General features: G+C 38.1%; 2 protein-coding genes across 2 annotated transcripts; both read left to right on the top strand.

Annotated features, from left to right (window-relative positions):
* Window positions 1–17,405: 17,405 nt before the first annotated feature.
* LOC110607222 (kinesin-like protein KIN-5B) lies at window positions 17,406–24,781 on the top strand. The gene is made up of 24 exons (XM_021746298.2): window positions 17,406–17,585; window positions 17,714–17,935; window positions 18,213–18,342; window positions 18,445–18,600; window positions 18,692–19,029; window positions 19,126–19,264; window positions 19,867–19,964; window positions 20,042–20,198; window positions 20,283–20,352; window positions 20,466–20,542; window positions 20,681–20,734; window positions 20,814–20,894; window positions 20,975–21,086; window positions 21,170–21,256; window positions 21,667–21,842; window positions 21,915–22,076; window positions 22,172–22,279; window positions 22,355–22,513; window positions 22,587–22,670; window positions 22,757–22,962; window positions 23,261–23,362; window positions 23,574–23,683; window positions 23,764–23,915; window positions 24,229–24,781. The coding sequence occupies exons 2-24, from the start codon at window positions 17,757–17,759 to the stop codon at window positions 24,433–24,435; spliced, it is 3,144 nt and encodes a 1,047-aa protein (XP_021601990.1). The 5' UTR covers window positions 17,406–17,585; window positions 17,714–17,756; the 3' UTR covers window positions 24,436–24,781.
* Window positions 24,782–32,964: 8,183 nt separating this feature from the next.
* LOC110607225 (zinc finger protein ZAT11) lies at window positions 32,965–33,685 on the top strand. The gene has a single exon (XM_021746301.2). The coding sequence runs from the start codon at window positions 33,017–33,019 to the stop codon at window positions 33,560–33,562; it is 546 nt and encodes a 181-aa protein (XP_021601993.1). The 5' UTR covers window positions 32,965–33,016; the 3' UTR covers window positions 33,563–33,685.
* The last annotated feature ends 38,404 nt before the right edge of the window (window positions 33,686–72,089 follow it).

The raw sequence follows: 72,089 nt of genomic DNA on the forward strand, positions 1-72,089 counted from the left end.
AAACCAACCACTCGTACAAACCTTCCTTAGTCTTGAAAGTTGTCTTCCATTCATTTCCCTCCTTAATCTGATCTTGGTAGTAGCCACTTTTAAGGTTGATCTTAGAGAAAACTCTAGACCCTGATAACTGATCCAACATGTCGTCCAGTCGCGGAATAAGAAACCTATACTAAACTGTAATTTTATTGATGGCTCTGCTGTAATACCCGGCTAGACTCCGGTATCGGAATTCCTACCGTCCGGTGGAATCTCAGATGTCGGAAGCCTCTAGTAGGGTAGAAACATGTTTTCATAAAATGTTTTAATGTATTTCATGGTTTTAAGTAAAAAGGAAATGAGTTTTTGCATGAAAACAACCTTGGAGGAAAACTCAGGTTCGGCCGCCGAACCTCAAGTTCGACCGCCGAACATGCATGCCTTCGGGAGCGCTTTTAGGCCCCCGAAAGCATAAGTGAGGGAAGTCCAGATTCGGCCGCCGAACCTCAAGTTCGGCCTCCGAACATGGCATGCATGCGGAGGCACTTTCGGCTCCCGAACGTGGCCTGGCCAGCCACCTATAAAGGGGTCCCTTAGCCGAAAACGGGCGAGCTTTTTCCCCATTTTCGGCCAAGGTGAGCTCTCCGCCGCCCCTCACCGATCTTGAGTTCTTTCCTTCAAATCTTTCACGATTTTCATTAGTTTTATCCTTGTTTTGAAGATTTTGAGCTTTTGAGCAAGTTTTGGAGCTTGGAGGTTCAAGGAAACTCTCTCTCTCCCATTTTCCGAGCTAGGGTCGTTCTTCTCTCGATCTTCAAGAGGTAAGGACCGATCTTGAGCTTATGGCATGTTTTAAGTAAGTTTTAAGTAGATCTATGGGGTAGAATGCATGTTTAGCTCATGGTTAGGTTTATGGGTTTTATATGTGTTTATGAGCTATGTGGATGCTTGATGTGTTGTAGATGGGGTTTAAGGTAGTTTGATGCCCCTAGGAACTTGCATGCTTGAATATGTATGTTGTAGACTAGGAAAAATGCATGTTGAATGGTTTTGGGAGGCAAAAATGCATGAGGAACCAAGTTTCTGCCCTTTGGCAGAAATCAGGTTCGGCAGCCGAAGGACTTTCGGCCGCCGAACCTGCCTGGGAGGCTAGCCTTTCGGCTGCCGAAGCCTGCCCCTGAAAGAGGACTTTCGTCTCTGTCTGGGAGTTTCGGCCGCCGAAAGTGCCGCCGAACATGCATGAGTTTCGTCTCTGTCTGGGAGTTTCGGCCGCCGAAGGTGCCGCCGAACCTGCCTGACTTTCGGCTCTGGAGGGACTTTCGGCCGCCGAACCTGCCGCCGAAAGTGCCCTGTCCAGCCTTCCTTTGCATGTTTCTCTATGATTGTTTCATGATGTTTTAGGGGGTTTTGGGGAGTAGTTTAGAGTTATGTTTATGTATGTTTGGTCCCTCATTTGAGTCCACCTGTGTAGGTACGGACCCGAGGAACCGAGGACCCCAGCAGTTAGTCAGCTGCTCTGGTGTCTGGTCAAAGCTATCCAGAGGTGAGTGGAATAAACCTTTACGTTTTAAAGTAAATCAATTGTAAAGTTTTGAGCATGTTCATGCATCATGAATGCCATGTGATGAATTTAGGTTGTTTGCATTAGAATTCAAGAATATGTTGCATTGCATATTTTAATGTTGATGTGGATGAATATTGGATGATCCATAGCCCTCGATCTATGATGTGACGATGTGATATGTACTGTACGGAATGTAAGACCAGTGGGACCCATTCTACGTTCGCTGGCACTATGTAAGAGAAAGACCAGGACCCATTCTACGTTCTGGCATAGTTGGACTGTCATGTTATGCTATGTAAGAGAAAGACCAGGACCCATTCTATGTTCTAGCACAGTTGGACTATGTAGAGGGCTATTGGTGACAAGTTCATCCTTGATGTGATTAGCTGTGATGTGATGCATTCCATGTTATCATATGTTTTGAATGTTTTATTATTCTGCTCACTGGGCTCTAGTAGCTCACCCCTCTCCCAACTTCCCCAGGTTTGCAGGTACAGGGTAGACCAGGAGGTCAGCAAGAGTATTGAAGTCTTGTTTTGTAATAGATAGTGTGGACATGATAAATGTATTCGATGTTATGTAAAAGTATAGTTTAGACATGTAATGTAATGAGGCTTATGGATGATAGAGGTGTGCTTGACCATAGAATGTTGTTATCCCTTTAATACATGATCTTAGATGTTTTATGATGTTTATGTAAACCAACTCAACATATGTTGTATTGCCCATTGGGGCATCGATGAGATCCCACAGAGGGGTCAAAGCTTATGATTATGTCTATGTACAGTGCATGCACAGGTTGAGTTCGGTGTATGAATGAAAGCAAAAGTTTTAATTTTTATGTTTGTTGTTGATCATGTATGAGATTAAACAGGTTCACAGGTTGCATGTCAGGCTTGCTACGGGTCCCGGCGGCCTTAAGCCGACCTGGATCCTAGCGCCGGTAGCGGTTCGATTTTCGGGTCGTTACAGAATGGTATCAGAGCCCTAGGTTCATAGGATTGGATCTAGAGTGTCGGGCTCATAGATGTTCTAGAAGGTCAAGCACAATAGGAAGATCATGTCCACTAGGATAGGATGTTGAGTCCTGTCTTGTATGATGATGTGAAATGCCATGATTATATACATGTGCATTGATGCTATGATATGAATGATATATATGTGATGCGGGTTCATGTGTTTCTACATGAACCATATGATGCTAATGTTTGTGTGATGTGTACTGTTTTTCAGAAAACAGGATGAGAGGAATCCGTCGATATGCGAGATTGGCTGGAGTACCACCTGAGGATGAGGGCACGAGCGCCTGTCCTCCTACATTGCCTAGGGCAATGTCATGTAGAGCAAACAGAGAAAGAGTGTCAAGGGACCCTAGAAGGTCTTTTGATGCTAGCAGAAGGGGGACTGATAGAGGAGGAAGTTCTTCAGATGTGAGGGAGGTTATGGAAGAGGATCAGAGGAGGGATGGGAATCTGGATGTCAGCATGGCGGAAGAAGGGACAGAGGAGTCTCAGGGAGGCGCTCAGGCCTCGAGGTTTGGTTTTCCACCCCATTATCCACCCTTCCCGCAGGGTTCAGGGTATCCGATGGGAGGCACATCGGATTACTCCAGCTTTAACCCCTACCCTACCTACATGCCTTATCCACCTTTCTATCCACCTTATACACAGTACCCAGCTTATCCACCCTCACCCTTCTATCCTAACCCGGCAAACCCCACCTCGGGGAATGCTGCACCCCCACCTCCACCACCTACAGAACCAGCAGCCCCAGTTACTCCACCTTCTAGACCTAGCTCAGCCGGTGGGAGCAAAGTAAAGATGACAGATTACCTTAAGCTGGATGCTCCCAAATACAAGTCAGGGGATGATCCCTTTGAGTACCTGAGAGTAGTGAAGACAATAACTGATGAGCTAGGGGCAGATGACAGCAGGGCCATTGAGATGGCAGGGTTCACTTTGAAGTGCAAGAAGGCACGGGAATGGTTCAAGTGTTATGTGGACCCGAGACTAGACGGCATGACATGGGAGGAATTTGCGAATGAGTTCGCTGAATGGGCTTTTCCAGACAGTTCCAGAGAACTGAAGATGATTGAGTTTGAGCAGCTGAGGCAGGCAGAACACATGAGTGTAGAGGAGTTCACGGATAAATTCTTGGAGCTATTGCCTTTTTCAGGGCAAGCTCTAGATACAGATTCGAAGAAGGCCAAGAGATATGTTATGAAACTGCATTCTAGGTACTCCTCTTTGATTCAGTCAGTTGAGAGGGAAAGTTTCCACACTGTGGTGGATATGGCTCGAAGGATGGAGGCGAGTGCTATAGTTGAGGGGTCAGTGAAGCAGTCAGTGACCCAGTCTTCAGGGGTTAAGACCCCAGGCAGAGGAGGGCCAGGTCTCTCTTCTCAGAGCTCAGGTAGCAAGAGGTGGAATAACACCACCAAGAAGCCGAAGAAGAACAAGTTTTGGAGTAAGTTGAAATCCGGTCTGGGATTAGGCGATGGCTCGAGCTCAGGCTCAGATGGTATAGAATGCCTAAGGTGTGGGAAGCCACACAAGGGTGTAATACCCAGCTAGATTCCGGCATCGGAATCCCTACCTTCCGGCGGAATCTCCGTTGGAATCTGGAATTTTTGAAGATGCCAGAGGTTTCTAGGGGGGTAAAATGTGTTTTCTAAAATGTTTTCACAATAATTTCATGGTTTTAAATGGAAAAGATTTGAGTTTTGAAAAGAAAAGACCAAGGAGGCGTTTGCCAGGTTCGACTGCCGAAAGTGAAGTTCGGCCGCCGAACATGGAAAGGCTTCGGGAGCGCCCCGAAGCCTTTGGCCTCCGAAAGTCTTGTTTGAACGAGCCAAGGTTCGGCCGCCGAAAGTCAAGTTCGGCCGCCGAACATGCATGAGTTTAGGGGGCACGTTAGGCTGCCGAAGGTCTCTGACCAGGCCACCTATAAAGGGCCCTCAGATCGGAAATGGGCGAGTTTTCTCCCCATTCTCGAGCTCAGGTGAGTTTTTGTCCTCCCTTGGCCGTTTTCATGTTTTTCTTCATCTCCTTCATATTTTTATGAGTTCCATGGCTATTTTGAAGAGTTTTCAAGCTTAGATCAAGTTTTGGGAACTTGGAGACCCAAGGAGTTGGTTTCTCCCATCTCCAAGTTAGAGCTCGCACAAACCCTCGATCTTCAAGAGGTAAGTGTGGATCTATGCTTTTTTTACGTTTCATGAAGTTTTAAGTAAGTTTTAAGAGGTTTTAATGGTTAAGTATGGGTAGATATGCATGTTAGGCTTTATGTGGGTTTTTATGCAAATGTATGTTTATATATGTTTATGTGATGATATGTAGGAGGTTTAAGCTAGTCTATGCATGTGGGAGTGAGTATGCATGATGGGGAGAGAGTATGTGAGGATTTGGGTTGTTTTGATGGTTTTGGCTTATGTGAGTCATAAGCTATCTATGTATGTTTTGATGTTCTTTGTTGGAGTTTAAGCTTGTTTAAGCTCCTTTGTGCATGGTTAAGGGTTTATGCATGTTTTGGTAAAGTTGGATGCTTGTTTTGGAAGGTTTGGGAGGCTTGAATGCATGAGAAGCTGAGTTCTGCCCTTCTGGGAAGAACTCAGGTTCGGCCGCCGAAGGTGGTTTCGGCTGCCGAACCTGCCTTTGGATGCATGGATTGGCCGCCTAACCTTGCCCCCGAAAGTTGAGTTTTGGCTTGAAAGCAGACTTTCGGCCGACGAAGGAAGGGTTCGGCCGCCGAAAGTGCCTGACTTTCGTCTCTGGAGTGAGACTTTCGGCCGCCGAAGGTGCAGCCGAAAGTGCCCGAGTTTCGTCTCTGGAGGGAGGGTTCGGCCGCCGAAGGTGCCGCCGAAAGTGCCCTGTCCAGCCTTTTCAAGGTTGTTTTCTATGCATGTTTAAGTGATGTTTTAAGGGGGTTTTGGGTAGTTGTTTATGAGTTGTTTAGAGTGTGTTGGCACCTCATTCGAGTCCACCTGTGTAGGATCGGACCCGAGGGACCGAGGAGGCCATCAGTGTTAGCAGTTGCAGAGTCAGTCCAGCGTCTGCCAGAGGTGAGTAGAACTAAACTTAATCTTTTATTGCACGAAATTCAAATGCCTAAAGCATGTTCACGCATCATGTTTATATGTAATAGGTTGATTGCACTAGTTACACGAATATGACGCATTGCATTATTTGTTGTTGATGTGGATGGACCAAGGCGACCTCAATAGCCCATGTTATGTATGAAAGACCTGGGTAAGTCCCTTCGTGGGCCAGGCACTATGCTATGTATGAAAGACCTGGGTAAGTCCCTTCACGGGCTAGGCACTATGCAGAGGGAGTTTTGGTGGTCATGTCTGTCTGTTATGTGGAATGTTTGTGCTGTGGCGCATTTCATAAGAGCATGTAATTAATGAACTGTTTTCTTTATTTCTACTCACTGGGCTTTTTAGCTTACCCCTCTCCCCTAACCCCAGTGTTGCAGGTTTGAGGCTGATCGGGAAGTCTCAAGAGTAAAGGTTTTGCTTATGTAATAGTATTAGCTTAGTACTTTTAGTGTGGACATGTATTATAAATGGATATAATGATTTGCAAGAGAATGTAATGTAAAGTTAAGTGGAGTTATGTTTATGGTTTAGTACTGTGCTTGGCCCTGAGACTTGGTTAGTTCCTGTTTAATACATGATGTATGTTATGCTAGATGTTGAGTTATGTTTGAACTAATCTTGTGGCATGTGTTGTTTACCACGCTATGGTAATGGATGAGGACCCTAGTGGAGGTCTTATGTTTGTGGTTTGATGCATGCAAAGGTTAGGTTCTAGTTCTTTGGATGTGACTCCGGCTTGATGTATGTTATGTTGATCCAGCTAGAGTTTTGTTGAGGGCTCTAGTAGGGGGTTCTTTATGTTTCCAGTTATATTGCATACAGGTCAGGCTCGGGATATACATCATATGTTACAGTCTTTATGTTAAGTTTTGATCATGTATGGGATTTGACCAGGTGATAGGAGGTATGTTTGGCTTGCTAAGGGTCTCGGCGGCCTTAAGCCGATTTGGATCCTAGCGCCGGTGGCGGTTCGGACCGTTACGGTAGGGTATCGATTTTTCGGGTCGTTACAAAGGGAGTGTGTCAAGCTGGGACTAATACATGTTTCAGATGTGGATAGGAGGGACACATGGCTTGGGAGTGTCCTAGAGCACCTTTTATGGGCCAGCCCCAGCAGACAGCTTCTGGTAGTGTGGCACAGCCAGCAGCTCCAGCCACAACTCAGGGCAGTGGCAGAGGTAGAGGGAGAGGGGTAGCCTCTTCTTCTGGTTCCCAAGGTGAAGGTCCATCAGCTCCAGCCAGGATCTTCACCATGACTCAGCAGGAGGCTAACACATCCAACACCGTGGTGTCAGGTAATCTCGTCATTGGGTGTTCTGATGTGTATGCATTAATGGACCCGGGTGCATCTCATTCTTTTATTGCTCCGAGAGCCGTTGAGAGGTTGGGTCTGATAGTCTCTGGGTTAGAGTGTCCCCTATGGGTCAGTGGACCCAAGTGTGACCCGTCAGTGGCAGAGTCAGTCTGCCAGTACAGTCCAGTTTTTGTTGAGGGAAGATGCCTCTCCGCCGACCTTGTGGTTCTAGATTTGACAGACTTTGACGTCATTCTAGGGATGGATTGGCTATCTACCCATGGTGCTACCTTGGACTGCAGAGACTAGGTAGTCAGGTTCAGAGATCAGAACGGGTCAGAGGTCGTCTTCAGAGGAGACAAAAGGGGTACACCTAGAGGTCTGATATTAGCTCTTCAGACTCGTAGGTCGTTTAGGAAGGGATGTCAGGGGTATTTGGCTCATGTGAGAGAGCTAGATAGTCAGGTCAGGGAGTCGGCCTCGGTGCCAGTTGTCAGAGAATTTCAGGATGTTTTTCCAGACGAGCTTCCAGGTTTACCACCTGCTAGGGAGATAGAGTTCGAGATAGAGCTGATGCCTGGAACTAGACCGATCTCTATCCCTCCCTACAGGATGGCCCCAGCCGAGTTGAAGGAATTGAAAGAACAGTTGCAAGAGCTGGTAGAAAAGGGCTTCATCCGACAGAGTACCTCACCTTGGGGTGCTCCAGTCTTGTTTGTGAGGAAGAAGGATGGATCCCTTAGACTTTGTATCGACTACAGGCAGTTGAACAAAGTCACTACCAAGAACAGGTACCCTCTGCCAAGGATCGATGATCTATTCGACCAGCTAGCAGGAGCGGGTTGTTTCTCCAAAATAGATCTGAGATCGGGGTACCATCAGCTAAGGATAAGGGATGAAGATGTGCCAAAGACAGCTTTCAGGACCAGATATGGGCATTTTGAGTTCCTTGTGATGCCGTTCGGGTTAACCAACGCCCCTGCAGCATTCATGGATCTCATGAATAGAGTGTTTAGCCAATACCTGGATCACTTTGTTATTGTCTTCATAGATGATATCTTAGTGTATTCTAGGAATGCAGAGGAGCATGCCCATCATCTGAGGTTGGTTCTGTAGACCCTGAGGGAACATGGCTTGTATGCCAAGTTCTCTAAGTGTGAGTTCTGGCTGAGGAGCATTTCATTCTTGGGGCATGTAGTGTCAGGAAATGGGATAGAGGTGGACCCCAAGAAGATAGAAGCTGTGGCTAACTGGCCTAGACCCACTTCAGTGACAGAGATTAGAAGCTTCTTGGGTTTGGCAGGTTACTACAGGAGGTTTGTTCAGGACTTCTCAAAGATTGCAGCTCCTCTGACCAGACTAACCAGGAAGAATCAGAAGTTTGTGTGGACTGACCAGTGCGAAGAGAGTTTTGAAGAGCTTAAGAAGAGATTAACATCGGCACCAGTGTTAGCTTTGCCAGCTAGCAGTGAGGACTTCACGGTCTTCTGTGATGCATCCCGAGTGGGTTTGGGTTGTGTGTTAATGCAGAATGAAAGGGTGATTGCTTATGCTTCTAGACAGCTGAAGAAGCATGAGTTGAATTACCCCACACATGACCTAGAGATGGCAGCAGTAATCTTTGCACTCAAGATGTGGAGGCACTACCTCTATGGGGTTAAATGTGAGATCTTTACAGATCATAAGAGCCTGCAGTACATCCTGAGTCAAAGAGATTTGAACTTGAGACAGAGAAGATGGGTGGAGCTGCTGAGTGACTATGATTGCAAGATTCAGTACCATCTGGGTAAGGCGAATGTTGTGGCAGACGCCTTAAGCCGGAAATCACTCGGCAGTTTATCCCACATATCGGCAGAGAGGAGGCCAGTGGTGAAGGAGTTTTACAAGCTCATTGAGGAAGGTCTACAGTTGGAGTTGTCTGGTATAGGTTCTTTGGTAGCCCAGATGAGAGTGGCACCCGTGTTTCTGGAGCAGGTGGCTCAGAAACAGCATGAGGACCCAGAGTTAGTGAAGATTGCCAGGACTGTTCAGTCAGGCAAAGATAGTGAGTTCAGATTCGACAGCAAAGGGATCCTTCGCTATGGGAGCAGACTATGTGTACCAGATGACATAGGGCTAAAAGGAGACATTATGAGAGAGGCTCATAATGCAAGATACAGCGTTCACCCCGGAGCCACCAAGATGTATCAAGATTTGAAGAAGGTTTATTGGTGGCCAGCTATGAAGAAAGAAGTGGCACAGTTTGTGTCAGCCTGTGAAGTGTGTCAGAGGGTGAAGCTGGAACATCAGAAGACGGCTGGAATGTTTAACCCGCTACCTATTCCAGAGTGGAAATGGGAGAATATAGCTATGGACTTCGTAGTGGGGTTACCGGCGGCGTCCAGCAGATTAGACTCCATATGGGTGATTGTGGACAGACTCACCAAATCTGCTCACTTCATCCCTGTTAGGAGTGGCTATTCTGTGGACAAGTTGGCGCAGGTGTATGTCGATGAGATCGTCAGGCTGCATGGGGTTCCTGTTTCGATAGCGTCCGATAGAGGGCCCCAGTTTACCTCCAGATTTTGGCGGAGTCTGCAGAACGCCATGGGTACCAGGTTGGATTTTAGCACTGCTTTCCATCCACAGACGGACGGACAATCAGAAAGGACCATCCAGACCATAGAGGATATGCTCAGAATGTGTGTGCTGGACTTTGGCGATTCTTGGAGGCAGCATCTACCTTTGGTGGAGTTTGCTTACAATAACAGCCATCATGCTAACATCGGGATGGCTCCATATGAAGCTTTGTATGGGAGGAAGTACAGATCACCTGTATGCTGGGAAGAAGTTGGAGAAAAGGCCTTGGCAGGGCCTGAGCTAGTAGAGATTACCAGCAGGGTAGTACCCATAATCAAAGAAAGGATCAAAACTGCTGCAAGCAGACAGAAGAGTTATGCGGACATCCGCAGAAGACAGGTAGAGTTTCAGGAGGAGGATCTGGTATTGCTCAAGGTGTCTCCTATGAAAGGAGTGGTTCGCTTTGGGAAGAAAGGTAAACTAGCCCCACGATACATCGGACCCTTTGAAATCTTGCAAAAGATTGGGAATGTGTCGTACAAGCTGGATTTACCTACTTCTATGGAGAAAATCCATCCGGTTTTCCATGTTTCCATGTTGAGGAAGTTCGTGTCAGATCCGAGCAAGGTTCTTAGTGAACCTGATGTGGGGATCCAAGAAGATCTCACTTATGTTGAGCAGCCAGTACGGATCATAGACAACCAGATCAGGAAGCTGAGAAACAAGGAAATCCCGATGGTGAAAGTCCTGTGGAACCACCACAATTTGGAAGAATGCACCTGGGAGACACGGGAGTCCATGCTCCAGCAATACCCTTATCTTTTCTAAGGTTAGTTCCTTGTGAGTCCATGTGCTTATATGGATGTTTTGTTTATGCCATGCTATGTGTTAGTTGGTGAACATTCGGGGACGAATGTTCTTAAGGGGGGAGAATGTAATACCCGGCTAGACTCCGGTATCGAAATTCCTACCGTCCGGTGGAATCTCGGATGTCGGAAGCCTCTAGTAGGGTAGAAACATGTTTTCATAAAATGTTTTAATGTATTTCATGGTTTTAAGTAAAAAGGAAATGAGTTTTTGCATGAAAACAACCTTGGAGGAAAACTCAGGTTCGGCCGCCGAACCTCAAGTTCGGCTGCCGAACATGCATGCCTTCGGGAGCGCTTTTAGGCCCCCGAAAGCATAAGTGAGGGAAGTCCAGGTTCGGCCGCCGAACATGGCATGCATGCGGAGGCACTTTCGGCTCCCGAACGTGGCCTAGCCAGCCACCTATAAAGGGGTCCCTTAGCCGAAAACGGACGAGCTTTTTCCCCATTTTCGGCCAAGGTGAGCTCTCTGCCGCCCCTCACCGATCTTGAGTTCTTTCCTTCAAATCTTTCACGATTTTCATTAGTTTTATCCTTGTTTTGAAGATTTTGAGCTTTTGAGCAAGTTTTGGAGCTTGGAGGTTCAAGGAAACTCTCTCTCTCCCATTTTCCGAGCTAGGGTCGTTCTTCTCTCGATCTTCAAGAGGTAAGGACCGATCTTGAGCTTATGGCATGTTTTAAGTAGATCTATGGGGTAGAATGCATGTTTAGCTCATGGTTAGGTTTATGGGTTTTATATGTGTTTATGAGCTATGTGGATGCTTGATGTGTTGTAGATGGGGTTTAAGGTAGTTTGATGCCCCTAGGAACTTGCATGCTTGAGTATGTATGTTGTAGACTAGGAAAAATGCATGTTGAATGGTTTTGGGAGGCAAAAATGCATGAGGAACCAAGTTTCTGCCCTTTGGCAGAAACCAGGTTCGGCGGCCGAAGGACTTTCGGCCGCCGAACCTGCCTGGGAGGCTAGCCTTTCGGCTGCCGAAGCCTGCCCCCGAAAGAGGACTTTCGTCTCTGTCTGGGAGTTTCGGCCGCCAAAAGTGCCGCCGAACATGCATGAGTTTCGTCTCTGTCTGGGAGTTTCGGCCGCCGAAGGTGCCACCGAACCTGCCTGACTTTCGGCTCTGGAGGGACTTTCGGCCGCCGAACCTGCCGCCGAAAGTGCCCTGTCTAGCCTTCCTTTGCATGTTTTTCTATGATTGTTTCATGATGTTTTAGGGGGTTTTTGGGGAGTAGTTTAGAGTTATGTTTATGTATGTTTGGTCCCTCATTTGAGTCCATCTGTGTAGGTACGGACCCGAGGAACCGAGGACCCCAGCAGTGAGTCAGCTGCTCTGGTGTCTGGTCAGAGCTATCCAGAGGTGAGTGGAATAAACCTTTACGTTTTAAAGTAAATCAATTGTAAAGTTTTGAGTATGTTCATGCATCATGAATGCCATGTGATGAATTTAGGTTGTTTGCATTAGAATTCACGAATATGTTGCATTGCATATTTTAATGTTGATGTGGATGAATGTTGGATGATCCATAGCCCTCGATCTATGATGTGACGATGTGATATGTACGGTACGGAATGTAAGACCAGTGGGACCCATTCTACGTTTGCTGGCACTATGTAAGAGAAAGACCAGGACCCATTCTACGTTCTGGCACAGTTGGACTGTCATGTTATGCTATGTAAGAGAAAGACTAGGACCCATTCTACGTTCTGGCACAGTTGGACTATGTAGAGGGCTATTGGTGACAAGTTCATCCTTGATGTGATTAGCTGTGATGTGATGCATTCCATGTTATCATATGTTTTGAATGTTTTATTATTCTGCTCACTGGGCTCTAGTAGCTCACCCCTCTCCCAACTTCCCCAGGTTTGCAGGTACAGGGTAGACCAGGAGGTCAGCAAGAGTATTGAAGTCTTGTTTTGTAATAGATAGTGTGGACATGATAAATGTATTCGATGTTATGTAAAAGTATAGTTTAGACATGTAATGTAATGAGGCTTATGGATGATAGAGGTGTGCTTGACCATAGAATGTTGTTATCCCTTTAATACATGATCTTAAATGTTTTATGATGTTTATGTAAACCAACTCAACATATGTTGTATTGCCCATTGGGGCATCGATGAGATCCCACAGAGGGGTCAAAGCTTATGATTATGTCTATGTACAGTGCATGCACAGGTTGAGTTCGGTGTATGAATGAAAGCAAAAGTTTTAATTTTTATGTTTGTTGTTGATCATGTATGGGATTAAACAGGTTCACAGGTTGCATGTCAGGCTTGCTACGGGTCCCGGCGGCCTTAAGCCGACCTGGATCCTAGCGCCGATAGCGGTTCGATTTTCGGGTCGTTACATCTGCTATCCACGCACATTCTCTAAGTTCTATTTTTCTTTGGAACTTATAAGGCAGGGACTCCGTAGGGGCTAATGCTTTCCCGAATATGCCCCTTCTTCAATAACTCTTCAACCTGTTCTCGGAGGATTTCACTCTTCCTTGGACTCATCTTGTAATGAGGTAGATTCTATAGTTTTGATCTAAGAATGAGATCAATCTGATGTTGAATATTCCGCAGAGGTGGAAGCTTGGAAGATTCCTCCACTATCTTATGAAACTTCTTCAACAGCTCTTTGAAAGGTGGTGGTAAAGATGATGCATCCTCCATTGCACCTTTTGCTCTCACCAATAAAGCCAGTGTGCCTCCAGATTTTTTAATTGTACCTGGCAGCCTTTGCACTCCCATAGAAACAGCAACAACAATCTTCCCTTCCACTTTAGCATGTTTCGTAGAACCGAAAGGCAGAATAGTAATCTTTTTTCGATTCCATGTGAACATGTATGAATTCTCCTTCCCTTTATGCAAAGCATCAACATCGAACTGCCAAGGATGACCTAACAAAATCCCACAACAATCCATATCCACAACATCATAATTAACAAATGCAATGTAAAATTTACCAATTAAAATAGGCATGCTGCAGATTCTGTCGACTTTAATTGTCAATCCTTCCTTAATCCATTCAACTTTGTATGGCGAAGGGTGAGACTGTGTAGATAACTGCAATTTCTCCACCAATTGCTTATCTATCAGATTCTCACAATTGCAGCTATGTATAATTAGCCTACAAATCGCTTCTCCTATTCTCCCTCCTTTGCGTCTCATCCTCTTGTTTCGTCGAACATAAGATTTTTTTCACCACATAAGTGACTTTTTCATCTTCAGAATCAGTAATAGATCTGTCATCGTCATCCACTTCCTCCTCAGATTCAGCCACTTGCTCAACCACATTAACCTACCGGCGATCATTATTAACTCCTCTATGTTCTGGACAATTATTCGATCAATGACCAAGTTGCCTGCAGTGGTAACATATGTCTCTCATTGGCTTCTGATAAGGATTGATTTTGCCACATTTGTCTGATGCAGTGGTGATTGCTTTTCCCTTACTGTCTCTCCTTTCTTCCATAGTATTTTGACGATTGCCAGAATTTACAACCTTAGAAGGTTACTCGTTGTAATTGCCTCTATACTGCTGCGTTCCTATCGAATAAGAATTTATGTAATTAAAATTCTGGTTATACTGATGTCAAGGCTGCCAATCAACATGCTCTTCTGTCCTTTTTGCCATCTCAGTGGCATCTGCCAAAGTGAAAATCGTAGTTACTCCCATCATACAGCGAATTTCGTGATTTAAGCCCCTCTGATAATGAGCAACTTATTGGGCTTCGTTCTCACAGTTTTCATACCTTGCCTGCAACCTTAAATTAAAGCTCCTCGGTACATTCATCCACCCTTCAATTCCCCTGTACACAGTCATGATACTAGTTATACAAAACCTAAGTGTGATCATTAGGCAAGAACCGTTGTTCAATCCTCTGCTTCATCAATACCCAGTTTCGTATGGTTTTTAGCCTCTTCGATAGCATTCATTTTGAACCAAATTCCATCAGGCTGCTGCACCCCATTTTAATTTATAGGCCACAATTGGAACCTTTCGATCCTCTTCCACATTCATAATTTCAAAAAAACGTTCAACCTCCGCCAACTAATCAAGAACAGATCTATATCCAACGAACCAAAAAAGTTTTGAAAGTCTATCTTTATCTTGTAACCTTCCTGATAATTCTGTTGGGGATTTGCAGGCACAGGATTGACGACCATAGGATTTGAAATTGGCTGGGGGTGTTCGGCTGCAGCAGGTTGGTGGATTCCCTGTTGTAGCCCTTAATTTTGCAAAGGATGCCTCAATTGCAGCAAGTCGCGCCTCTTGGTTGTCTTTCATGGATGAATTTCGCTTTGATACCAATCTGATATAGGACTGATTAGACTCCATCAGAAGTTTTAACAAATAACGTTTGGCTAAGACAAAATAATGGAAACTAGAGGCTAGAAACCGAAAAAAAGTCTTATTGAAATTGTTGAAAGATTGAAAAGTATCTCAAATAGCCAAAGAAATGCTATTTATAATAGAAAAAATTCTAATATGTAAAATCATAAAAATATCTAAAAAAATAATTAAAATGTAAAATTGACCCCTAAACAGTGGAATTTTAGCCTCAAACTTTGTGATAGGCCTCTGTCCCTTGTCACATTTTTAAAAGTCGTGCGTCTCAAAATTTCTTTTTCAAAAAGTTATCGCGGCTCTCCATCGGACGTCGGCAGCAAAAGTTAGGTCCGGTCCATGTCTGTCGTAAAATTCAAGGCTAATTGCTCCATATCATTTAATTTTACAAATGAATTATATGTCCATTTGTGAATATATTTATATTTATTTAATTTTACAAATGAATTATACGTTTATTTACGAGTCTATTTATATTCATTTAATTTTACAAACAAATTATGCGTATGTTTGAGAAGTTATCTGTGTTTATTTAATATTATAAACATATTATATGTACGTCTATGAATCCATTTGCAACCTTTTAATTTTTAACACGGATTATACATCCATTTGTAACTATGTTTGCATTCATTTAATTTTACTAATAGATTACACATTCATTTTTAAATCTATTTGTGTTAATTTAATTTTAAAAACATATTACAAATATTAATTAGATTTCAATTTTATCCATTTTTAATTTAATTTTAATGGTTTCTTTTACTTTAATTCTATTAAATTAATATTTTAATTTTAATTATTATTTTTTATTAAAAATAGTGAGAAGATTGATGTGGCCGGTAACTTATAAAAAAGAAAATGTGAGGTGGTTGGCACGTATAAGTTAATCATTCTGACACTCAAAACAGCAAATACTTAGAGAAGATTAACTATGTGAGAGTTGCAAAATAGCTTGATTGGATTTAGAGTTGTATATCTTGAACTATGCATCCTTATCGCTTTTATACTATAAAAAATTGGTCGTTTCCTTTAGAAACTGGGACGTAGATGTGATCTCGTATTTGTATTGTGTACTAGCTAGCAGATATGAGATCCTGTATTCATAGATATTAGAGATCTAGGCGGATAAAACATAATGAACATCAACGATAAGAAACATAAGGGATGTAGACTCTGGCTAGAGAAGACGAACCCTTAATATTCAAATGTTTGGGAGTGAGAGTCATGAGCTAGTAAAATTATATGTCTGGGATTTAAGTCATGGAGATGTCATCACACGGGGTTCAATGAGAGATTGTATATTTTGAGTGAGTACTCAGTCATATCAAAATAAAATTAATTTTAATTCTAAATTTTATATGTTGCTAATAATGTAATAAAATTTATTTTGGAATAATATAATATAATTTTTAAAAGGGAGATTTAATATTTAGTCCCTGAATATTACTATTATTAACAAATTAATTCCTACATTTTCAGAAATATATTAAAACATCCTTATATTTTCTCTTTGTCAATAAAACAGCCTTTCCGTCAACAAAATAATCCTTCCGTTCTCTTTTCCGTTAAAAATAAATGAAAAATGAGAGAGAAAATTTTTAAAACCTAATTTTGCCCTTAAATAAAACCTTTTATTTAGTCCCTAGATATTACCATTATTAACAAGTCAGTCCCTATATTTTCAGAAATTTATTAAAACTTTCTTATCTTTTTTTAAATCTATTAAAACATTTTTATCTTTTCTCTTTGTCAACGAAATAGTCCATTTTTCTCCTCATCCTGAAAAAAGAGGAGGAGGAGGAGGAGGAGGAGGAGGAGGAAGAGGCGTCTAGAAGAAGAAGAAGGAGGGTAATTTAGTATTTTACTATATTTTTAACGGTGGAAAAAGATAAAAGGAATATTTTGTTAATGAAAAGAAAAGATAATGATATTTTAATAGATTTCTAAAAATATAGGGATTGACTTGTTAATAATGTTAATATTCAGGGACTAAATAATAATTATTTTTTTTTAAACTTCTTCAAATTTTTTTTTTATATCAAATCACTAATTTCAACATTAGACGATAGATAAGTGTAAAAAAATAACAAATGAAGTATGGAACCAGTTCACCACCATTTATGCTTCAAGCTTAAGAATACAACAAGTGCAACAATTTTACTAGTAGTTAATTTTCTGTTTGGATGTGTGGAAAAAAGCATGTATTAAATTTTTTTGACGAAAGTTATTATTACAATTTTAATTATATAAAATAAAAATAAATAAAATATTTAAATATAAATTTAAAGTGGAGAACTAAATTTTGAATAAAAAAATAAATCAAAATGTCGGTCAATTAAAATTTTAGAAACTTAAATAACTGAAATTCGGATTAGTAGTGGATTAATATCAATGAAATATAAAGTAACAAACTAAATTGCCTAACATTAAAAATACATAAATTAAATTATTACCTAGACTAAAATTTATAGATTATTTTATAATATAATGTGATTTAAATTAAATATATTTTTAATATAATTTAATTTCAAAATTCAACTGTTCGGACGCTTCTATGTAAGAAATCTGTTTATCATGTTCAAAAGGAGGCTCATTTTGAATTTTTAACTGCAGGACCCACATTTTCAGAATGTCCAAGAACTGCAGCATGTTCCAACGGCTCTTTTCCGCCCAAAATACACATATAACTTCAACTAGCCGTTAAAACATAACCCCTCTTTTGAAAAACATTACTAGGTTCAGTAGACTCAGGCTACTCTTCAACAAAAGCACCAAACAAAAAGAAAAAGTCTCTTTCCATTCTTCTTTCTCCAGATTCATTCGACCCATCAAAGAGGTCTCCAGAAAGAGGGTCCATAGAAAATACTTCACTTCCTCTCAGCTTCAAGTGAGTCAGTGTAGTTTTTGGATGTTTGGATTCAGAATTTCAATTCTTTTAGATTATAGTCCAGTCTTGATTTTGCAATTGATTGATTTTTGTGTGATAAATTGCTAATGATACTTTTCTTCTTGCAGGTTTGAAGATTGAAAAGTTTTTTCTTTTAATTTTACGAAGAAAATGATGTCTCTAACTCCGGATCAGTTTAGAAAAGTAGGGTTGGGAGTGATGCCATCTCCATCTCCGTTCCTCACGCCTCGCCCAGAGAGACGCCGCCCGGAATCGAGAGGTTCTGATTGGAACAATAATCGTCATGACAGAGATAAAGAGGTTAATGTTCAAGTTCTTCTCCGATGCAGGTGTGTCTTTTCGATTCTTGATTCACTGCTCTTAATTACATAATTAGGGATTGTCCTTTCTGAACTCATCGATCTACACTGTATTTTGGGGCTCTTTGGCTGCTAATTGCTAAGGACACAGCTTTGGACCACAGGCCCCAAAAATTAAAATTAGAAAGACCCTACTAAGAATCTGATGTCCAGAACGGTTAATTAATTTCCAATAAGCTTGCTTCAGAATATTATAGTGCACGATGATAAATACTTAATCAAGAATTATCTATATTTCCATCATCAGGCCACTTAGTGATGAAGAGCAAAGGACAAACGTTGCAAAAGTGATATCATGTAATGAACATAAGAGAGAAGTCACTGTTTTGCAAAGTGTAGCTAACAAGCAAGTAGATAGAGTCTTCACATTTGACAAGGTATGCTCCTTTTTTTTTGTATGGGTTTTTATCATTGTTTTTCTTTTGATCCTATATGATAAGATTAGTTCATATTTTTATTTTTTGGAAAATGCTGAATAGGTTTTTGGACCAAAAGCACAACAAAGATCAATCTATGATCAAGCCATTGCACCGATTGTTAATGAAGTTCTTGAGGGTTTTAACTGCACAGTCTTTGCATATGGGCAGACAGGTACTGGAAAAACGTATACAATGGAAGGTGGAATGAGAAATAAGGTAAGGCAGATGCGGATTACTCATGGTCCTTTTTATAATGCTAGCAAGTTTTTCTGTTGCTCCAGAAACGATAATTTACATATAATTGTAGGGTGGGGATTTGCCTGCTGAGGCTGGTGTTATTCCACGAGCAGTTCGGCAAATTTTTGATACACTAGAGGCCCAAAATGCTGACTACAGCATGAAAGTTACTTTTTTGGAACTTTACAATGAAGAAATAACTGATTTACTAGCTCCAGAAGACACTTTGAGGTATACAGACGATAGGCAAAAGAAACCCATTTCTTTGATGGAGGATGGGAAGGGTTGTGTAGTTGTAAGAGGTCTTGAAGAAGAAGCTGTGTACAGTGCAAATGAAATTTATACTCTTTTAGAAAGAGGAGCAGCCAAAAGGCGTACAGCAGATACTCTGTTAAACAAGCGAAGCAGGTTCTTTTTTTAGTCTGTAATTATTTAATTTTTCCAATGATGTGGAAACATGGATAGAAAAAAGGTTTTTCTAAATGTGTTTCATTTCTATTGCAGTCGCTCGCATTCTGTCTTTTCCATTACTGTCCATGTAAAAGAAGCCTCTGTTGGAGATGAGGAACTTATTAAATGTGGCAAGCTTAACCTTGTTGATTTGGCAGGGTCAGAGAATATATCTCGTTCAGGTGCAAGAGAGGTATGAAAATAAACCTAGCATCATCAATGCATGCTAATGTAGGTTATTACTAAATACTAAGTTGCTTAACAATATTCAAACACGCTACTTTTATTTGGAATTTGGAAGTGTCTGGAAATGTCATGTTGAGGATAGGTATCACTGCTTGGGAATTTGCCCATCCATCATCTCTTGAACTTAAGAAAATGCCCTGAATTCTCTAGGACTTCGTAGATAATTGAAACTTTGGTTGGTTTGAAGTCACTACGCTTGTCCTAGTCAGGAATGCTAAGCTTTGAGTATAACTCATAAGGCTAACGCAATGCTTCTTTTCATAGTCCTTACTTTTAAAGAGAGCGAGATTCAGTTAAATACAGATGCAAAAAAAATTTTGCTACTTGATGAGAAAAGGTTGATGATTAGGCATGCCCAAACATCCTTCAGATTGAAATGCTAAACTATATTTTGATGGAAGTCAACACTTTTCTGTTTTTTATTTGCTTTCTTGCTGCAATCTAATGTATAAAGAATATCAAACAAGTAAAAACCCCATGCATTTTTTGCTTTGGCCCTTTAGTAGGACCACCTTTCAGAATTTGATCAGATTTGAAGTAAAAATGCAGGGACGTGCAAGAGAAGCTGGGGAAATCAACAAAAGCTTACTAACTCTAGGCCGTGTCATAAATGCACTCGTGGAACATTCAGCCCATATACCTTACAGGTTAATCTCAATATGAGTTCATTCATTATGGTTTTCAACTCCTCCTCTACATATGTTTTATGATTTTGCAAACACAGGGATAGCAAGTTAACAAGGCTATTAAGAGACTCCTTGGGAGGAAAGACAAAAACTTGCATCATCGCTACAATTTCTCCCTCTGCTCATTCTCTAGAAGAAACACTAAGCACACTAGATTATGCCTACCGTGCTAAAAACATCAAAAACAAACCAGAGGTTGGTCTGGCTTGCTTCTTCAAAATGGTATTTTGGGTTAATATCGGTACCTCGTGGCTTGTGCCAATGACAGTTATTTTGCAGGCAAACCAAAAAATGTCTAAGGCTGTATTGCTCAAGGATCTATACTTAGAAATTGAAAGAATGAAAGAAGGTTTGGAGATGCACTAGCATTATTGGAACTTTTTTTTTATAGCAAGAAAAAGGAAAATACAAATAACAAAATGAAATTGTTTGTTTGAAATTAAAAAATTAAAATTTGTGCAGATGTTCGAGCGGCAAGGGAAAAAAATGGTGTTTATGTTCGACATGACCGGTTTGTCCAGGATGAAGCTGAAAAGAAGGTATGATATTTGGAATGAAATTCTATGTTTGTTATTTTCCAAAGACAGTGGATTAAAATTTCCCTGCCTTTAATTAAGTACACCAACGCAGATTTGTTTGTTTGAATTTAAATTGAATAATTTTTCAACAACCTGTAGGCAAGGATTGAGAAGATAGAGCAGTTGGAGAATGATCTCAGCCTTAGTGAGAAGGTAAAACTTATAGACTTATTTTATTACATCTTATTTTATTTTACTTGTAGTGCTTGATTGATTTCCCTCTGAATGCCAGCAAGTTGATAGGTTCCGTGAGCTTTATCTCACTGAGCAGGAGCAGAAACTTGACATAGAAAGTGAACTAAAGGGTTGTAAGGTATTTATGATTTGAACTTTTTTTCTTCTATTAAGCTCTTCTATATAGTTGAATCTACCTGATTAGAATCTTGTCTTTAGTTGAATCTAGAGAAAAGTAACAAGGAACTGGTTGATCTGCAAGAGAATCATAAGGTAGTGATCTCAACACTAAAGGAAAAGGAGTTCCTTATCTCCAAGTTGTTGTTATCAGGTAGGTAAACTGATTAACTTCGTTAATAATTTACTCACTTTTTGTCTACAGCTTGTGCATAACATTAATAATGTCATAAGCAGAAAATTCTTTAATTTCACGGGCGAAGGAGTTGCGTGGCGATTTGCAAACTGCATCAGAGGACATAAATTCACTATTTGCTAAATTAGGTAATAAAAACTCCTTTTGTAAGCACTACTCAGTACTATTACTACAGGAACTACGGAAGACGTATCTTAATTGTTGAACCTAGGATGCAAGACTATTTACCCACTGATATGCAAATATTATTCGGACCAAGTGTAGTTGTAAATTTATTACTGGCCCTCAAGAATAAACTAAAAAAATACTTTATATGCATAATTAGAAGGCTAATATAGTTAGTCTTTTTGATATGAATTATAGTAATAATAATAAACTTTCAAATTGGAAATTAAGGATAGATATGTGAAAGTATTTTCTAAGATATTTAATGATGTTTAAAGTATTAAATTTTTTTCATCATCTTATTTATAATAAGAAATCTTCTTGCACTTTAACCCTTATCTGATCTTGTGAAAAATTTCTTTCTTCCCTGCAGATCAGAAAGACAAAATGGAGGCAGAAAATCAAAGACTAATTTTGATATTTGGTTCACATCTCGACCAAAGTCTAAAAGACCTGCACAAGACTATCCTTGGTTCAGTTTCTCAACAACAACAACAAATAAGATGCATGGAAGAACATGCCCGTTCATTTCTTGCTAGTAAATGTGATGTAAGACATAACCCTTTTTTTTAATCGAAATTTGCTGATCCCATTTGATAACCTCCATTATAATAACAATAGGCAACACAAATCTTGGAATCGAGGATTAAGAAAATGGCAGAGACGTATACCTCAGGTGTAGCAGCCATGAAGGAACTTGCCAGCACAATGCAGAGGAAAGCATCCTCTGACCTAGAGCATATAAATGTTACAATCTCATCTCAGACGATGGCAGTTGAACATGTATGTGATCGCAGGAAAATAAATTATTTTTATAACATTGAATATGATTATGTGATATTCCTGAATTCTGAATGGTTGTGTCCTTAATTTGATAGTTTCTTTCTACTGCCGTATTGGAGGCAAAGGAAGTTATCGAGCATATCCAGAATCTACTTGATGAGCAGAAACAGCTGATAGCTGTATCCGCTCAACGACAGGAGGAGGTAGGGTGCTTTTAGTTGTCTGTTTCTCAATATTTGTTTTCTGATTTTACTGCAACTATATCCATTTTTTTATAGGGTCTAAAACGAAGTTTGGTTTCATCCCAAGTAATTTCAAAGGCAACAACAGATTTCTTCAATGACCTCAATTGTCATGCATCAAAGGTCTTGACTGCTCTTCAGGAAAGTCAAGTCAAAAGAATCCACCAGTTGGTTGATTTTGAGAGGATGTTTAAAGTAAGCTATCTTTTTATAGACATGGTGATATTGAGAAGACATCAGGTTATAAACTTTTACTTTTGCCAAACAGGAAGGGGCTGCCAGAGAGGAAAAACAAGCTTTGGAAAATATTGCAGAAATATTAGCAACATTGACATCTAGAAAAGCAGCAATGGTGAGAGTCAATCCTCTTCAGCTATTTGAGCTTGAACAATTTCTAGCGTCAAATGCTTGACATTTTAAAACTATGTGCATTATTAGGTATCAGAGGTATCAAGGAACATCCAGGACTTGACCATACAAGAGACTAAGAGATTTCAGCAAGATATGTATAGCATGCAGCAGGTTTCCTCGGATGCTAAGGAGGAAATAAATAGATATGCAGAAAAAGCGCAAATGCATTTTATTGAGGATACATTTTCAGTGGCAGAGTCAAGAGTGGTTATGGAAAAAGTTCACCAGGAATGGTATCACTTTAGATTTCCTTTTCCTCTTTCCTTTTTCTTTTAACACAATTAGATAAATAACCAAGCCCAAATTGGCAATCCCACCTTAAATCAGTAATAATCTTTTCTGACTGGTAAAAGATCTTTGAATTATACAGAATTGTATATTCGAATCTTAGCACAGACAATCATGGAGTTATTCAACTTAATGTCATAAAGTCATACCTATTTCTCATCATCACTCGCGTTTATAATGATTTATGTATATTGTTTATAACATATGTTTTACTAATAAATTGTATCTTTTCGTGGTGTGTAGCTCAAAGAGGGTCGACTACTCCCGGAAACAATGGGAAAATTCCCAATCATACATTAATAATTTGAACAAGAATAATGTTCTGGAGATAGAATCTACTGTGAAGTAAGCTCTATTGCTCTTTTTTATCCATAAAAATTTTAATTTCTTTTTCTTATTATTATTATTATTATTCTTCCGGTTTCTTTATCCTCCGGGGCTTCAAGAACATGATACAATTAGATGTGCAATGTGATTATATGACTATATACATATATTTTTTCTTCTCAAACTTAGGACTTCATCTTCCGCTAAAGAAATATGATTTCTTCTGCAGGGAAAATATCAGCAAAAATCATGTTTGGCATGAAGAATTCTTATCTGCATCCTCTGCCATGGATGAAAAATGTGATTCTAGAACTTCTGACATGTTGGCTGCTGTTGATGGTAATTTTAATTCCTCATTTTTCACATTCCATTCAGTTCTTCATAAAATTCAGTCTTTATGAAATTTTTTTACCTGGTAGATTCACTAATGCGAGACAAAGAAAGTAAGAAAGAAATGAAATCCATCACTACACTCTGCCTGGATCAGCTCAAGTCAATACAAGAGAACCATGGTCAAAGCATAGCACATGTCAGAAGTGAAGCAGAAAAGTACCTTACAAAAGATTTTAAGGTATGCTTGCTTGATTAAAAGCCAGTCAGCAATTAAATGCTTAGAAACAAAAAAAAAAGGAAAATTACTATTTGGTCCTTGTAACTAAGGGAAACTCATTAGTTAGTTGTCCCGTTTGAAAAATAGATTAAAAATAACAGCATTTTAAAAAGACAGTCCCTCCATTAAATTTAGTCATTAGGTATTGTAAAAAAGTCTAAAAATGGATGCATGCTTCAGCATTGTCAGGAAAACTTGTTCTTAAATGCAAATGGGAAGATTTGAGGTATGCAGCATTTCTTCTCAAGCGGTAGTTTTGTTTCATTGCTTGCAGGTTGATCAACATTCTGGCACAACACCTAAAAGGCGAGATATAAGAGTGCCCAGCTTGGCATCCATCGAGGAGATGAGAACACTTGCTTTAGAAAACCTAAAAGAAGAGAAGAACATAGAGAACAGATCAAAATTGGGTCATAATGAGATGAAGGTCTCTCAGCAAGCAGCATCACTTAATAGAGCTCCTTTTGCTGATGTTAACTGAAAGTGTAGTAGTAACAAGTAACAAGCAGGTCCTTAATTTGCTCATCAACTGATGAGTGCAAGCCATTGAATTTTAAAATTTTTAAAATGGAGAGAAGTCTGAGATGAAATAGTCATTTGCTCATCCAGAATTCTAGATTAGGTTTAATGTATCAGATATCCTTTATGTATCTATGAGCAAGTTCACTCTTTGAGACATTGGGATCTTGTATCATATGAGTTTACAGGTTGATGAATGGAATGCAAGAAATGTAGATTTTGATCCCAATGGGCAACTTGCTCCCAAGTCATTCTTTTTTTATAAAGTAAGGATTTGAAAGTTTATCTAATCTAAAATTTGGTAGACACGATAGTGGTATCATTATTAATTCTATCTCTTATGTTTTAGTTCTGAAATATAACATTATTAATGGATTTGTCTCTCTTATTTTAAATTAACACTTTCATTTTTTAGATTTAATTCTGTCAAAATCCAAAATCCCTTCGTCAAAATTTTCTGTTAAGTCAATGATTTTCATTTAGTTAAAGAAAAGAAAATAAATATAATTTTAAAAATACTCTTATTAATAATAATAAAATGAAAAAATTACTATTTAGTCCCTCAATTTTGAAAAATATTTTAAAATGTCTCTGATATTTTAAAAAATCTACTAGTTAGTTCCTCTATTAATTTCATCACTAAATATTTTACTATTTAATCCTTATAGTTTAGAAAAAATTATTAATTGGTCCTCAAATTATTAAAAAATTTACTAATTAGTCTCTCAATATCAAAGGTATTTTAGATTTTTTTATAATATTTAATAATTAAAATTAATAGAAAGACTAATTAATAAATTTTTTAAAATGTTAGAAACGTTTTAATGATTTTTTCAAATGGCGAGCATTATCATAAAAATAATTTCTATCGAATTTTAACTTTTTATTTTTAATAATTTAAATTTTATATATTTTGATCTTTATTATATTTGCTAAATTGAATCTTAAATTTATTAAATTTTTTATTTGTTTATGGAGATTTAGTTTGAAATTTTCTTCTTTAAATTTTTTGACGAAATTAAACTTTAGAGAGTAAAGTGTTGAATTCAAAAAATAGAAAGATAAATCTGTTAATTATGTAATATCTTAGGGATGAAAACATATTTTTCCTTTAATTTGTTGTGAAAGAAACCTATAAATTTGTAGAAATTAAATTTCAAGAACTAAAGTGTTGGGTTCTAGAAAGGATAGTTCAGACATTTTTTCTCTGACGGAAGGATCTCTAATTTTAACAGAATTAAATTTAGGGACAAAATGTTGGATTCTAAAAATAGATAGATGAATTCATTAATTATGCCATACTCAAGAACTAAAAAGTAATTTTTTTAAAAAAATATAAAAATTGAAAATTTAAATACATCTCTCCCTTTAATTTACAAATAAATCCTTATATTTTGATAAATAAGCCTTAAACATTATAATTATTTCTTCTTTTTTTTTTCTCTAGCTATTAATCCACTAGCAAGGCAAGTTTTTATTGGAAATTCTTTAGTTTTTTCTCTTTTTCCTACACTCAAGTATCACTTATTAAAATATGAAGACTTATTTAGAAATTAAAAGGAAAAATACACTTAAATATTTTATATTTTCATTTTGTACTTTAATTTAAAAATAAATCCTTATATTTTGATAAATAAACATTTAAATATATATTTCTAATCTCTTCTTGCTTGTCTTTTACCCCTTCTCTTTTTCATATCTCCTTGTTTTATATCTATTTCTTATCATTATTTTTCCTTTTAAAAAAAGTTTTATTCTTCCACTTTTTCATTTCTCTTGTCCGGCTGATCCACTTAGCAAAGCAAGTTTTTATGAATACCCTTAAATTTTTCTCCCTTTCCTACGCTCAAGAATTCAAAAAAAAAAAAAAAAAAAAAAAAAAAAAATCTCAAGAATTGTTAGTTCAAATATAAGGATTTATTTTCATATAGGGGTTTTTGCCAATTTAGTGTGAGGAAAAAAATTAATAATTTAGATTTCAAAAAGAATTTAATTATTAAATTTGAGTTTCACCGGGCACAACACTGCTGGTAGATATTTTAATTTTTAAATCAGTTTATTTTTTTAATTATTTTTAATATTTTATTATAATAACACTATTAGTATCAATTATAAATTTATTGATACATAGTTGTTTTATATATTTTATTATTTTTAATAAATAAAAGTACTATAAAAGTTTATAAAAAAATTACAGAGTAAATTACTGAATTATTTATAATTTATAAAAAATAGGTTAATTAATTAATTAGTTAATATAAATATTTAAAATTATAAGAATTAAATTTATATTTTATTAAATTAATTTCGTGTATATAGATAATCACAAAATAATATTAATTTTATAGCATTAAAATTAGTGTGAGTAATATTTTTAATTTAAATATTAATAATAAAATATATTAAATATTAACCTATTCATATACTAATATTTAAAATTATGAGATAAAATTATATCATGGTTAGATGTGTATAAGATTACTTCTGGTGCTATTTAAATTAATAATTATTTTTAATTGATATAATTCAATAAATTTAAATTTTTTAAATAATTGTTATATTTTTATTTTTTTAATTATTATTTTATTTAATAATATTTTTATATTATATTAATTTGATAGTATTATTTTTAAAATAAATTTTTATAATAATAAATATTTTTAATTATTTTTATAATATATTAATATAATAATATTATAATTAAATAATATAGTTATAAATTTATTGATAAACCGTTATCATATATTTTCAATTACGGTGATTCTAGAGCAACCCAAGAAAAATTGAATTTAATTTTTGTAATATTAAATATTCATATTTATTTATTTATTTTTGAATTATAAACAATTTGTAAAAATTAATTAATTAATATAAATATTTAAAATTACAAAAATTAAATTTGAAATATTTAATATTAGTTATAATATAATTTTTTATAATAATAAATATTTTAATATTATTTTTAATAGATTATTGTAGTAACATCGTAATTAAAAATATATCAATTATAAATTTATATATAGGGTATTATAAAAATCGAAAATAAAAAATTTAGAGTTACAAAATAATATTATCAGGGACTACTGTGTATCAAATTATTAGTACAATTTAATTATAGTATTATTATATTAATATATTAAAAATAATAAAATATATTATAAAAATAATTAAAAAATTTTATCACTTTATATTTTACAGATCTATTTTTAGATGTTTAATCACAATATAATATTAATTATATAACGCTAAAATGATATAGTATCAATAATTTTTTATTTAAATATTAATAATAAAATATATTAAATATTAATAAATTAAAAATTATAAAAAATATTATTATCATAAAAATATAATATAATATAATATAATAATATTATTAAATTAATATAATATAAATATATATATTATAATATATTAATAATTAAAATTTTTTTAAAAAAATACAAAAATTAAAATTATATTTTAAAAAAAAATTATTTGATGCTTTTGTCAAAAGTTTCAGGCGTGCTTATAAAGCAGGGCAAAAATGGAGTCTGACCGCTCAACCCCAAATTCACTTTTAAATTTAAATCACCAAAATTTTTTTCCCTAAACATCAAATTAATAAAAATCCCTCCATATCATTTATTTTCATTTTGTACTCTAGAGACTTAGGGTTTTTTTTTTTCTTTCAATTGTAGGTCAAAGGTTTTCTTTTTTTTTTTTTTTTTTTTTTCAATTTAAAACCTACACTAAAGTGATAAAATAAAAAATTATTCTATTTTCAATTTTGTTACTCTTTTGTTATGGGTAACCATAATAATTTTAGGTAACTCTAAATTTTTTATTTTTTTATATATTATAAAATAAAATTATATATTTTTTGAAAGAAAAAAAAGAGAAAATATGTAATTTTTTCTGAGAATAAAAATATAAAATAAACAATAGAAGAGGAAGTTTTTTTTTCTAATTTATGTTAACTCAGAAACCTGTAATTAAGAAGGAGTTTAATGAAAATTAATTGAAATTTGAGAAATTTTTTAAAAAAATTAAAATTGAGTTAAATTAAAAGTTGAGTGACTTAGAGTGAAAATTACTCCAATTTAAATCATGTTATTAACACTTTTTTCATTATTTTAAATATAAGGATAAATTATATTTTAGTATCTGAGTTTTAATATAATTAATATATTAATTCTTATATTTTTAAAATTGAACACATAAACCCATCTGTTATCCTTTCGTTTAAATATTCAGTCCTTCCATCCATTTATATTTTAGTTTCAAAGAATTATGGCCGGTCAAACCTATTAAAAAATTTTTTTTCTTCTCATAATACCCTTACTATACCCTGAATAATACATTTAAAGAAAATTTTGCATTTAAAATCATAACTCTTCCTTCTTCCTTTTTGCTTAATGGATCATGTCCAATTTGTCGCATTTGACTCCATTTTCTAGACCCTCAACAAAGGTTGTGCTGTTGTTACAGCACGCCGATGATCGAAGGAAGAGAAAGTGATTATATATTGTTTAATTGTTTGAAGACTTACTTGTGTTCTAGGATTGAAATTATAAATTCATTTTATTGAATTTTATTCTGTCTCTAAGTAGGCCTAGCAAGTGAGATTTTGGATGTTCATTTTTTTTTTCTTACTAATGATTTGTGATTTTGGTTTACTATGACAGAGAATGGAAAAACAGAGTGTTTAACTTGCCTGGTCTTTTTAGTGTATGAATTGGATGTTTACTCTTTATTACAGTGAAATGAACTAAACAATTTATCTCTCTTTACTGCAGAATTAAACTATACTCATATTAAGTTTAATAAAAGCCATTCCTTGTAGTATACTTTCTTTCTTCATAATCTCATAGCAAAAGAAGTTTGTGTATTAGTTAGTAGTAGATTTCTGTTTCAATTCATTAATATGTATTTATTTTTGGCTTTTTATTTTATTTTTTTATTTTTAATGGTATTATACCGAGAAAGATATAAAAAAAAATTAATTTGACTGCTTACCCATATATCCTTTTGCTAGTGTACATTATTGCAGGAAAATTGGAATTTTCATCAAAATAAGATGAACTGATTTAAGAAGATAATAAGAAAGGAAGGAGGAGAAGTTATATTTTCAAATGTAAAATTTTCTTTAAATATGTTATAGGTAACGGTAAGGGTATTGTGGAAAGAAAATTTTATTTGATAGGTTCGAGCAGCCATAATGTTTTGAACTAATAGAAAAATGGATGAAAGGACCGAGTGTTCGAACAGAATGATAATAGAAAGGTTTAAGTGATCAGTTTTAAAAATATAAAAATTGATCTGTTAATTATATTAAAATTTAAGAATTAAAATGTAATTTACCCTAAATATAATTTAAAATTCATTTTATATATAGCACTTTAATACAAAGATTTAAATATACAAAAATAACAAAATAAAATCAAAATATTTTAAGTTGAGAGAACTCTAATTTCAAAGTAGAAGATCTATATGCAACACTATATTGAGTAGACGTGAGAAGAATTGAAACTACAAAACGACATCATTTTTTACCGTTACAATCAACTCACATCTGAATTAGAGGAAGCAACCCAAATAAGAAGTATTTCAGCACCATGGAGTGCAAGCCACTACTAGTCATGTCTTGCTGCATTTAGGCTGATAAAGCATAATTTAGAGAAACTCTCATCAACTAAACAATAACTAACCACACAGAAAAGAAAAGTAAAAACACCAATAGCCTAAAAACACCCTCCGATTTAAAGATCTACTATTACAACTAACCAAATAAAAAAAAAATCAAAAACAAATCCGATAATAAAGAAGATAACCCATGACCAGATTAAGAGAAGGATGCCCTCCCCTTGCCTAGAGAGCCAGAAGGAAGCCGACTAAAGAAAAGGAGAGAAAGCCTGAGAGAAGCTAGTGCCCACCTTGATGAAATTATATAAGGCAAATTATTATTAAGTCCCTGATTTATTATGAAATTAACTAATTCATATATATATCAAAATTACTCAATTAAAATATCTTTGTATTTTATAAATCTAACTCTTTACTTCACCTTAAATTATTTATATTGTTAATTTTTATAATTTTAATTATATATATTATTTAATTTTTATAATTTAAATATTTATATTATTTAATTTCTTTGACTAAAGATAAAATAAGCTAACGATTTTTTTCGATAGAAGAATTAAGAGTTTGATTATATTTTATATTTACTGAAAACCTTCATTTAGCTCATCTTTAATTTTTTTTCTATTTATCTAAATTAATCTAAAATTTCAATTTAAATTGAACGCTCAAAAACAAAATTGAGTTCTTAAATCAATAAAATTAATTAAAAAAAATCATGAAATTTACCTTCTCAAATTTTTATGCAAATTTAAATTTCATGAAATTCAACTTATTAATTTTTAATTTAAGTAAAAAAAAAAAGAAGTTTAATAAATAAAAAATTTTAAATTAAAGAATGCATATTTAATGTAAATTAAAAAGGATTCACCAATATCAATTTTTTAAATTTCATTCATAAGTGCATTTTAGTAAACTTAAGAAGTTTTACGTTCTGCTCCAATTTTCAATTTTTATTTAAGAAAAAATTAAAAAATACTTATTTTTTTCATAAAGTAAAAATAAATTTTTAAATAATATATTTAATATTATAAAATTATATATTTATTATAATTTAATATATTGTAATATTTTATTATAAAGTGAGTCAATTAAATTAAAATTAATTTATATTATTTTCATGTGAGTCAATATAAATCATTAATGAGCCTATTGATAAGATTAATTCAATTTATATCAACTATAAAGTAATTTATTTGAATTAAAATCAATTCATCTTAATTTTATTACGTATAATTAATTTAATTTAATTAAAAATAATTAAAAATAATTATATATTTATTATATGTGAGTAATACAAATTAAAATTAAATTATAATTTATTAATTATAAAATAAGTCAATTGAATAAGATTAATTCACTTATATAAATTATAAAGTGAGCGAATTAAATTAAAATTAATTTATTTTACATATTCTATTCCTTTATTTGGAATATATTTACTGTAAGAAAAGTATTAAATTCTATTAATAAAATTTAATTTATTTTAATTTATAATTTTTTATTTAGAATAAATTTTAAAATAATAAAATTCAATTGAATTTCTTTATTTTTAATAAATTAATAATAAATTTAAATTAATTTATTTTCTTTGTTATTTTTATTATTTTTAAACTAAATATAAATATTTGCTGTATAAATAATAATAATTTTTTCACATTGAAAATTTTTTCAACATCATTATTAATACTTTCATAATATTTAAAATCTAAATTGTATATAATTTTTTTACTATTAAAAAAGATAAATTAAGGTAGATACTATTTTTTAAAAAAATATAAAAAATAATATAAATAAATTTCTTAATGGCAATTATAAATACATTAGATATTGATACTTAATATTAAATTAAATTCTAAAACAACAGTTATTAATTGAGAAAGACAAATAATTTTAAAAGTAAAATAAAAAATAAAAAAATACATGAAAAGAAAAAAAAATCTCAAGAGCTAATTAAGTAAAAGTAAAATATTTTTATTTTAATAAAATATACTTTTAATTTAAATCAATTTCCATAAAAATTTAAATTTTTTTTTATATTTTTAATTTTACCGAGCACAAAAATTAAAAAAAAATTCAATTCATTTTAATTCTCTTAAAATTTAACATTCTAAACAAAAAGTATATATGATTAAATTGAATTAAAATCAATATAAATCTTATGTATATTATATATAATTCAATTGAAGTAAATTTAATTAAAATTAAAATAAATTAACTTGCATAATAATATTAATTTTTCTGTTTCTTTATAAATCAATATAATTTTCTTAAAGAATTGAGGAGGACGCTTAAGCAATTCAAAATTACACTTTTAATTTCAAGCATGAGTAAGAATTCAAGTTGGTACAAAAATCTTGAAATGATAATTCTAAAACAACAACATAAAATTAAAAAAGTCAATTTTGATTGACTGATGAAGGAAATTGAAAATTCAATTTTGAGAACTTGAGTTTATATATTATCAGACCCAGTACTTTTATTTAAAAAAAAAAATTAAAAATTACAAAATAAGACTGTAATTATGAAAAAATTGTAAATTTTACGTCCAATAGGCTTTAAATGAAATATTTCAGTAAATATGGGGGCAATTTAAAAATTTGGGGAACTGGAATCATCCGAGAAAAGTAAGAGTAGAACGACATATAGGTGATTGTAGATAGTCAAAGAAATCAGTCATACTTTCTTTTTATCGTACTAAAACGACCGCGCAGCCCACACCATTGACCATGTTTGATGTTTCCTTGATATTTCAGTGAGTGTAAACAAAGAACACGTGTTGGCATTTGATGAAGTCAAAAAGAATTTTCCTATTCAAACCTCAAATCTCAACGCCTATAAAAACCTTCCAAACTCCTCTAAGCTTATCAGCAAACACCTTATCTTCAAGTTTCAACCCACATCCATATTCATCAATAGCCATGAAGAGAACCAGAGACAGCGCAGCAGAGATGGAGAGATTGGACATGGCCAAGTGTCTCATACTTCTCTCTCACACCTTGCACAATAAAAATCCCAGAAAACACTTCAAGTCTCACGACGACGACGACAACCATCTCTTTGAGTGCAAAACCTGCAACAAAAAGTTCCCTTCATTTCAAGCTCTGGGAGGCCACCGAGCAAGCCACAAGAAGCCAAAAATGGCGACAGAGAATAAACCCAGAACTGAGAAATTCTTGACGAGCTTAGAAACTAGTACAGTGAAGACGAAGGTGCATGAGTGCTCCATCTGTGGCGTTGAGTTTGCTTTAGGGCAAGCTTTGGGTGGTCATATGAGAAGGCATAGAGCTGCAATGACACGAAGATTGAACTCTTCTCATGCTCGTGGGGTTTCGAAATTGCCTGTGCTGAGAAGGTCGACCAGTAGCAAGAGGGTTTTTGGCTTGGACTTGAATCTTACTCCTTTAGAGAATGATCTTCAATATTTGTTTGGGAAGATGGCTCCCAAAGTTGATCCTTTCATTTGATGTCCACATTCTTATTGTATTCTTTAATTGGTTTTTTATTTTCTTAATCATTTTCCGAATCTTAATTTGTGATGAAAGCAACATTCTTTCATTTATTTATGTACAATTATATATATAGGTTCATCGATTCTTTAATTAGTTTCTTTATGAGTCCTAAGTGTTTTAATACTTTCAAGTTGCATTAGATTCATGAATTTGGATGTCAATTTGATATTCAGAATTTGAAATTCATAAATTAAAATGTTTTAGTTAGAAAAAAAAATTCAAAGTTTTCAATTTAAAATGGAAGTGTATATATATATATATATATACATATGTTAATGTTAAATTGAAGGCCTAATAGTGAAAAAAAAGCCAAAATTAATTTTGAAATTTTGTATTAATTGTATTATATGGTCAAAATTAAATATTGGGAGATACTGATGTGGTATTAATAATATTATTTTATTTATTTTTATTGACATGACCTAAAGTTCTTTAGGTAGTAAAAATATTTTAAATTTTTTGATTTATCAATTACAGCTAAAGTTTAATTATTTTTTTTAATTATAGCCAATTAAGTTACCCTAATCTAAATGAGTAAAAATAAAAATTTTATTGTTGGTACAAAAAAAATTTAATGTTTATTTTACTTAATATGATAAATATTGCAATAAAATGTTGGTACATTTTTCATATTCATCTCTGTATATTTTTTATGCAATTTATAAAGATTATGTGTGAAAATAGATAAAAACTTAATTTTTAAAATAAAAAATTCATGTAAAAATATTGTCAAAAAATAATATAAAATTATTAACAACAATAATATTAATCATTATTTTAGTATGTGCATATAATTGAAAATCAACATATAAACAAATATATATATATATATATATCATTGAATGATAGTGTTGTAAAATGCTTTGTATTTCAAAAATTTCAAATCCCTCGTTAGTCAAGAACAAGAATTGCATCTTGATTTATATTGAGAGATTTCCTTTGAGGTTTTTCTGACCTTCTCTTTTTTTTTTTTTTTTTTTTTTTTTCTCTCGGACTCTGTTAATTTTCTTGCTTTAATAGGAGATTCCTTTGCCCTTGGAGTGGAGAAGAACCTTTCACGACTAAGAACATGGGTTTTGCCCTCTCTTCCGCTAGGTGATAATGTATATATTATTTTGTGTAATTTGATTTAGTGGCAATGGTACTTAAATCAGAGGTTTATTTGGTGGCAAGTATTTTTTTTACTTTTATGATTGTGCAGCAGTTTGTTTACAGGTTTGAAGGGCCCATCTGATCTAGGTTCTTGAGGTTGAGATTTAGATGAAGGAAGAGCGATGGTAGCTCGAGGAGCTAAGGCTTGATAGGTTCCTTTCCCTTGCTAGAATTTATTGATTTAGAGTAATTTTTGCTTTGTCCCTTAATTAAGATGATGAGGTGGTGAAACTAAGGATGCTTCTATCTCTCTCTTTTAGTAACCTGCCTTTCACTATTTCCAATCAACCAAAGTTGCATGTGCTCATCCTCTATAGGCTTCATTCTCCTTGTAATTTGGAAGGATGGAGTTACTTGGCTATGTCCTTAGTTTATTTGCATGGCCTCGTTCCGTTGTAGTATGAATTTTTTTTTTCCTTTTTATCGCCTTGTTTCTACCAATAACACTGGTCGGATTCTCGAGTGATAGATAGCAAAAATTGCGGATTCTTTCAACTGAGTCGGGATGTATATAGGTCAAATCAAATCCAAGTAGATAGAGTTCTGTTCTTCGATGAACTTCTTTTTTTATTTTTGTAGACATTAGAACACTTTAATCTTATATGTGTTCTCGAGACCTTAAGTCTATATCTTTTTGTGTTGGAACGTAAATCTTTGACTCTTATAAATGAAATATCCTTCAACTTAATTTAAAAAGGAAAAAAAAAAGAAATTAGATTATTATGAATTTTTCCACTATTATTTTAGTTTTCTGAAAAATTGAAAGCTTAGCACTTTAAAATGTGCCCAAAAATGATTTACAAGAACAAAACCATAATAATTTTACAAAACTCTGATGATATATAAGTCCACGTACATCCACCATCCACAATTAATGTGGGATTCTGAAGGAGTAATCCATGGGACACGCCCCAAAAGGAACTCATTCTAAGACCCATACCAAATCACACACGCACACCGGCTCTTCCCTTTGGGCTTTTTTTGTTTTTTTTTTTTATCGAAAGATAAATGCACACACATGGATCGCAACCATTAAATCCAAGTTAAGAGCATGACAATTTTGAGAAAACTCCTCAATGGTATATAAGTCCACACATATTTATCCATAATTGATGTGGGATCCCGAAGTATTAAAAAATACAGTTATTAGCTATCTTAACAATTATTTTTTTAAATTATTTTTAATTTTATAAATTTTTCAAATATAGTTTGATAAGATTTTTTTTATTTGAACTATATTATCTTTTACTATTTATTAATTATAAAATTTTATAATAAAATAATCTTAGTATATATTAATAATAAAAATAACTATATTACTTATAATATATTATATTACCAATTGTATTTTTAACTTATATATTATATAATAAATTATTAATTTTATGTATATTGTAATAATAAATAAATAACATCATATATGCTTTTACTTATTAATTTTATATATTAATAATAACAGGCATACATAATTTATCAAATATTTAAAATGTTTCAATTGCCATTACTAAATTATCAGTTAAACCAAACAAGCCCATAAATTGAAGAAGCTAATCAAAGATAAGAAAAATTGATTTGGCAAAAAGGTGACTCAGACGGAGTTCAAGAATAATGATAAATTGTGTAACACGTATGCTCAATGACACTTTTAAAATTGCCATTACTAAATTATCAGTTAAACCAAACAAGCCCATAAAAATCGATTTGGCAAAAAGGTGACTCAGATGGAGTTCAAGAATAATGACAAATTGTGTAACACGTATGCTCAATGACACTTTTAAAATTGCGTGGCGGTCTAACCGTGTCAGGCAATAGCCTTTTTAGTAAGCTTAACCACAACCAAGGATAATATTATCCATAGAATTTTATATTAAATAGAATTAATTATCAAAAAATTTTATCATTTATAAATTTTTAAGGTTATATCATATATTAAATTTATTGTTAATTAAATCATTAACTTTATATTTTTATTCAAATATATTTTACCAGTACTTTTACTATTAGCGACTAACAGAATTATCATATCATCTTATATATTATTATCACATCATTTTATCATAGTAATTAAATTTAATATATAATTAATAATAATTCAAAAATTTAGAATTTAATTGATAAATTTTTAAAATTTATGATATAATTATAAACTTTAAAGTTCAAAGTTTTTTTTAATTAATTTGAAAATAAAATTTTAATTTTTTTATGAAAAATGTAATTTCATAATTTTAAAAATGTTAATTTCCATCATTAATTATATTTAAAAATTAATTTTATGATATTATTATTTTCTATTTTTATCAATATCTCAAATTTATTCTGATTTTATTTTGACTAAAAACATACCCAATCATTTTTTTTAATTTATTCTGAAGGTTTACTAAACTATATAAAAAAATTAAATAAATTTTTAATATTTTTAATTAATATATGCAATAAAGTTATTTTCTAAAAATAATATCAGATAGTAAACATACGGAATAAATTAAAAAGAAATTGGGTGTAAATAAATTTGAGATATTGATAAAAATAAAAAAATAATATTAACATAAAATTAATTTTTAAATACAATTAGTAATGAACTTTAACATTCTTGAAATTATAAAATTACACTTTTCATAAAAAAAATTATTAAAATTTCATTTTAGAGTTAATTACTATAAGAATTCTAAATTTTTAAAAAAATTTATAACTACACTTAAAATTTTAAAAATTTATCAATTACACCTTAAACTTTTAAGTTATTACCGATTCTATCTTAAACTTTTTGCAGAAGCGATAATATATAAGATGAAATTGACAATTTGGATAATCCCTTACTGTAAAAGTAAGGGTAGGATACATTTAAGAAAAGATATAAAATTTAAAATTTATTAACAATAAATTTAGTATAAAGTATAATTGTAAAATTTTATAAAAAATAAGATAATTTTTTTAATTAACTCCATTAATAAATAAATAGCTTTTATTATTATGTAGAATTTTTAATGCAATGCAACACCAAATTCACATCATAGCAATGATTCAAAGATCATGAGTTAGTATTAAAACTTTACGGTTGATATTAAAGAAATTTTATTGTTATTAATTCTTTTCACATAAACAAATTTATAATGTACATTAATAAATTATTATGCACGTGTGTCGCAATAAATAGTTTCATTATAAATTATATTAAATCAAAATTATATTTAAATTTAAAACATATTTTTTAGAATTAAAAGGTAATCATATATATATAAAAGAAAATTCTTTTTTTTTTTGAAAATGAAAGAAATATTATTAATTTAAAGCGATCAAGAAAACTATATGAGGAGGAGGGACATGAACCCAAACTCCTTGACCTGACTCAGAATGAGTCGATATTGCTAGAACATGAGCGACATCATTCGCAGACCTGTGAATAAAAGCACATCTTGCTTCCTCATAACTGGATAAAAGCAATTTACAATCTTGAACCAAAAGACCAAAAGGTGATAAATCATCTAATGAAGCGTTGTTAATGGACACAATAAGAACCTGAGCATCCGATTCGAAAAGAACTTAATCCCATCCGCACTCTTTAATCCAGCTCAATGCCTCTCGAAAAGCCACTGCCTCAGCACACTTAACCTCCATCTGACTGCAAAAACAGTCTACTTTAGCCGCTATAAATCTACCATTAGCATCTCGGACTACACAGCCGAAGCCTAGCGAACTTCGTTGCGAATTTAAAGAGGCGTCAATATTAACCTTAATCCAACCCTGCGGTGGAGGAGACCAAACAGTCAAAGCCGACACGACATTGGTGCAGCTGGTAGAATCAGAACAGGCCCCCCTCCATTGCTGCAAAAAATTCAGTGCCATGAAGAACACACCACTCGCAGTTCGACCCTGAGCTTTCCAAACAACATTATTTCTATTATGCCACAAAGCCCAACATATCATTAGAATAAGGGAAGCATTCTCCGCAGAAGCAGTAAGGAAGGCTAAAGAGAACCACTCCCTAAGAGAGGCAGCGGAGAATGCAGGTCAACCCAAAGGCGAACTCAACCAGCAACTGCGGGCAAAAGGACACTGAACAAGAATATGTAGGATAGTCTCAGGAGCCTCATGACACAACAGACACATCGAATCAACCGGAACTCTCCTGGACTGAAGTAAAGAGAGGCAAGAAACTACATTAACTAAAGCACACCAGCAGAAATTAAGCACTTTAGGAGGCACCTTCGTCTTCCAAAGACGACTCCATATCTCACTACCTTCCCTATGTTGAAACCCAGCAACCAGAAATCTGTAAGCACTCTTAACAGAATAGTGACCCTTGGACGCAAACTTCCAGCACCACGCATCTGGGTGCGAAGAAAGACTTAGAGGGATGTTCAAAATACAACTCCTGTCTCTATCATTGAACAACTGAGCTATTAAACTCTCATTCCATCTATGGCCGATCATAAGATCTGCAACAACAGAAAGAGTACAGTTCGGAGGAGGGGGTGTAGAAACCAATAAGTCGGGCGCCTCTTTCAACCAAGGGTGAGTCCAAATAGAAACTTACCTGCCATTCCCAATTCTTCAATAAGCACCAGCTTTAACCAGACTCTGAGTCGCCCATATACTATGCCACAAAAAGCTAGGATTGTGGCCCAAAGATGCTTCAAAAAAAGATGTTGTTGGAAAATAACAAGCCTTAAGAATGCGGGCCACTAAAGAATGAGGCCTGTTAATAATGTTCCAACCCTGCTTACCAAGCATGGCTAAGTTAAGATCATGGAGCGATTTAAAACCTAACCCGCCGTCCAGTCTGTGCTTCGCCATTCTATGCCAACCCAGCCAGTGAATACCGCGATTTTGATCAGCACCCTTACTCCACCAATATCGAGTCATCATACGCTGCAAATCAGCATATAAAGTCCGAGGCAGTAAAAACAAACTCATAACATAGTTTGGCAAAGCTTGGAGGACTGTTTTCAAGAGGACCTCCTTACCTGCTTGGGACAGCACACGATGCTTCCATGAATTCAGCCACTTCCACAAACGATCCTTAACAAAACTGAACACTTCCCTCTTGTTACTACCAACATGAGAAGGGAGTCCCAAATAATTACCCAAATTCGGCTTCTCCTCAATCTGGAGCACTGAACAAATAGAATCGCGAAGAGCCACAGGAGTATACTTGCTGAAAGAAAGAGATGACTTTTGAAAGTTAACCAATTGTCCAGATGCGTTCTCATAGATGAGAAGAATACGCTTGAGCTCCAACGCCTCTTGAACATTTGCTCTGAAGAAAATCAAGCTATCATCCGCGAAAAAAAGGTGGGAGATCTGCGGGCCACCCCGTGATATCCTGAACCCATGAAGACTGCCACGGTTTATACTGTCTTGTAAAAGGCGGGATAGCCCCTCAGCACAAAGAATGAATAAATAAGGCGACAAGGGATCTCCTTGCCTCAGTTCTCTCGTTGGTAAGATAGGGCCGATTTCCCTGCCATCATGCAGAATCCAATAACGAACAGTAGAGATACAAGAAAACACCAAAGTAACCCATCGTTGCGCAAACCCCATGCGGATGAGCATGTCACGAATGAAATCCCACTCTAGTCTATCATAGGCTTTGCTGATGTCCATTTTAAGGGCCCCAGATAACTCTTTCTTTCGATGAAACATATTAAATGCATGCATAGCCTCAAAAGCTAAGATTATATTGTCCTGAATGCTGCGCCCAGAAATAAAAGCGCTCTGGCTTTCGGAGACAATAGACAGCAAGATGGACTTAAGCCGGTTAACTATCATCTTAGTCATGATCTTATAAACTACGTTACAGAGGGCAATAGGACGCAAATCACTCATTCACTCAGGGACACACTTCTTAGGTATCAAAACTAAAGCAGTTTCATTCAACTTCGGCGGGAGATTTTGAATAAAAAAAAATGCAAACCTAAATATTAGGTGCCTTTTCATTTTTTTTTTCTCAAACAGAGCCATACTTTTTTTTATCATTCATTTTTTTTTAAACAGGGCTGTATTTTTTTTATACAAAAAAATTGTATAACCCTGTTTGAGAAAAAAAAAAGCCTTGTGCCTTTTTCTAAGAATGCATCCTAATGCTTAATGAAAAATTATAAAACAAATATGCTATTTTATATTGGATAATCTACTATTTAAATTGTGCACAGTTTTTAGAGTTTTGAATGGAATCGAAAAATCATTTCAAATCATGTAGAAATAAAAGAAAGAATTGATTTTGCAGGAATTAAACCGTATCGAATCGAATTTATTTAATTATTTGATTATGATTTTAATTTTTTATGAAGAACCATATCAGAATAGAACCACAACTGTACTGAAAACCATAACTAAAAACTAATTATATATAATAATAATAATAATAATAATAATAATAATAATAATAATAATAATAATAATAATAATAATAATTTTAGTAATATTATAGTTTTGTTATATAGTTTTAATAATATGTTTTATATCTTATATATAGTTTCAAAATAATTTTATAAATTATATGACCAATTATATGTGATATTACACAATAATTACCCAAAAAAGATCATATACTGGCATCTGAAGAAAAGGTCGTGTAGCAAGTGTTTGATCAAATGATGCTCGATCCCACCGAGGGAAAAGAAAACCCAAATGCTTCAGGTTGGCCTCAAGTCTGTTTAACTCGTCAAGACTCGCCCTCTCAACTACAAAGCGAGACTCTATAAGAAGGTACTGGTAATGGCTACAATCTAGTAGATCCCCTTTATATCTGTAACCACGGAATCCCGGACCAATTAGCTGATAAGATCCTTTATCAACGAGTCGGCCACAACATTGTCGGATTTTCAGAAAATACTATAATTAACCACACTTTCTTACAATATAAAAGTTAAAGGATCACAAAGATAAAGGTACACTATTTTCTTATACAACTACTCTTGAGTTCTAAGCATTATAATTCTCTCGCCTTTTTCTTCAGGTTACTAACTTGTGCGTCGGAGTGGCTGCTGTAGGTGCCAACCGCCTCACTTTCTCTCTCTTGCAGGATTGACCAATCACAACACAACTCTATTTGGTGGACCAATCATAATACAACTTTATTTTCTAGCCGCATTATTTAGTTCCAGTGCCGGGAGATCCATTAAATTCTCTTTATTCATCTGGATTAAAATTAGTCTCTTATCCATTTTCTCTTAAAAAGAAAGCTCTCTTTTCTCTCTTGAAATAGCCGACAATTCAAGATATGCTGCTAAGGTTGCTACCAATGAGAGTGTTATCATTTCTTCCACCCTTGGTAGTGGACAAAATACTCCAGTACATCAGAAGGTTGTAGGTTACTTTCGAGCAATACAAAGCTTGGGAGGAGACATCACTCATGGCTTCCAAGAGAAGGGAGGAATTCTTTGTTGATGTCTCAAGACCTCAGATAAGGGTAATCCAAACGCAGTCCAAAGGGAAGAATAAGTTCGAGGAAGAGTAGTCATTAGACGATGCTCCGAAGGATGTCGGCTGGAAGCTAGTACAGGCTGCTCCAAGGTACTGGGGAGGATAGGATGAGGATAAAAAGATGAGCCAAAAGTAAGACAAAAAGCCGGAGAAGCAAGAATATGAGGAAAATCACAAAAGTTATCCAGTTTCCTAATAAAGAAACGATCGAGGTAAGTATAAGAATTATACTCCATTGAATGACTCACGGACACATATTTTAAAGTGGATAAAAAAAAATGACAAGGAAGTCAAATGGCCTCCTAAGCTTAACCCTAAGAAAGCTGAAAGGCGAGATAAGATCAAGCATTGCCATTTTCATAAAAACCATGGACAAACAATGGAAGAATGCCAGCAATTGAAAGAAGAAATCAAGAGATTAATAAGAGACGACACACTTTGAAAGTTTTCTAGAAAGTGTAGGAAGGAGAGAAAATCTGGACCTGAGACAACAACTCATGAAGTTACCCTTGACAGAAAACCGAAAGGGGTCGTTCATGTGATTAGGACCGAGTGTTAATATGGGTCTATAGAATCAGAACGTCACAATATATTCAGCCCTTGAGTCAAACCTTAAGGTTTTAACATTGATCGAATTAGATAATTAAGTCTTTTAATTATCCTTGACATAATGTATAACATTTACAAAAATATTATAAACAAAACTACGATATGTTTTTCAAACCTTTCTTATTAGGAACGTCGGATGGAAGCGTGGAGACAAAAGGCCATAAGGTCATCTAGGTGTTACTCCCACTAAAAGGCCACAAGGCCATCCGGGTGTTAGTCCCACTAAATAAAAGTTTCAATGCTATAAGGTTGAAATCTGTCACGTCAGAAGTCCGGGTGTTAGTCCCATATAAACAAAAGTTTCAAGGCCACAAAGTTATCTGGGTGTTAGTCCCACTAAAAAAAAGTTTCAATGCCACAAGGCAAAAACCTATCAGGCCAGAAGACCGGGTGTTAGTCCCACTAAACAAAAGTTTTAAAGCCACAAGGTGGGAATCCACCAGACCAAAAGACTGAGTGTTAGTTCCATTAAATAAAAGTTTCAAGGCCATAAGGTTATCCGAGTGTTAGTCCTACTACACAAAAGTTTCAACGCCACAATGCGAGAACCCGCTAGGCCAAAAGATTGGGTGTTAGTCCCACTAAATAAAAGTTTCAAGGCAACAAGACGGAAACCTGCCATGCACATGACCAGCTGTTAGTCTCATATTAAATAAAAATTTCAAGACCACAAGGCAAGAACCCGCGAAGCACATGACTAGGTGTTAGTCTCATATTAAATAAAAGTTTCAAAGCCACAAGGCTGGAACCTGTCAGGCCAAAAGATCGGGTGTTAGTTCCATATAAATAAAAGTTTCAAGGCCACAAGGCAGGAAACCGCCAGGTGCATAACCGGGTGTTAGTTACGTTTCACAAAGGATTTCTAAGGCATTGTATGCCAGGCTATAAGATGAGTATACACTAGGTCGACCAACCGGGTGTTAGCCCCATTTCATAAAAAAATCTCCAAGGCATTTGTTAATGCTTTTACAATCACCCTTGGAAATCCAAAACTTTTTGAGAAGGAAGAAGGCCCATTGTTGGTGAGCAAGACTTTTTAACGATCGCCAAAGGCATGACAGATTACTAAGAAAGCGAGTGAAGCCCGCAAGGAGGAAAAGACCAGAAATGCGTCAGGGCAGGTTAGGATAAAAGAAAGCTTGGAAAATCGCTAAGGCATTACTATATCACTCAGATTAATTTTTGCTAGGCACTGGACAAAATCTTAAATCGGGCTGTGTAATACCCGGCTAGACTCCGGTATCGGGATTCCTACAGTCCGATGGAATCTTGGATGTCGGAAACCTCTAGAAGGGGTAAAACCATGTTTTCATGAAATGTTTTAAGGTGTTTTATGGTTTTTAAGAGAAATAAATCCAAGTTTTGAGTGTAGAGGGCTTTGGAGACTTTGCCAGGTTCGGCCGCCGAACCTCATGTTCGGCCGCCGAACGTGAGGAGGTTTTGGGAGCGCTTTAGGCCTTCGAAAGCCTTGTTTGAATCAGCCAAGGTTCGACCGCCGAACCTCATGTTCGGCCGCCGAACTTGCATGCGCTGTGGGGGCACGTTAGGCCGCCGAAAGGTGGTAAGGACAGCCCTATAAAAGGACCCCATGGCCGAAACGGGCAAGCTTTTCTTCCCGTTTTCGGCCAAGGTGAGTTCTCCACCGCCCCTCCTCTGTTTTGAGCTTCTCCCTTCGAGATTTCATGTTTTTCTTATGAGTTTTCATCTTGTTTTGAAGATTTTCGAGTTTAAAGCGAGTTTTAGAGCTTTGAGGTTCAAGAACTCAAATCTCTCCCATCTCCGAGCTAGGGTCGTTTTCCTCTCGATCTATAAGAGGTAAGGGCCGATCTTAAGCTCACTACATGTTTTTAACAAGTTTTAAGTTGATTCTTGAAGTAGAAATGCATGTGTAGGGTTTTATGAGTTTTTGGGTTTATGTTGGTTTATGGGCAATGTATGTTGAATTTGTGTTGTTTGATGTGTTGTAGATGGGGTTTAAGATAGTCTGAAGCCCCTAGGAGCTTGTATGCTTGAGTATGTGTGTTATAGAATAGGTTTATGCATGTTTAGAAGGTTTGGGAGGCATTGGAGGCAAGAGGAGCCAAGTTTCTACCCTTTGGCAGAAACCAGGTTCGACAGCCGAAGGACTTTCGGCCGCCGAACATGGCTGGGGAGGCAAGCCTTTCGGCTGCCAAAGCCTGCCCCCGAAAGGAGACTTTCGTCTCTGTCTAGGAGTTTCGGCCGTCGAAAGTTGCCGCCGAACATGCATGAGTTTCGCCTCTGTCTGGGAGTTTCGGCCGTCGAAGGTGCCGCCGAACCTGCCTGACTTTCGGCTCTGGAGGGACTTTCGGCCGCCGAACCTGCCGCCGAAAGTGCCTTGTCCAGCCCTCTTTTGCATGTTTTTCTATGATTGTTTCATGATGTTCTACGGGGTTTTTGGGGGATGTTTTTAGAGTTATGTTCTAGTTGTTTGGTCCCTCATTTGAGTCCACCTGTGTAGGTTCGGACCCGAGGAACCGAGGACCCCAGCAGTGAGTTCAGCTGCTTCTGAGTCAGTAGAGCTTTAGCCAGAGGTGAGTAGAATAAACCTTTACGATTTAAAGCAAATAAATTATAAAGTTTTTAGCATGTTCATGCATCATGAATGCCATGTGATGAATTAGGTTGTTTGCATTAGAATTCACGAATATGTTGCATTGCATTTATGATGTTGATGTGGATTGGTTATTGGATGATCCTTTAGTCCTCATATGGTATGATGATGTTACGGCATGATATGGTATGGAAGTCCAGGTTGTACCCATTCTACGTCCCTGGCACATTGGAATGTTATGATATGTTATGTTAAGAGAAAGACCGGTTGTACCCATTCTACGTCCTGGCAGTTTGGAATGTAGAGGATTATTGGTGACAATACCATCCGAGATGTGATTTGTTGTGATGTGTTGCATTACATGATGGCATGAGATTTTAAATATTGTTTTTCATTATTCTGCTCACTGGGCTCTAGTAGCTCACCCCTTTTCCCTAATCCCCCAGGATTGCAGGTACGGGCTAGACAGAGAAGTCAAGAAGAGTAAAGTCATGTGTTTGTAATAGATAGAAAGTGGACATGATAAATTGTAAGATGATGTAAAGTTGAATAGTCATGTTATGTATAATGATTTTGAGGATTAGAAGTTGTGCTTGACCCTATGGATGTTGTTATCCCTTTTAATACATGATCTTAGATGTTTTATGATGTAGATGTAAACCAACTCAACACATGTTATGCCACCCATTGGGGGCATTGATGAGATCCCACAGAGGGGTCAAGTATATGATTATGACTATGTTCAGTGCATGCACAGGTTGAGTTTGGTATATGATAGAATGTATGAAAGAAAAGTTTTAATATTTTTTGTATGTTGTTGATCATGTATGGGATTAAACAGGTTTACAGGTTACATATCAGGCTTGCTACGGGTCTCGGCGGCCTTAAGCCGATCTGGATCCTAGCGCCGGTAGCGGTCCGATTTTCGGATCGTTACAGAATGGTATCAGAGCCCTAGGTTCATATGGTCGGACCTAGAGTGTCGGGCTCATAGATGTTATAGAAGGTCAAGCACAATAGGAAGATCATGTCCACTAGGATAGGATGTAGAGTCCTGTCTTGATTGATGATGTGAAATGCCATGATTATATGCATGTGCATTAATGATATGTGATGAGGGTTCATGTGTGCCCACATGAACCATATGATACTAATGTTTGCTTGTTATGTGCTGCCTTTCAGAAAACAGGATGAGGGGAACTCGTCGATCTGCACGATTGACTGGAGTGCCACCTGAGGATGAGGGCACGAGCTCCCGTCCTCCTGCATTGCCTAGGGCAATGTCATGTAGATCAAGCAGAGAAAGAGTGTCAAGGGACCCTAGAAGGTCTTTTGATGCTAGCAGAAGGGGGACAAATAGAGGAGGAAGTTCTTCAGATGTGAGGGAGGTTATGGAAGAGGATCAAAGGAGGGATGGGAATCTGGATGTCAGCATGACGGAAGAAGGGACAGGGGAGTCACAAGGAGGCGCTCAAGCCTCGGGGTATGGTTTTCCACCCCATTATCCACCCTTCCCACAGGGTTCAGGGTATCCGATGGGAGGCACATCGGATTACTCCAGCTTTAGCCCCTACCCTACCTACATGCCTTATCCACCTTTCTATCCACCTCACCCCCAGTACCCAGCTTATCCACCCTCACCCTTTTATCCTCACCCGACAAACCCCACTTCGGGGAATGCTGCACCCCCACCTCTACCACCTGCAGAACCAGCAGCCCCAATTACTTAACCTTCTAGACCTAGCTCAGCCAGTGGGAGCAAGGTCAAGATGACCGACTATATGAAACTGGGTGCTCCTCAGTATGAAAAAGGGGATGACCCATTTGTGTATCTTGAAAGGGTTAAGGTGATCACAGATGAGATTGGGGCTGATGACAGTAGAGCCATTCAGATGGCTGGGTTCACGCTTAAGTGCAAGAAGGCACGAGAGTGGTTCAAGAATTATGTGAACCCGAGAGTAGACAGCATGTCTTGGGAGGAGTTTGCAAACAAGTTTGCAGGATGGGCTTTCCCAGATAGTTCAAGGAAGCTGAAGATGATAGAGTTTGAGCAGTTGAGGCAGACTGATGAGATGGGTGTAGAGGAGTTCACAGACAGATTCTTGGAGCTGTTGCCATTTGCAGGGCAAAATCTTGACTCAGACCAGAAAAGGTCAAGGAGGTATATCATGAAACTCCACTCCAGATATTCCTCCTTGATCCAGTCAGCAGATAGGGAGAGCTTCCATGCCATAGTGGATATGGCCCGGAAAATGGAGGCTAGTGCCATCGTTCAGGGAACAGTCAGACAGTCAGTGGCACAACCTTCTGGTTTCAAGACCCCAGGCTCTTCTTCTCTGAGTACAGCAGCTTCAGGTAGCAAAAAGTGGAGTAATACCACTAGGAAGCCCAAGAAGAACAAGTTTTGGAACAAGGTCAAATCCAGTCTGGGACTAGGGAGTGGCTCGAGCTCTGGTACGGATAATGCAGTTTGTGCAAAGTGTAGTAGGCCACACAGGGGAGTTTGCCGGGCTGGGACAGCAGCCTATTTCAGATGCGGGCAAGAGGGACACATGGCTCGGGAGTGTCCTAGGGCAGCTTTTGGAGCACAGTCTCAGCAGACAGCTTCTGGCAGTGGCTCAACCAGCAGCTCCAGCCATGACTCAGGCCAGTGGTAGAGGCAGAGGAAGAGGGGCAGCCTCTTCTTCAGCGGGTTTCAGAGGTGAAGGTCCATCAGCTCCAGCATGGATCTTCACCATGACTCAGCAGGAGGCAGATGCATCTAACACCGTGGTGGCAGGTAATTTAGTCATTGGTTGTTCAGATGTGTATGCCTTGATGGACCCTGGTGCATCTCATTCTTTTATTGCTCCGAGAGCCGTCGAGAGGTTGGGTCTGATGATCTCTGGGTTAGAGTGTCCTCTCTGGGTCAGTGGACCCAAGTGTGATCCATCAGTGGCAGAGTCAGTCTGCCAGTGCAGTCCAGTCTTTGTTGAGGGAAGATGCCTTTCCGCCGACCTTGTGGTTCTAGACTTGACAGATTTTGACGTCATTCTAGGGATGGACTGGTTATCTACCCATGGTGCTACCTTGGACTGCAGGGACAAGGTAGTCAGGTTCAGAGGTCAGGATGGGTCAGAGGTTGTCTTCAGAGGAGACAGGAGGGGTACACCTAGAGGTCTGATATCAGCTCTTCAGGCTCGTAGGTTGCTTAGGAAGGGATGTCAGGGGTATTTGGCTCATATGAGAGAGCTCAGCAGTCAGGTTAGAGAGCCCGCCTCGGTGCCAGTGGTTAGAGAGTTTCTAGACGTCTTCCCAGATGAGCTGCCAGGTTTACCACCTGCTAGGGAGATAGAGTTCGAGATAGAACTGATGCCTGGAACCCGACCGATCTCTATTCCTCCCTACAGGATGGCTCCAGCCGAGTTGAAAGAATTGAAGGAACAGTTGCAAGAGCTGGTAGAAAAGGGCTTCATCCGACCGAGCACCTCACCTTGGGGTGCACCAGTTTTGTTTGTGAGAAAGAAGGATGGATCCCTTAGGCTTTGTATCGACTACAGGCAGTTGAACAAAGTCACTACCAAGAATAAGTACCCGTTGCCTAAGATCGACGATCTATTTGACCAGCTAGCCGGAGCAGGTTGTTTCTCCAAAATAGATCTGAGATCGGGGTACCATCAGCTAAGGATAAGGGAGGAGGATGTGCCGAAGACAGCCTTCAGGACCAGATATGGGCATTATGAGTTCCTTGTGATGCCGTTCAGGTTAACCAACGCCCCTGCAGCATTCATGGATCTCATGAACAGAGTGTTTAGCCATTACCTGGATCACTTTGTTATTGTCTTCATAGATGATATCTTAGTGTATTCTAGGAATGCAGAGGAGCATGCCCATCATTTGAGGTTGGTTCTGCAGACCTTGAGGGAACACGGCTTGTATGCCAAGTTCTCCAAGTGTGAGTTCTGGCTGAGGAGCATCTCGTTCTTGGGGCATGTTGTATCGGAAAATGGAATAGAGGTGGACCCCAAGAAGGTAGAAGCTGTGGCTAACTGGCCTAGACCCACTTCGGTGACAGAAATCAGGAGTTTCTTAGGTTTGGCAGGTTACTACAGGAGATTTGTCCAGGATTTCTCAAAGATTGCAGCTCCTCTGACCAGGTTAACTAGGAAAAATCAAAAGTTTGTGTGGACCAACCAGTGCGAAGAGAGTTTTGAAGAGCTTAAGAAGAGGTTGACTTCAGCACTAGTGTTAGCTCTGCCATCTAGTGATGAGGACTTTACAGTCTTTTGTGATGCGTCCCGTGTGGGACTGGGTTGTGTACTAATGCAGAATGAGAGGGTGATTGCTTATGCTTCTAGGCAGCTGAAGAAGCATGAGTTGAATTACCCCACACATGACCTTGAGATGGCAGCAGTAATCTTTGCACTCAAGATGTGGAGGCACTACCTCTATGGGGTTAAATGTGAGATCTTCACAGATCATAAAAGCCTGCAGTACATCCTGAGTCAAAGAGATTTGAACTTGAGACAGAGAAGGTGGGTAGAGCTGCTGAGTGACTATGATTGCAAGATTCAGTATCATCCGGGTAAGGCGAATGTTGTGGCAGACGCCCTAAGCCGGAAGTCACTAGGCAGTCTATCCCACATTACGGCAGAGAGGAGACCAGTGGTGAAGGAGTTTTACAAGCTTATTGATGAAGGTCTACAGTTGGAGTTGTCTGGTACAGGTGCTTTAGTGGCCCAGATGAAAGTGACACCTGTGTTTCTGGAGCAAGTGGCTCAGAAACAACATGAGGACCCAGAGTTATTGAAGATAGCCAGAACTGTTCAGTCAGGCAAGGACAGTGAGTTCAGATTTGACAACAAGGGGATCCTCCGCTATGGGAGTCGGTTGTGTGTACCAGATGACATAGGGCTAAAAGGAGACATTATGAGGGAGGCTCATAATGCAAGATACAGCGTTCACCCCGGAGCCACCAAGATGTATCAAGATCTTAAGAAGGTTTATTGGTGGCCAGCGATGAAGAAAGAAGTGGCACAGTTTGTGTCATCCTGCGAAGTGTGTCAGAGGGTGAAGCTGGAACATCAGAAGCCAGCTGGAATGTTTAACCCGCTACCTATTCCAGAGTGGAAATGGGAGAATATAGCTATGGACTTCGTAGTGGGGTTACCGGCGACGTCCAACAGATTGGACTCCATATGGGTGATTGTGGACAGACTCACCAAATCTGCTCACTTCATCCCTGTCAGGAGTGGCTACTCTGTGGACAAGTTGGCGCAGGTATATGTGGATGAGATCGTCAGGCTGCATGGGGTTCCTGTTTCAATAGTGTCTGATAGAGGGCCCCAGTTCACCTCCAGGTTTTGGCAGAGTCTGCAGAATGCCATGGGTGCCAGGTTGGATTTCAGTACTGCCTTCCACCCCCAGACGGACGGACAATCCGAAAGGACCATCCAGACTATCGAGGATATGCTTAGAATGTGTGTGCTGGACTTTGGCGGTTCTTAGAGGCAGCATCTACCTTTGGTGGAGTTTGCCTACAATAACAGCCATCATGCTAGCATCGGGATGGCTCCATATGAAGCTTTATATGGAAGGAAGTGCATGTCACCTATTTGCTGGGAGGAAGTTGGAGAGAAGGTCTTGGTAGGGCCCGAGCTATTAGAGATTACCAGCAGGGTGGTACCCATAATCAGAGAAAGGATCAAGACTGCTGCAAACAGACAGAAGAGTTATGCAGACATCCGCAGACGGCAAGTAGAGTTTCAGGAGGGAGATCTGGTATTGCTCAAGGTGTCTCCAATGAAAGGAGTGGTTCGCTTTGGGAAGAAAGGTAAACTAGCCCCACGATACATCGGACCCTTTGAAATCTTGCAAAAGGTTGGGAATGTGTCGTACAAGCTGGATTTACCTGCTTCAATGGAAAGAATCCATCCGGTTTTCCATGTTTCAATGTTGAGGAAGTTTGTGTCAAATCCGGGCAAGGTTCTTAGTGAGCCTGATGTGGAGGTCCAAGAGGATCTCACCTATGTTGAACAGCCAGTACGGATCATAGACACCCAGATCAGAAAGCTGAGAAACAAGGAAATCCCGATGGTGAAAGTCCTTTGGAACCACCACAATATGGAAGAATGTACTTGGGAGACATGGGAGTCCATGCTCCAGTAATACCCTTATCTTTTCTAAGGTTTGTTCCTTGTGAGTTTTATGTGCTTTGTATGTATGATATGTGTATGCCATGCTATGTGCTAGTTGAGGAACATTCGAGGATGAATGTTCTTAAGGGGGGGAGAATGTAATACCCGGCTAGACTCCGGTATTGGGATTCCTACCGTCCGATGGAATCTCGGATGTCGAAAACCTCTAGAAGGGGTAAAACCATGTTTTCATGAAATGTTTTAAGGTGTTTTATGGTTTTTAAGAGAAATAAATCCAAGTTTTGAGTGTAGAGGGCTTTGGAGACTTTGCCAGGTTCGGCCGCCGAACCTCATGTTCGGCCGCCGAACTTGCATGCGCTGTGGGGGCACGTTAGGCCGCCAAAAGGTGGTAAGGACAGCCCTATAAAAGGACCCCATGGCCGAAACGGGCAACCTTTTCTTCCCGTTTTCGGCCAAGGTGAGTTCTCCACCGCCCCTCCTCTGTTTTGAGCTTCTCCCTTCGAGATTTCATGTTTTTCTTATGAGTTTTCATCTTGTTTTGAAGATTTTCGAGTTTAAAGCGAGTTTTAGAGCTTTGAGGTTCAAGAACTCAAATCTCTCCCATCTCCGAGCTAGGGTCGTTTTCCTCTCGATCTACAAGAGGTAAGGTTTAACAAGTTTTAAGTTGATTCTTGAAGTAGAAATGCATGTGTAGGGTTTTATGAGTTTTTGGGTTTATGTTGGTTTATGGGCAATGTATGTTGAATTTGTGTTGTTTGATGTGTTGTAGATGGGGTTTAAGATAGTCTGAAGCCCCTAGGAGCTTGTATGCTTGAGTATGTGTGTTGTAGAATAGGTTTATGCATGTTTAGAAGGTTTGGGAGGCATTGGAGGCAAGAGGAGCCAAATTTCTGCCCTTTGGCAGAAACCAAGTTCGGCAGCCGAAGGACTTTCGGCCGCCGAACATGGCTGGGGAGGCAAGCCTTTCGGCTGCCAAAGCCTGCCCTCGAAAGGAGACTTTCGTCTTTGTCTGGGAGTTTCGGCCGCCGAAAGTTGCCGCCGAACATGCATGAGTTTCGCCTCTGTCTGGGAGTTTCGGCCGCCGAAGGTGCCGCCGAACCTGCCTGACTTTCGGCTCTAGAGGGACTTTCGGCCGCCGAACCTACCGCCGAAAGTGCCCTGTCCAGCCCTCTTTTGCATGTTTTTCTATGGTTGTTTCTGTAACGACCCGAAAATCGGACCGCTACCGGCGTTAGGATCCGGGTCGACTTAAGGCCGCCGGGACCCGTAGCAAGCCTGACATATAACCTGTAAACCTGTTTAATCCCATACATGATCAAGAAAAATACATAAAAATTTAAAACCTTTCTTTCAAACATCCAACTCAACCTGAACATTTACTGTACAAAGTCATAATCATAATCATGATCCCTCTGTGGGATCTCAACAATGCCCCAATGGGAAAATACATCATGAGATGAGTTGGCTTTCATAAACATTATAAAACATAACTATAGATCATGTATCAAAAGGGATAACAACACTCATAGGGTCAAGCACATCTATAACCTCAATAATTCTCATTACATAATATACTGAAATCTCTTACATTACATCATAATACAACTGTCATGTCCACAAACTAACTATTACATACACTCTTCATATCTCTGGCTAACCTCCTGGTCTACCCTGTACCTGCACATCTGGGGTTAGGGGAGAGGGGTGAGCTACAAAGCCCAGTGAGCAGAATAGTGAAAACATATATTGAAAATCTCATGCCATTATGTAATGCAACACATCACAACAATTCACATCTCGGATGGTATTGTCACCAATAGTCCTCTACATAGTCCAACTGTGCCGGGACGTAGAATGGGTACAACCGGTCTTTCCCTTAACATAACATATCATACAGTCCAACTGTGCCAGGGACGTAGAATGGGTACAACCTGGACTTCCTCTTACATCGTGCCAGGAACGTAGAATGGGTACAACCTGGACTTCCATACCATATCTCATGCCGTAGCATCATCATATCATATGAGGACTAAGGATCATCCAATGACCAATCCACATCAACATCATAAATGAAATGCAACATATTCGTGAATACTAATGCAAACAACCTACTATATCTCATGGCATTCATGATGCATGGATCATGCTCAAAATTCATATTTAATTTATTTTAAAACTTAAGGTTTATTCCACTCACCTCTGGCTAGCTCTGACAAACTCTGTAGCAGCTGGCTCACTGCTGGGGTCCTCGGTTCCTCGGGTCCGAACCTACACGGGTGGACTCCAATGAGGGACCAAACATACATAAACATAACTCTAATATACTCCCCAAAAACCCCCTAAAACATCATGAAATCATCACATGAAAACATGCAAGAAATGGCTGAACAGGGCACTTTCGGCGGCACCTTCGGCGGCCGAAACTCCCAGACAGAGGCGAAACTCATGCATGTTCGGCGGCCGAAAGTCCCAGACAGAGACGAAAGTCTCTTTTCGGGGGCAACTTCGGCAGCCGAAAGGCCTGCCTCCCCAGCCATGTTCGGCGGCCGAAAGCTCCTTCGGCTGCCGAACCTGGTTTCTGCCAAAGGGCAGAAACTTGGCTCCTTTATGCACATTTGCCTCCCAACTCTCAAATCATGCATAAACTTGTTCTAAAACATGCATACCTATCATACATCACACCTAGGGGTCTCAAACTATCATATACCCCAACTACAACACTTCAAACACACAAAAACAACATACATTGCTCAAATCATCATCAAAACCCATAAACTCAACTTAAAGCCTAACATGCATTTCCACCCCATAAAACAACTTAAAACTTACTTAAAACATATAAGGAGCTTAAGATCGGCTCTTACCTCTTGAAGATCGAGAGGGAGACGACCTAAACTTGGAGATCCACGAAAATGAGCTCCTGAGTTCCCAAAGCTCCAAAACTTGTTTCAAAAGTTCAAAACCTTCAATGCAAGCTTAAAACTCAAGAAAAATGGTGGGGATTTGAAGGAAGAACACTAGATTTGGAAGAGGGCGGTCGGAAGCTAGCTGTGGCCGACAATGGGAGAAAGCTCGCCCATTTCGGCTAAGTGCCCCTTTTATAGTGGCTGGCCAGACCACGTTCGGGGGCCGAACTTGCCTCCGCATGCATGCCATGTTCGGCGGCCGAACATGAGGTTCGGCGGCCGAACCTGGACTTCCCTCGCTCATGCTTTCGGGGGCCTAACGTGCCTCCAAAACGCATGCATGTTCGGCGGCCGAACTTGACTTTCGGCGGCCGAACTTGACTTTCGGCGGCCGAACCTGGGTTTTCCTCCAAAGACTTTTCATGCAAAAACTCATTAAATTTTCTTACGTAAAACCACGAAATACCTTAAAACATTTTATGAAAACATGTTTCTACCCTACTAGAGGCTTCCGACATCCGAGATTCCACCGGACGGTAGGAATTCCGATACCGGAGTCTAGCCGGGTATTACATTCTCCCCCCCTTAAGAACATTCGTCCCCGAATGTACCTCAACTAGCACACATAGCATGGCATAAAACATAACATACATACATACATAGCACAAAAACACGAAGAAATCCAACCTCAAAAGAGATGAGGGTACTGCTGGAGCATAGACTCCCGTGTCTCCCAAGTGCATTCTTCCAAGTTGTGGTGGTTCCACAGGACTTTCACCATCGGGATTTCCTTGTTTCTTAACTTTCTGATCTGGGTGTCTATGATCCGTACTGGCTGTTCAACATAGGTGAGATCCTCTTGGACCTCCACATCAGGCTCACTAAGAACCTTGCTCGGATCTGACACAAACTTCCTCAACATTGAAACATGGAAAACCGGATGGATTCTTTCCATTGAAGCAGGTAAATCCAGCTTGTACGACACATTCCCAATCTTTTGCAAGATTTTGAAGGGTCCGATGTATCGTGGGGCTAGTTTACCTTTCTTCCCGAAGCGAACCACTCCCTTCATAGGAGACACCTTGAGCAATACCAGATCCCCCTCCTGAAACTCTAACTGTCTCCTGCGGACGTCTGCATAGCTTTTCTGCCTGCTGGCAGCAGTCTTGATTCTCTCTCTGATTATGGGTACCACCCTGCTGGTGATCTCTACTAGCTCAGGCCCTGCTAAGGCCTTTTCTCCAACTTCCTCCCAGCAAACCGGTGATCTGCACTTCCTTCCGTATAAAGCTTCATAGGGAGCCATCCCGATGCTAGCATGATGGCTATTATTGTAGGCAAACTCCACCAAAGGTAGATGCTACCTCCAAGAACCGCCAAAGTCCAGCACACACATTCTAAGCATATCCTCGATAGTCTGGATGGTCCTTTCTGACTGTCCATCAGTCTGGGGGTGGAAGGCAGTACTGAAATCCAACCTGGTACCCATGGCACTCTGCAGACTCCGCCAAAACCTGGAGGTGAACTGGGGCCCTCTATCTGACACTATCGAAACAGGAACCCCATGCAGCCTGACGATCTCATCCACATACACCTGCGCCAACTTGTCCACAGAGTAGCCACTCCTGACAGGGATGAAGTGAGCAGACTTGGTGAGTCTGTCCACAATCACCCATATGGAGTCCACTCTGTTGGACGCCGCTGGTAACCCCACTACGAAGTCCATAGCTATATTTTCCCATTTCCATTCTGGAATAGGTAGCGGGTTAAGCATTCCAGCCGGCTTTTGATGTTCCAGCTTCACCCTCTGACACACTTCGCAGGCTGACACGAATTGTGCCACTTCTTTCTTCATAGCTGGCCACCAATAAACCTTCTTTAGATCTTGATACATCTTGGTGGCTCCGGGGTGAATGCTGTATCTCGCATTATGAGCCTCTCTCATAATGTCTCCTTTTAGCCCAATGTCATCTGGTACACATAGTCTGCTCCCATAGCGGAGGATCCCCTTGCTGTCGAATCTGAACTCACTAACATTGCCTGACTGAACAGTCCTGGCAATCTTCACTAACTCCGGGTCCTCATGCTGTTTCTGAGCCACCTGCTCCAGAAACACGGGTGCCACTCTCATCTGGGCCACCAAGGCACCTGTACCAGACAACTCCATCTGTAGACCTTCCTCAATGAGCTTGTAAAACTCTTTCACCACTGGCCTCCTCTCTGCCGATATGTGGGATAAACTGCCTAGTGACTTCCGGCTTAGGGCGTCTGCCACGACATTCGCCTTACCCGGATGATACTGAATCTTGCAATCAAAGTCACTCAGCAGCTCTACCCATCTCCTCTGTCTCAAATTTAGATCTCTCTGACTCAAGATGTACTGCAGGCTCTTATGATCTGTAAAGATCTCATATTTTACCCCATAGAGGTAGTGCCTCCACATCTTGAGTGCAAAGATTACTGCTGCCATCTCCAGGTCATGTGTGGGGTAATTCAACTCATGCTTCTTTAGCTGCCTAGAAGCATAAGCAATCACCTTCTCATTCTGCATTAGTACACAACCCAGTCCCACACGGGATGCATCACAAAAGACTGTAAAGTCCTCCTCACTAGATGGCAGAGCTAAAACTGGTGCTGAAGTCAACCTCTTCTTAAGCTCTTCAAAACTCTCTTCGCACTGGTCGGTCCACAGAAATTTCTGATTCTTCCTGGTTAGTCTGGTCAGAGGAGCTGCTATCTTCGAGAAGTCCTGAACGAACCTCCTGTAGTAACCTGCCAAACCCAAGAAACTTCTAATCTTTGTCACTGAAGTGGGTCTAGGCCAGTTAGCCACAGTTTCTGTCTTCTTGGGGTCCACCTCAATCCCATTCTCTGACACTACATGCCCCAAGAACGAGATGCTCCTCAGCCAGAATTCACATTTAGAGAACTTGGCATACAAGCCATGTTCCCTCAAGGTCTGCAAGACCAACCGCAGATGATGGGCATGCTCCTCTGCATTCCTGGAATACACTAAGATATCATCTATAAAGACAATAACAAAGTGATCCAGGTATTGACTAAACACTCTGTTCATGAGATCCATGAATGCTGCAGGGGCGTTGGTTAACCCGAACGGCATCACAAGGAACTCAAAATGCCCATATCTGGTCCTGAAGGCTGTCTTCGGCACATCCTCCTCCCTTATCCTTAACTGATGGTACCCCGATCTCAGATCTATTTTGGAGAAACAACCTGCTCCGGCTAGCTGGTCGAATAGATCGTCGATCCTTGGCAGAGGGTACCTATTCTTGGTAGTGACTTTGTTCAACTGCCTATAGTCGATACAAAGTCTAAGGGATCCATCCTTCTTTCTCACAAACAAGACCGGAGCACCCCAAGGTGAGGTACTCTGTCGGATGAAACCCTTTTCTACCAGCTCTTGCAACTGCTCTTTCAACTCCTTTAACTCGGCTGGAGCCATCCTGTAGGGAGGGATAGAGATCGGTCTAGCTCCAGGCACCAACTCTATCTCGAACTCTATCTCCCTAGCAGGTGGTAAACCTGGAAGCTCATCAGGAAAGACATCCTGAAACTCTCTGACAACTGGCACCGAGGCCGGCTCCCTGACCTGACTGTCTAGCTCTCTCACATGAGCTAAGTACCCCTGACATCCCTTCCTAAGCAACCTACGAGCCTGAAGAGCTGATATCAGACCTCTAGGCGTGCCCCTCTTGTCTCCTCTAAAGACGATCTCTGACCCGTTCTGATCTCTGAACCTGACTACCTTGTCCCTGCAGTCCAAGGTAGCACCATGAGTAGATAGCCAATCCATCCCTAGAATGACGTCAAAGTCTGTCAAATCTAGAACCACAAGGTCGGCGGAGAGGCATCTTCCCTCAATAAAAACTGGACTGAACTGGCAGACTGACACTGCCACTGACGGGTCACACTTGGGTCCACTGACCCATAGGGGACACTCTAACCCAGAGACTATCAGACCAAACCTCTCAACGGCTCTCGGAGCAATAAATGAATGAGATGCACCTGGGTCCATTAATGCATACACATCAGAACACCCAATGACGAGATTACCTGACACCACGGTGTTGGATGTGTTAGCCTCCTGCTGAGTCATGGTGAAGATCCTGGCTGGAGCTGATGGACCTTCACCTCGGGAACCAGAAGAAGAGGCTGCCCCTCTCCCTCTACCTCTGCCACTGCCCTGAGTTGTGGCTGGAACTGCTGGCTGTGCCACACTACCAGAAGCTGTCTGCTGGGGCTGGCCCATAAAAGGTGCTCTAGGACAATCCCGAGCCATGTGTCCCTCCTGTCCACATCTAAAACATGTATTAGTCCCAGCTCGACACACTCCCCTGTGTGGTCTTCCACATCTCTGGCATTCTGTACCATCTGAGCCTGAGCTCGAGCCACCGCCAAAACCCAGACCGGATTTCAACTTGTTCCAAAACTTATTCTTCTTCGACTTCCTGGTGGTGTTATCCCACCTCTTCTTACCTGAACTCTGAGAAGAGAACCCTGGTCCTCCTCTGCCTGGGGTCTTAACCCCTGAAGACTGGGTCATTGACTGCTTCACTGACCCCTCAACTATAGCACTTGCTTCCATTCTTCGAGCCATATCCACCACAGTGTGGAAACTTTCTCTCTCAGCTGACTGAACCAACGAGGAGTACCTGGAATGCAGCTTCATAACATATTTCTTGGCTTTCTTCGTATCTGTATCTAGAGCTTGCCCTGAAAAAGGCAATAGCTCCAAGAATTTATCCGTGAACTCCTCTACACCCATATGCTCTGACTGCCTCAGTTGCTCAAACTCAATCATCTTCAGTTCTCTGGAACTGTCTGGAAAAGCCCATCCAGCGAACTCATTCGCAAATTCTTCCCATGTCATACCGTCTAGTCTCGGGTCCACATAACACTTGAACCATTCCCGTGCCTTCTTGCACTTTAAAGTGAACCCTGCCATCTGAATGGCCCTGCTGTCACTTGCCCCTAGCTCATCAGTTATTGTCTTCACCACTCTCATATACTCAAAGGGGTCATCCCCTGACTTGTATTTGGGAGCATCCAGCTTGAGGTAATCTGTCATCTTTACCTTGCTCCCATCAGCTGAGCTAGGTCTAGGAGGTTGAGTAACTGGGGCTGCTGGTTCTGTAGGTGATGGAGGTGGAGGTGCAGCATTCCCCGAGGTGGGGTTTGCCGGGTTTGGATAGAAAGGTGAGGGTGGATAAGCTGGGTACTGTGTGTAAGGTGGATAGAAAGGTGGATAGGGCATGTAGGTAGGGTAGGGGTTAAAGCTGGAGTAATCCGATGTACCTCCCATCGGATACCCTGAACCCTGTGGGAAGGGTGGATAGTGGGGTGGAAAACCATACCCCGAGGCCTGAACGCCTCCTTGAGACTCCCCTGTCCCTTCTTCCTGCATGCTCACATCCAGGTTCCCATCCCTCCTCTGATCCTCTTCCATAACCTCCCTCACATCTGAAGAACTTCCTCCTCTATCAGTCCCCCTTCTGCTAGCATCAAAAGACCTTCTAGGGTCCCTTGACACTCTTTCTCTGTTGGCTCTACAAGACATTGCCCTAGGCAATGTGGGAGGACGGGCGCTCGTGCCCTCATCCTCAGGTGGCACTCCAGTCAATCGTGCCGATCGACGAGTTCCCCTCATCCTATTTTCTGGAAAACAGTACACATCATACAAACATCAGCATCATATGGTTCATGTGGGCACACATGAACCCTCATCACATATACATCAATCATATCATAGCATATCATTAATGCACATGCATAAAGTCATGGCATTTCACATCATCATGTAAGACAGGACTCCACATCCTATCCTAGTGGACATGACCTTTCCTATTGTGCTTGACCTTCTATAACCTCTATGAGCCCGACACTCTAGGTCCGACCATATGAACCTAGGGCTCTGATACCATTCTGTAACGACCCGAAAATTGGACCGCTACCGGCGCTAGGATCCGGGTCGACTTAAGGCCGCCGGGACCCGTAGCAAGCCTGACATATAACCTGTAAACCTGTTTAATCCCATACATGATCAAGAAAAATACATAAAAATTTAAAACCTTTCTTTCAAACATCCAACTCAACCTGAACATTTACTGTACAAAGTCATAATCATAATCATGATCCCTCTGTGGGATCTCAACAATGCCCCAATGGGCAAATACATCATGAGATGAGTTGGCTTTCATAAACATTATAAAACATAACTATAGATCATGTATCAAAAGGGATAACAACACTCATAGGGTCAAGCACATCTATAACCTCAATAATTCTCATTACATAATATACTGAAATCTCTTACATTACATCATAATACAACTGTCATGTCCACAAACTAACTATTACATACACTCTTCATATCTCTGGCTAACCTCCTGGTCTACCCTGTACCTGCACATCTGGGGTTAGGGGAGAGGGGTGAGCTACAAAGCCCAGTGAGCAGAATAGTGAAAACATATATTGAAAATCTCATGCCATTATGTAATGCAACACATCACAACAATTCACATCTCGGATGGTATTGTCACCAATAGTCCTCTACATAGTCCAACTGTGCCGGGACGTAGAATGGGTACAACCGGTCTTTCCCTTAACATAACATATCATACAGTCCAACTGTGCCAGGGACGTAGAATGGGTACAACCTGGACTTCCTCTTACATCGTGCCAGGGACGTAGAATGGGTACAACCTGGACTTCCATACCATATCTCATGCCGTAGCATCATCATATCATATGAGGACTAAGGATCATCCAATGACCAATCCACATCAACATCATAAATGAAATGCAACATATTCGTGAATACTAATGCAAACAACCTACTATATCTCATGGCATTCATGATGCATGGATCATGCTCAAAATTCATATTTCATTTATTTTAAAACTTAAGGTTTATTCCACTCACCTCTGGCTAGCTCTGACAAACTCTGTAGCAGCTGGCTCACTGCTGGGGTCCTCGGTTCCTCGGGTCCGAACCTACACGGGTGGACTCCAATGAGGGACCAAACATACATAAACATAACTCTAATATACTCCCCAAAAACCCCCTAAAACATCATGAAATCATCACATGAAAACATGCAAGAAATGGCTGAACAGGGCACTTTCGGCGGCACCTTCGGCGGCCGAAACTCCCAGACAGAGGCGAAACTCATGCATGTTCGGCGGCCGAAAGTCCCAGACAGAGACGAAAGTCTCTTTTCGGGGGCAACTTCGGCAGCCGAAAGGCCTGCCTCCCCAGCCATGTTCGGCGGCCGAAAGCTCCTTCGGCTGCCGAACCTGGTTTCTGCCAAAGGGCAGAAACTTGGCTCCTTTATGCACATTTGCCTCCCAACTCTCAAATCATGCATAAACTTGTTCTAAAACATGCATACCTATCATACATCACACCTAGGGGTCTCAAACTATCATATACCCCAACTACAACACTTCAAACACACAAAAACAACATACATTGCTCAAATCATCATCAAAACCCATAAACTCAACTTAAAGCCTAACATGCATTTCCACCCCATAAAACAACTTAAAACTTACTTAAAACATATAAGGAGCTTAAGATCGGCTCTTACCTCTTGAAGATCGAGAGGGAGACGACCTAAACTTGGAGATCCACGAAAATGAGCTCCTGAGTTCCCAAAGCTCCAAAACTTGTTTCAAAAGTTCAAAACCTTCAATGCAAGCTTAAAACTCAAGAAAAATGGTGGGGATTTGAAGGAAGAACACTAGATTTGGAAGAGGGCGGTCGGAAGCTAGCTGTGGCCGAAAATGGGATAAAGCTCGCCCATTTCGGCTAAGTGCCCCTTTTATAGTGGCTGGCCAGACCACATTCGGGGGCCGAACTTGCCTCTGCATGCATGCCATGTTCGGCGGCCGAACATGAGGTTCGGCGGCCGAACCTGGACTTCCCTCGCTCATGCTTTCGGGGGCCTAACGTGCCTTCAAAATGCATGCATGTTCGGCGGCCAAACTTGACTTTCGGCGGCCGAACCTGGGTTTTCCTCCAAAGACTTTTCATGCAAAAACTCATTAAATTTTCTTACGTAAAACCACGAAATACCTTAAAACATTTTATGAAAACATGTTTCTACCCTACTAGAGGCTTCCGACATCCGAGATTCCACCGGACGGTAGGAATTCCGATACCGGAGTCTAGCCGGGTATTACAGTTTCATGATGTTCTAGGGGGTTTTGGAGGGATGTTTTTAGAGTTATGTTCTAGTTGTTTGGTCCTTCATTTGAGTCCACCTGTGTAGGTTCGGACCCGAGGAATCGAGGACCCCAGCAGTGAGTTCAGCTGCTTCTGAGTCAGTAGAGCTTCAGCCAAAGGTGAGTAGAATAAACCTTTACGATTTAAAGCAAATAAATTATAAATTTTTTAGCATGTTCATGCATCATGAATGCCATGTGATGAATTAGGTTGTTTGCATTAGAATTCACGAATATGTTGCATTGCATTTATGATGTTGATGTGGATTGGTTATTGGATGATCCTTTAGTCCTCATATGGTATGATGATGTTACGGCATGATATGGTATGGAAGTCCAGGTTGCACCCATTCTACGTCCCTGGCACATTGGAATGTTATGATATGTTATGTTAAGAGAAAGACTGGTTGTACCCATTCTACGTCCTGGCACTTTGGAATGTAGAGGATTATTGGTGACAATACCATCCGAGATGTGATTTGTTGTGATGTGTTGCATTACATGATGGCATGAGATTTTAAATATTATTTTTCATTATTCTGCTCACTGGGCTCTAGTAGCTCACCCCTTTTCCCTAATCCCCCAGGATTGAAGGTACGGGCTAGACAGAGAAGTCAAGAAGAGTAAAGTCATGTGTTTGTAATAGATAGAAAGTGGACATGATAAATTGTAAGATGATGTAAAGTTGAATAGTCATGTTATGTATAATGATTTTGAGGATTAGAAGTTGTGCTTGACCCTATGGATGTTGTTATCCCTTTTAATACATGATCTTAGATGTTTTATGATGTAGATGTAAACCAACTCAACACATGTTATGCCACCCATTGGGGGCATTGATGAGATCCCACAGAGGGGTCAAGTATATGATTATGACTGTGTTCAGTGCATGCACAGGTTGAGTTTGGTGTATGATAGAATGTATGAAAGAAAAGTTTTAATTTTTTTTGTATATTGTTGATCATGTATGGGATTAAACAGGTTTACAGGTTACATGTCAGGCTTGCTACGGGTCCCGGCGGCCTTAAGCTGATCTGGATCCTAACGCCGGTAGCGGTCCGATTTTCGGGTCGTTACAGGCTGGTCGGTAGGACTAGTAAGAAGAATACAAGGAAAACACACGCTCAGCCTGTATAGAAGCTAACTTAGTTCGGCGGACTGAACTAAGGACGAATAGTTCCACTCAGGACAGTCAATATGATTTACCCTTCATGATCGTAACACATTTCATGACCAGGCCACTAGGAGGGTATCCGCCAAGTTAATGACCGAGTGTCAATCCTGATTAATAAAATTCTCAAATTATGACCGGGTGTTAAGTTCAATTTATTATAGCCACAAGGTAATGGTCATTTGTGGGCAGGAGCAGGCAAACCGATGCGAGTATGGAAGGCCAACCTGAACAAGTCACATGCCCTAGATCATAAAGACAACTGTCACCTTCGAATCTAAAGAATAGAAAACTAGTGGTGGACTTCGGATATTACATAATAATCGCTCAAAGAAGGCCATGTGTTGGTACCCAAAGAAAGAATCACATGATAGGAGTCTGATTAGATGATGCTCGAACCCATCGAGGAAAAAGAAGACCCAGACGCTTTTGGTCAGCCTCAGGTCAGTTCAGCTCGTCAAGATTCGCCCTCTCAACTATAAGGTAAGACTCCATAGGAAGGTACCATTAACGACTACAATCCAATAGATCCCTTTTGCGCTTGTAATCACAGGATCTCCGACCAATTAGCCGATGAGACCCCTTATCAATGAACATGCGACATCATTGCTGGATTTTTAGGAAATACTATTGTTATCCCTTGAAGCAACCCAAGAGAGGGGTGAATTGGGTTTATAAAAAAATTTAAGGTAAAGAGACACAAATTAAAAAGGGAGTAAGGAAGGTAAGGAAAAATCAACACAATGGTTTATAGAGGTTCAGCTATCTCAAGCCTACGTCATCTCCTTAAGATCCTCCTGGAGAGTTCAACTCCACTATTTAATCTTCTTTGGATGAAGATTAAAACCCTTTACAATTCTAGAGCAAAAATCTTGCTATTTTACAAATCTCTTTTTCTCACAAGAGCAATCCTTTGTTCAAAATCATACCCACCACAATTAATTCTCTCAACAACCTTCACTCAATCTTAAAACTCAAGACAGGCTTTTAAAGAATTAATGCTATAGCTCAAGGTTTTGAGAAAGAGAGAGTGAAAAAGGCTTTAATCTCAATAAGTGTTAACTTAGATGGTTGTTGTAACCTTTTCATATCAAAAACACATTATATTTATAGTTCAGTTATAAATATGGCCGTTGGGAATGCATTAAATGCAAATAGAGCCGTTTGTGTATAGAAATAACCGTTATATCGTGCTCAGATAAACTCAAGTTCGGCGGCCGAACCATTTGAGATGAAGAACATCTTTCCTGAAAAAGGACTTTCGGCAGCCTAAAGTCCATATTCGACTGCCGAACATATGGGACTTTTGCCTCTGTCCCTTCACCTTCGGAAGCCGAAAGTTACACTTTAGGGGGCATGTTAAAAACAGACTTTCGTTGGCCTAAAGTCAATGTTCGGCGGCCGAACATATGAGACTTTTGCCTCTGTCCTTCACTTTCGGAAGCCGAAAGTTTGACTTTAAGGGGCACAAAAAATAATTTTTTAAATCTTTAAAAAATCATAACTTAGGCTATAAAACTCCAATTTTTAATCCGTTTAAATTTTTGCAACCTATATTTTTGGATCTTTTATTTTGATAAAAAATAATTTTGAAATCACTCCTTTTGAAAAATTTCATTTTGGTCCCTCAAAGTCAATTACTTAAGACTTGGCCATATTTATAATCTTTTAGGGTTAAGAGAAACCTTGAGCCATCACAATTAATTAATTGAAATTCACAATTCATAAGTTGACAATACAATGAGAAAATACACTCTGATCCCTTTCTTGTAGTATGCTCCCAAAATTGGCACTTTTCACTTTTGAGTTTGAAGCGATTTCATTCATTTTAATAAGAGACCTACAAGTTCAACACAAAAACTTTTGAAGAATATTAATAGCGCACCAATTGTTTATTTATCATCAAAATAAGGATTAGAACATTTAGGTCCAACAATCTCCCCCTTTTTTATGATGACAAACAATTGGTGAATGATGAGATAATGATCACAAGTGTAATGTGTGGATTTTAAGAATTGCTCCCCCTTAATGTGCTCCCCCTTTCAAAAATACTTTATGCCATATTTAAAATTTGAGAAGACACATAAGGGAGATTTTGACTCAATGCAATGAGATGCAATGGATCCTATATGAATGAATGAGCCTAAAAAAATGCATCTCAAGAAGAGCTATAATCATACACAATATTCATAATTCAAGAGAGTTAAAATATGTTTAATCCAAAAGAGTCAAGTAGATATCAAGGTATCAACAAAGTACTCTATCAACCCAATACTCCATAAACATCTAATATCCATAAATCCAAAAGAGTTAAATAAATATCAAGGTATCAATAAAGTACTTTATCAATAAAATACTCCATAAACATCATTTAATATCCATAAATATCATCTAATATGTACATATCTCCCCCTTTTGACATCATAAAAAACAAATGTACCAAAATACCAAAAGGGGAATAACATGAGCATACTAGCAAAACAAACAAAACTAAAAAATAAAACATATCACTGAGGAGGCTGAGGATGTGGCACTCCAGACGACTACTGAAGGAAGTACAGAATCTGTCTCTGCTGCTCTATAAGGGTCTGCTGTTGATCAGTGAGTCGTCCTAGCTGTTGCTCCATCTGAGTCTGGTGATCAGACATGTGAGCAACCTGCAGCTCCAGACGATCCATGGCATCATAAAGATCAGATGTAGTCCAAAAAGATGTACCCTAATCAGTAGACCTGCCTGTACTAGCATCTCCTCTAGGAGCCTACTCTGTCTCTAGGTCAGCAGGAGAACCATCATTTGACTCCTCCTCATCGTCAGAATCATCGTGCCTCTGCACTGATGCTCGTGCTGCTCTATGTGCCGCAAAATCTCTCCTAGAATTATGAAACTCATTGCCACTCTTAGTTAGACCCATGTGGAGGAGAGTAGCCTCAGTGTAGGGGTAGTACTCACTAGATAAGGGTAAGGGAGACTTGGTGTTTGGGTCAACTCCTAGAGCTCGGAGAATGAGGGTAAGATGACGACCAAAAGGAAGACAGCCTCTACTCAGCCTAAAAGAGTCTGCTATGGTATGAATTATAATATGTGGCAGGTTTAGAGCTTGACCCTTTAATAGGCAAGACACCACAAACATATCATAATAGGAAAGAGTAGTCCTGTGACCTGCTCGAGGGAGAACCTCATAGGTGACAATATGATGGACGACTTTGGAAAGGGTAGTGAGGTCACAGGTCATAAGCCTAGATGGCTGTTCACGCTCGGTGTCTCCTGAAATAACTCGAGTCTAGTGAAGGGAAGAGACCTCACTAGTGATCCACTTATAAGTAGTGGATACTACAGCTCTAGAGTTATGGATACCCAGGTGCTGAACAATGATATCAGGAGTGAAATAAACTCGCTGACCATTAACAAAATTGACTAGATGGGGGGGAGAGTGACGAGTGAAAGTGTGTAGGTTAGTATAAAACTCCCTAACTATCCTAAGGTGAGTGTCTGAGGGAGTGATCAGAAGATGCTCCCAACCCTGGACAATAAATTGCTGAAAGAATCCATGAGAACGAAATAACTGAACACTGTTAGCATGAACGATTCTCCCATGATGAACAAATCTGAGAGAAAATGGCTGAAAGGTTGGATCCTCCTCTCTGACTATGGGGTACTCAAAAGGTGGAGATGCAGAAGGGTCAGAGGAGGGGGACCTAGGAGGCTCGGTTTGCCTACTCGATTGACCTCTAAGATATGGGTGTCTACGGGCTGTTTGTTTTCTACCCATTTTTAAACAAACAACAACTAGAGAGGCATATGATATAAACAAAAAGAAACAATAACAAACAAGAAAAGGCCAACCCATAAGCAACACAATACCACAAGATAGTCAAATATTTATCATAGTATCATACCCATAACAAAAAAAAAAAAACCCAAAATACACCAAGTCTTGATTGCTTCATAATTTGTTTTAAAAAAAATTATTTGTAAAACAAAAAAAACAACAAAAAATTATAAGATCCCAAAACAAATAGTATGTATTTATAAAACGAGAAACACAAATTACCCAACAATTTTTATATGCCTATATCAATAATTTCATCAAAAACAAAACTCTAGGCAGATTAGAGAGCTAAAAACAAAATCAAATCAAAAAGAAAATAAAGTAAAAAGCATTAAAAAAAACTAGAGAGAAAGTTTACATACCCAAACTTAAAATGCACTAAAATGGTTCCTTGAGAAGAAAAGGAGTTTTTGTGCGTTTGAGTGAAGAAACAGAAGAAAAATGGAAGATTTTTGGAGAAAAAAGGCTTAAACCAGCCAATTTTTGAGAGGAAGACGAAAATGGCTCGGGAAGAGAGAGAGGAATCTCGCAAGGAAGATGAAGAAGACGATGAGCTGTCGCGGAGGGTTTTTAAAAACGCGCAGCTTCGGCGGCCGAACTAAGTTTCGGCAGCCGAAACTGGACTATATTAGGTGGCCGAACTAATCTTCGGTGGCCGAAACTGGACAATATTAGACGGCCGAACTAAGTTTCGGCGGCCGAAACTGGACAACGTTAGGCGGTCAAATAAAATATTAGGCGGTTAAAAAGAAGAGAAAACAAAGAGAAAAAAATTCCCGCTTTTTATATTGCCTTTGAAACTTAAGGTTAGGGGGCCGAATATACCTCTGAACCTGGATTTTTGGGCTTCTCTTTTTTTAAAATTTTTTTTTTAAATTTAAATTAAGTGAAATACCATTTAAAAAGAATTTAAAGTGTTGTGAAAAGGAAATTAAATAATTAAAGAGAATAGACAATTTAAAATGTCATTTTCACTACCATTCATTTTGGGTGTGTAAAAATATGATGAAATTACATTTTTAAAGCAATCAAAACTATATCAAACCATTTGACAAATTTTCAAAAAAGGTAAATTAATAAAGAAAGGAAAAAAAAATATAAAAAACATATACTCAACAAGCAACACCATCTAGTATTCTCAATTCCCTTTTAATGAAGTTAAATCTTTCTTTATTTAAAGGTTTAGTAAAAATATCAGCTAATAGGTTGTTTGTATCCACAAATTCAGGAACAATATCACTATTTAACACATGATCGCGAATGAAATGGTGTCTAATGCCAATATGCTTAGTTCTAGAATGTTGAATGGGGTTTTTGGTTAAATTGATTGCACTTGTATTATCACATTTAATAGAAATGTGATCAAAAGATACTTCAAAGTCTCTTAATTGTTGCTTAATCCAAAGGATTTGACTGCAATAAAGACCCGCCGCCACATATTCGGCTTCGGCGGTTGAAAATGCAACCGAATTTTATTTCTTGCTATACCAAGAAACAAGCAATTATTCTAGAAGTTGATAAGTACCCGATGTACTTTTCCTATCAAGGATACTTCCGGCAAAGTCGGCATCCGAGTAGGAATATAAACTAAATGATGTATTTCTAGGATACCATAACCCCAAATGCAATGAACCATTTAAATATCTAAGAATGCGTTTAACGACATGCAAATGTGACTCTTTAAGACATGATTGAAAACGTACACATAAGCATACAGAAAATATAATATCCGGTCTAGATGCGGTGAGGTATAAAAGGCTTCCGATCATACCTCTATAGAGTTTTTCATCAATTGATTTACCCTTTTCATCCTTGTCAAGCTTGGTGTTTGTGCTCATTGGAGTTCCACTAGGCTTGCTATTCTCCATTTTAAACCTTTTGATTAGCTTTTTTGTGTATTTGGCTTGGTTGATGAAGATGTCATCCTTAGCTTGTTTGATTTGAAGCCCAAGGAAGAATTTGAGTTCTCCCATCATGCTCATCTCAAACTCGCTTTTCATTATTTTTGAAAACTCTTCACACAAACACACATTAGTAGCAACAAACATGATATCATCAACATATATTTGCACTACGAGGATGTCATTTTCATGATTTTTGACAAAGAGTATTGTATCTACTTTGCCTTTTGAAAAATTATTTTGCAAAAGGAAATTACTTAGTCTTTCATACCAAGCTCTTGGAGCTTGTTTTAAACCATATAAAGCTTTTGACAATTTAAAAACATGATTTGGAAAGTCATGATTTTCAAACCCCAGAGGTTGCTCAACATAAACCTCTTTCTCAATAAAACCATTTAAAAATGCACTTTTCACATCCATTTGAAAGAGTTTAAAATTCATATAGGATGCATATGCAAGCAAGATCCTAATGGCTTCTAATCTAGCTACGGGGGCAAACGTTGCATTATAGTCTATGCCCTCCTCTTGATTATAGCCTTTGGCTACCAACCTAGCTTTATTCCTAGTGATGTTGCTATCCTCATCAAGTTTATTTCTAAAACCCATTTAGTGCCTATAGTGGGATGATGTTTAGGTCTAGTAACTAAGGTTCAAACTTTGTTCCTTTCAAATTGGTTGAGTTCTTCTTGCATAGCAAGAACCCAACTTTCATCACTAATAGCTTCATCTATAGATTTAGGTTCTATATGAGATATGAATGTAGTGTTATTACATACATGTCTAATAGAGGATCTAGTTATTACCCCTTGTGATGCATCACCAATTATTTGGTCCTTGGGATGATCTTTCTTATAGGTCCAATCCTTTAGTAAGTCATGTTGGACTCCTTGATTTTATGTAATTTGCATTTGTTGCTCTTGGAGTCCAATCTCATCTTCCTTTGCCTCTATTGAATCCTCTTTGGGTGGACTTTGATTTCCATGAAGTTGATGATCTTCAATGGTCAACTCATCAAGGTTATCTACAAGATCATCATCACAAGCTATCTCCTTTCTAGGAGCAAAAGGATTAGATTAATAAAAAATAACATGCATTGACTCTTCAACTATTAAGATTCTTTTATTGAATACTCTATATGATTTACTAGATGTAGAGTATCATAAAAAGATACCTTCATCGGTTTTGGAGTCAAATTTACCTAAATTATCCTTGTTGTTTAATATGAAGCATTTACAACAAAAAACTCTAAAATAACTAACTCTAGATTTTCTTGCATTCCAAAGCTCATAAGGAGTCTTATTTAAGACAACCCTAATTAAAACTCTATTTGAAACATAACAAGCTATATTTATGGCTTCCGCCCAAAAATAGGCAGGTAGATTATACTATCTTAACATAGTCCTCCCCATATCTAAAAGAGTTCTATTTTTTCTTTTAACAACATCATTTTGTTAGGGAGTCCTAGGAGATGAAAAATTATGAGTGATTTCTAACTTATTACAAAAGACTTCAAATTTTTCATTTTCAAATTCTCTACCATGATCACTCCTTATTGAAGAAATTTGAAAACCCTTTTCATTTTGAACTTTCTTTGTAAAACTTTTAAAGACATCAAAACAATCATCCTTATGAGCAAGGAACACAACCTAAGTGTACCTAAAGTAGTCATCAACTATAACAAGCCCATAATGCATGCCACCAAGACTAGCTACTCTAGTTAATCCAAATAAATCCATATACAAAAGTTGTAAAGGTCTAGAAGTGATTACCTTATTAATAGATTTAAAGGAGCTTTTAACTTGCTTACCCATTTGACATGCATCACACACTTTGTCCTTTTCATATTTGATCTTTGGAAGGCCATCAACTAGCTCATCTTTGCTCAAATTTTTGAGAAGATCCATGCTAGCATGAGAAAGCCTTCTATGCCAAATCCAAGAGTTATCACCAATAGAAACAAAGCACTTCATATCTAGGTTAGTCATAGCTTGTAAATCAATAAGATAGATATTTTCAACTCTTTCACCAACAAACAATATTTTGTTATCCGACATTCTAGAGAAAAAACATGATTTTGGTTCAAAGATAACTCTACAACCTTTATCACATAATTGACTTACACTTAATAAATTATGCTTCAAACCATCAACTAAGAGAACCTTATCAAGAATAAGAGAGTTTTTCTTACCGACTTTACCTATTCCAACAATTTTACATTTTCCATTATCTCCAAAAGTTACTTGTCCACTACCGTTCTTCTTTTCAAGAGAGATGAAGTGACTTGAATTTCCGGTCATATGCCTTGAACATCCACTATCTAGATACCATTTGCTTTCAATTTTTGAGAATTTCAAGCACACCTAAAAAAATATTCAAACACTTTTAGGTATCCAAATGTACTTGGGTCCTTGGGGGTTAGTCATTTCATTTTCCAATTTCCATATGCTACCATATCCAAGATGTAATTTTCTAATAGCACATCTATAGTTGGTATGACCAAACTTGCCACAATAGTGATAATGACCATTAAAC

This window comes from Manihot esculenta, chromosome 8, assembly GCF_001659605.2.
Source record: "Manihot esculenta cultivar AM560-2 chromosome 8, M.esculenta_v8, whole genome shotgun sequence".
Classification (NCBI taxonomy): domain Eukaryota; kingdom Viridiplantae; phylum Streptophyta; class Magnoliopsida; order Malpighiales; family Euphorbiaceae; genus Manihot; species Manihot esculenta.

What these genes read in the sequence shown, in the direction of transcription:
- LOC110607222 (XM_021746298.2), top strand. Translation starts at nt 17,757, where the DNA reads ATGATGTCTCTAACTCCGGATCAGTTTAGAAAAGTAGGGTTGGGAGTG. An exon ending in CAAGTTCTTCTCCGATGCAG is followed by an intron (nt 17,936 to 18,212) that starts GTGTGTCTTTTC and finishes TTCCATCATCAG; the next exon opens with GCCACTTAGTGATGAAGAGC. An exon ending in AATTGAAAGAATGAAAGAAG is followed by an intron (nt 20,353 to 20,465) that starts GTTTGGAGATGC and finishes AAATTTGTGCAG; the next exon opens with ATGTTCGAGCGGCAAGGGAA.
- LOC110607225 (XM_021746301.2), top strand. Translation starts at nt 33,017, where the DNA reads ATGAAGAGAACCAGAGACAGCGCAGCAGAGATGGAGAGATTGGACATG.